The sequence below is a fragment of the Cherax quadricarinatus genome, chromosome 33 (genome assembly GCF_038502225.1).
Source record: "Cherax quadricarinatus isolate ZL_2023a chromosome 33, ASM3850222v1, whole genome shotgun sequence".
Lineage (NCBI taxonomy): Eukaryota > Metazoa > Arthropoda > Malacostraca > Decapoda > Parastacidae > Cherax > Cherax quadricarinatus.
In genome coordinates, this window is record NC_091324.1 from 16809134 (window position 1) to 16881222 (window position 72089).

The following is a 72089-nucleotide window of genomic DNA, read 5'->3' on the forward strand; positions in this document are numbered from 1 at the left end:
AATCCTGCCACTTGCGCTACTCCTCGTAAGATGAGCTGCGGAGGCACAATCAATTAGCCGCTCAGGAAACACAAAGTGACAGTCCTCGTAAGGCAACAGGATTTGACAAAGATCCATCTTGAAGACAGTTTGTGATTTACTGGTATTTTCCTTCTTACATGTGTGGTGTTTAAAAATGTCTCATGCCCTTCCATGTTTCATGCGCTATGCTTAAGTGTATTTATAGTTGTCTTAATGCTAGTGGCATTCTTTTCCGCCTAACAATATTTTATTGTATGCAAACTACCTGTATACTGCAAAAAATAAATAAATGTTTTCTTGTGTTTTGTTTGTCTAATGTATCCCCTGCTGTCGTAAAGAGTAAATTCAGAGTGCAGATTTAGAGCTATTTTCTCTCGAGTGGTTTTACTGCAGCTCAGCCTGAGGTCAGACTTCATTGTTGGCTGTCTAATTAACTAGGCTGCTGCTAATCGCGGACTGTAGGCCTACACAGCCTGGATGATCTGTCACTTTCTGCAGTACAATGAGTGCCCCTGCTGCTAGTATTAAATATCTCTTCGTAAATACAATATAAGACCAGGGTACTCGTGCAGGGTGCATGAAAATATTGTCGATCATTATCGGACGTCTGTAGGATTTGTGCTAATGTCGGATATGCATATAACTTATAGGGTGAGCAGAGTTTAACGAGAAAACAATGTGCGTCTTCAACTTTCACGATGCCGAATGAACTGCTCAACATGCATTTATTTTCTCTCGGGATTTTGCTCATTTATTTATCGTTATCTGTATATGAAACTAGAGGCCCAATAATGTAAGTTTTAAATACATATTTTGCATAGGTTGGTGTCCCGTCACTGTCAATCAGAATGGGTGACGGTACATGACCGTCTTCATTGCTTCTAATAATCTACCACCTATTCAATACATTTGCAAAATCTCCCACATTGCTCCCCTATCCACCCCTTCATATGCCTTTTCTACATCCATAAATGCAGCAAACAGTTCCTTACCCTTATCTAAATATAGTTCTCTTGTAGGCTTTAATACGAACAAATGGTCTAAACATCTACTTTTCCTAAATCCTATTTGTACATCTCCTACCCTTCCCAAATCCCGTTTTACTGCAGTTCTATCTTTGTAAACAAGGAGTTTGCATCAAAACTAATGATAACAGAATTTATTATACTCGTAAAAGAGTTAAAGGAGTTTTAAGCAGGAAATTTATTTATCGCTAATATTTATAATATAGACACACACACACACACACACCTAGGGATTGGCAGAGAGCATTCATAGTTCCTTTGTATAAAGGCAAAGGGGACAAAAGAGAGTGCAAAAATTATAGGGGGATAAGTCTGTTGAGTATACCTGTCAAAGTGTATGGTAGAGTTATTATTGAAAGAATTAAAAGTAAGACTGAGAATAGGATAGCAGATGAACAAGGAGGCTTTAGGAAAGGTAGGGGGGTGTGTGGACCAGGTGTTTACAGTGAAACATATAAGTGAACAGTATTTAGATAAGGCTAAAGAGGTCTTTGTGGCATTTATGGATTTGGAAAAGGCATATGACAGGGTGGATAGGGGGGCAATGTGGCAGATGTTGCAGGTGTATGGTGTAGGAGGTAGGTTACTGAAAGCAGTGAAGAGTTTTTACGAGGATAGTGAGGCTCAAGTTAGAGTACATAGGAAAGAGGGAAATTATTTCCCAGTAAAAGTAGGCCTTAGACAAGGATGTGTGATGTCACCGTGGTTGTTTAATATATTTATAGATGGGGTTGTAAGAGAAGTAAATGCGAGGGTCTTGACAAGAGGCGTGGAGTTAAAAGATAAAGAATCACACAAAGTGGGAGTTGTCACAGTTGCTCTTTGCTCATGACACTGTGCTCTTGGGAGATTCTGAAGAGAAGTTGCAGAGATTGGTGGATGAATTTGGTAGGGTGTGCAAAAGAAATTAAAAGTGAATACAGGAAAGAGTAAGGTTATGAGGATAACAAAAATATTAGGTGATGAAAGATTGGATATCAGATTGGAGGGAGAGAGTATGGAGGAGGTGAATGTATTCAGATATTTGGGAGTGGATGTGTCAGCGGATGGGTCTATGAAGGATGAGGTGAATCATAGAATTGATGAGGGGAAAAGGGTGAGTGGTGCACTTAGGAGTCTGTGGAGACAAAGAACTTTGTCCTTGGAGGCAAAGAGGGCAATGTATGAGAGTATAGTTTTACCAACACTCTTATATGGGTGTGAAGCATGGGTGATGAATGTTGCAGCGAGGAGAAGGCTGGAGGCAGTGGAGATGTCATGTCTGAGGGCAATGTGTGGTGTGAATATAATGCAGAGAATTCGTAGTTTGGAAGTTAGGAGGAGGTGCGGGATTACCAAAACTGTTGTCCAGAGGGCTGAGGAAGGGTTGTTGAGGTGGTTCGGACAAGTAGAGAGAATGGAGCGAAACAGAATGACTTCAAGAGTGTATCAGTCTGTATTGGAAGGAAGGCGGGGTAGGGGTCGGCCTAGAAAAGGTGGGAGGGAGGGGGTAAAGGAGGTTTTGTGTGCGAGGGGCTTGGACTTCCAGCAGGCGTGCGTGAGCGTGTTTGATAGGAGTGAATGGAGACGAATGGTTTTTAATACTTGACGTGCTGTTGGAGTGTGAGCAAAGTAACATTTATGAAGGGGTTCAGGGAAACCGGCAGGCCGGACTTGAGTCCTGGAGATGGGAAGTACAGTGCCTGCACTCTGAAGGAGGGGTGTTAATGTTGCAGTTTAAAAACTGTAGTGTAAAGCACCCTTCTGGCAAGACAGTGTTGGAGTGAATGATGGTGAAAGTTTTTCTTTTTCGGGCCACCCTGCCTTGGTGGGAATCGGCCAGTGTGATAATAAAAAATAATAAATAATAATATATACATATATATATATACATATATATACATATATATATATATACATATATATATATACATATATATACATATATATATATATACATATATATATATATACGAATTTAACCCCGTCAAATGCAAAGTCATGAAGATCGGGGAACGGGGAAGGGCAAAGAAGACTGCAGACGGAGTATAGGTTAGGTGGCCAACGACTGCAAGCCTCCCTCAAGGAGAAAGATCTTGGGGTGAGTATAACACCGAGCACGTCTCTGGAAGCACACATCAACCAGATAACTGCTGCAGAATATGGGCGCCTGGCAAACCTGAGACTAGCGTTCCGATACCTTAGTAAGGAATCGTTCAAGACAATGTACACCGTGTACGTCTGGTCTATACTGGAGTATGCAGCACCAGTTTGGAACCCACACTTGATTGATCAAGCACGTCAAGAAATTAGAGAAAGTGCAAAGGTTCGAGACAAGGCTAGTTCTAGAGCTAAGAGGTATGTCCTACGAAGAAAAGTTAAGGGAAATCGGCCTGACGACACTGGAGGACAGGAGGGTTAGGGAAGACATGATAACAACATACAAAATACTGCATGGAATAGACAAGGTGGACAGAGACAGGATGTTCCAGAGAGGGGACACAGAAACAAGGGGTCACGATTGGAAGTTGAAGACCCAGACGAGTCAAAGGGATGTTAGGAAGTATTTCTTCAGTCATAGAGTAGTCAGGAAGTGGAAGAGCCTAGCAAGTGAGGTAGTGGATGCAGGAACCATGCACAGCTTTAAGATGAGGTATGATAAAGCTCATGGAGCAGGGAGTGGACCTAGTAGCACTCAGTGAAGAGGCGGGGCCAGGAGCCGAGTCTCGACCCCTGCAACCACAATTAGGTGAGTACAATTAGGTGAGTACACACACACGCACGCTCGCGCGCAACTTGGCACAAAATCCACAGTGAGAGGAGAGGAGGAGGCGAGGGTTGGGCATCAAGCAGGCGCCACACTGGCCTGATATAATGGGACATACAAGTTCTCTCTCTCGCACTCATTTATCCCAAGAACCGACACAAAAGGTAGCGACCACCTCTAACTTACTAAGTTCTCGCCTGTCTAACGCACTAAGTTACAAGACCATTATCCAAGTTTGTAACAAGTGAGGACTATAACTCTACTCCAACTAACTTTAAACAGTAAGAAATACTTACGATAAAAATATATTTTAATTTATTATATATTTTTCTAGTTGGGTTTTGACATGCGTGTTAATGGAAGGTAGGGTGTGTGTGTGTGTGTGTGTGTGTGTGTGTGTGTTACCATTTTGTCCTAGGCACATGTCGATTAGACACTAGGCCTGTTGTAGGTGTGTATGTGTGTGTGTGTGTGTGTGTGTGTGTGTTAGTTACCATTTTGTCCTAGGCACATGTCGATTAGACACTAGGCCTGTTGTGTGTAGGTGTGTAGGTGTGTGTTAGTCACCATTTTGTCCTGGGCACATGTCGATTAGACACTAGGCCTGTTGTGTGTGTGTAGGTGTGTAGGTGTGTGTGTGTGTGTGTGTGTGTGTGTGTGTGTGTGTGTGTGTGTGTGTGTGTGTGTGTTGTTAGTTACCATTTTGTCCTAGGCACATGTCGATTACACTAGGCCTGTTGTAGGTGTGTAGGTGTGTGTGTGTGTGTGTGTGTGTGTGTGTGTGTGTGTGTGTGTGTGTGTGTGTGTGTGTGTGTGTGTGTGTGTGCATGTGTGTGTGCATGTGTGTGTGCATGTGTGTGTGTGTGTGTGTGTGTGTGTGTGTGTGTGTGTGTGTGTGCTCACCTATTTGTGGTTGCAGGGGTCGAGTCATAGCTCCTGGCCCCGCCTCTTCGCTGATTGCTACTAGGTCCTCTCTCTCCCTGTTCCATGAGCTCTATCATACCTCGCCTTAAAACTATGTATGGTTCCCGCCTCCACTACTTCACTTTCTAGGCTATTCCACGGCTTGACTACTCTATGACTGAAGAAATACTTCCTAACATCCCTGTGTGTGTGTGTATGTGTGTGTGTGTGTATGTGTATGTGTGTGTGTGTGTTAGTTACCATTTTGTCCTAGGCACATGGGGTAAGCAGAAAACAAACTTTTTCCTAACTCTGTCTTATTGTGTGTGTGTGTGTGTGTGTGTGTGTGTGTGTGTGTGTGTGTGTGTGTGTTTGTGTGTGTGTTTGTGTTTGTGTGTGTTTGCGTGTGTGTTTGCACGCGCGCGTGTGTGTGTGTGTGTGTGTGTGTGTGTGTGTGTTTGTGTGTGTTTGTGTGTGTGTGTGTTTGCGTGTGTGTTTGCGTGTGTTTGCGTGTGTGTTTGCGTGTGTGTGTGTGTGTGTGTGTGTGTGTGTGTACTCACACATATTTGTGGTTGCAAGGGTCGATTCATAGCTCCTGGCCCCGCCTCTTTACTAATCGCTACTAGGTCCTCTCTCTCCCTGCTCCATGAGCTTTATCAAACCTCGTCTTAAACCTATGTATGGTTCCTGCCTCCACTACGTCACTTTCTAGGCTATTCCACTTCCTGACAACTCTATGACTGAAGAAATACTTCCTAACATCAATTTGAATCATCGGAGTTTTCAAGTTCCAATTGTGACCCCTTGTTTCTGTGTTCCCTCTCCTGTCAATTCCTCGCAGTATTTTATATGTCGTCGTCATGTCTCCCCTAACCCTCCTGTCCTCCGGTGTCGTCAGGCCAATTTCCCTTACCCTTTCTTCGCAGGACAATTCACTCAGCTCTGGGACTAGTCTTGTTGCAAACCTTTGCACTTTCTCTAATTTCTTGACGTGCTTGACCAGGTGTGGATTCCAAACTGGTGCTGCAAGCTCCAATATGGGTCTGATGTACACGGTGTGCAGAGTCTTGAATGATTCCTTACTGAGGTAACGAAACGCTATTCTTAAGTGTGCCAGGCGCCCATATGCTGCAGCAGTTATCTGGTTGATGTGCGCCTCAGGAGATGTGAGGTTTGCAGTCTATGGCCACCTAGACTATACTCTGCGGTTTTCTTTGCCCTTCCCCAATCTTCATGACTTTGCATTTGGCGGGGTTAAATTCAAGGAGCCAGTTGCTGGACCAGGCTTGTAGCCTGTCCAGGTCTCTTTGTATTCCTGCCTGATCCTCATCCAATTTAATTCTCCTCATTAACTTCACATCATCTGCAAACATGGACACTTCTGAGTCTACCCCTTCCGTTATGTCATTCACATATACCAAAAACAGCACAGGTTCTCGGACTGACCCCTGTGGAACCCCGCTCGTCAGAGGCGCCCACTCTGACACCTCGTCACGTACCTTGACTCGTTCTTGCCTCCATGTCAAATATTCTCTGATCCATTGAAGTGCCTTTCCTGTTATGTGTGCCTGATCCTCTAGCTTTTGCATTAACTCTTGTGAGGAACTGTGTCGAAGGCCTTCTTACAGTCCAAGAAAATGCAGTCTATCCACCCCTCTCTCTCTCGTGTCTTACTTCCATTACCTTGTCAGCAGGTTTGTGACACAGGATTTTTCTTCACTGTGTGTACTCACCTAGATGTGACTGAAGGGGTCAAGTCATAGCTCCTGGCCCTGCCTCTTCACTGGTCACTACTAGGTTACTCTTCCTGCTCCATGAGCATTATCATACCTCTTCTTAAAGCAATGTGTGGATCCTGCCTCCATTACATCACTTCCTAGACTATTTCACTTCTTGACAACTCTGTGACTTAATTAAGAAATACTTCTTAACATCCCTGTGATTCATTTGAGTCTTCAACTTCCAACTGTGACCCCTTGGTGTTGCGTCCCATCTCCGGAACATCCTGTCTCTGTCCACCTTGTCGATACCTCCCAGTATTTTATATGTCGTTATCATATCCTCCCTATCTCTCCTGTCTTCCAGTGTCGTCAGGTCGATTTCTCTTAACATCTCCTCGCAGGATATACCCCTCAGCTCCGGGACTAGTCTTGTTGCAAACCTTCGCACTTTCTCTAGTTTCCTTCAGTGCTTGGTGTGGGTTCCAAACTGGTGCTGCATACTCCAATATGGGCCTAATGTACACAGAGTACATGGTCCTGAACAATTCCTTATTAAGATGTTGGAATGCTGTTCTTAGGTTTGCTAGGCGCCAGTATGCTGCAGCAGTTATTTGGTTGATTTGTGCCTCAGGAGATGTGCCGGTGTTATATTCACCCTAGATCCTTTTCCTTGAGTGAGGTTTGTAGTCTCGGGCCCCCTAGACTGTACTCCATCTGTGGTCTTTCTTGCCCTTCCCCAATCTTCATGACTTTACACTTGGTAGGGTTGAACTCCAGGAGCCAGTTGCTGGACCACGCCTGCAGCCTGTCCAGATCCTGTTGTAGTTCTGCCTGATCCTCGTTTGATTGAATTCTTCTCATCAACTTCACATCATCTGCAAACAGGGACACTGCGGAGTCTATTCCTTCCGTCATGTCGTTCACAACTACCAGAAACAGCACGGGTTCTAGGACTGACCCCCTGTGGAACCCCACTCGTTACAGGCGCGCACTCTGACACCTCGCCACCTACCATGACTCACTGTAGTCTTCCTGAAAGGTATTCCCTGATCCATCATAGTGCCTTCCCTGTTATCCCTGCCTGGTCCTCCAGCTTTTGCACTAATCGCTTGTGTGGAACTGTCAAACGCCTTACAATCCAAGAAAATGCAATCTACCCACCCCTCTCTCTCTTGTCTTACTGTTGTCACCCTGTCATAGAACTTCAGTAGGTTTGTGACACAGGACTTCACGTCCCTGAAACCGTGTTGGCTATCGTTAAGCTCATTCCTTTCTAGGTGCTCCACCACTCTCCTCTTGATAATCTTCTCCATGACCTTGCATACTATATAAGTCAGTGACACTGGTCTGTAGTTTAATGCTTCATGTTTGTCTCCTTTTTTAAAAATTGGGACTACATTTGCTGTCTTCCATACCTCAGGTAATCTTGTTTCAACAGATGTATTGAAGATTGTTGTGAGTGGTATACACAGTGCCTCTGCTCCCTCTCTCAGGACCCATGGAGAGATGTTATCCGGCCCCATCACCTTGGAGGTATCTATCTCATTTAGCAGCCTCTTCACTTCTTCCTCGGTTGTATGTATTGTGTCCAACACTTGATGGTGTACCTTGCCTCTCCGTCTTTCTGGAGACCCTTCTGTTTCCTCTGTGAACACTTCTTTGAATCTCATGTTGAGCTCCTCACATACTTCCTCAGCCTGATTACCTGGTCCTTGATTGTTGTTTTCCTCCCTGATGTGGCTGTACCACAGCTTCGAGTTAGATTTGGCTTTCGCTGCTATTTCATTTTTGTACTGTCGTTGGGACTCCCTTCTTACCTGTGCATATTCATTTCTGGCTCTACAACTGCTCTCCTTATTCTCCTGGTTCCTTTGCCTTCTATACTTCTTCCATTCTCTACCACACTTGGTTTTGGCCTCCCTACACCTTTGGGCAAACCAAGGGCTCATCCTGGCTTTCTCGTTATTTCTGTTATCTTTGGGTACAAACCTCTCAGCTTCCTTGTATATTGTTGTCACATATTCCATCATCTCGTTTACTGACTTCCCTGCCAGTTGTCTACTCTATTGAACCCGGTGCAGGAAATTCTTCATACCTATGTAGTCCCCTTTCTTGTAGTTTGACTTCATTTGTCCAGCCCTTCCTGCTTCCCCCTTCACTTGTAACTATGTATTTGAAGCCCAGAACCACGTGATCACTGGTCCTGAGGGGTCTTTCATCATATGTGATGTCCTCAATATCTGCACTACTCAAAGTGAATAATAGGTCCAGTCTTGCTGGTACATCCTCTCCTCTCTCTCTGGTAGTGTCCCTTACATGTCGGTACATGAGGTTTTCCAGTACCACTTCCATTATCTTAGCCCTCCATGTTTCTGGGCCCCCATGTGGCCTCAGGTTCTCCCAGTTGATTTCCTTGTGGTTGAAGTCACCCATAATCAGCAGCTTTGCCCTGCTCGCATGAGCCCTTCTGGCCACTTCAGCCAGTATGTCAACCATCGCTCTATTACTCTCATCATACTCTTGCCTTGGCCTCCTGCTGTTCTGTGGTGGGTTATACATCACTGCAATTACCACCTTGGGACCTCCAGACTGAATTGTTCCTATTATGTAATCTCTTGCTTTTCCTCTGTCTCCTCTCTTCAGCTCATCAAAATCCCATCGGTTTTTGATGAGCAGTGCCACTCCTCCACCCCCTCTGTCTTTCCTCAGGATCTGTTATTATCCCTGTGAGCTTGGTTTCTGTGAGAGCTATGATGTCCAGTGATGCCTCTTTGATTCTTTCATGCCACTCCTCCCACTTATTCGTTATTCCATCAGGACTGGTGTACCATACCTTAAGCTTCCTCTCCAACACTGTGTTCAGGGGGGTCTGTGAGGGTAGGGGACCTAGCAGTGTGCTGTGGAATTTTACGGCGTAGTATGGGGTGGGGGCTGTAAATGTGGATTGTGGTTTGTGTTGGGATAGCGTGTTTGGTTGTGGGGTTCTAGGGGTGGTTCTGTGTGTGCTTGTGCTTGTTGCTCTGTCCTGCCCTGGTTGTCCTCTGCTGATTCTGTCCTTATCTCTCTTCCTAGCCCCTTTCGCTTTTGTATCCTCTCCCTCAGCTGTGTGTGTGTGTGTGTGTGTGTGTGTGTGTGTGTGTGTGTGTGTGTGTGTGTGTGTGTGTGTGTGTGTGTGTCTGTGTGTGTGTGTGTGTGTGTGTGTGTGTGTGTGTCTGTGTGTGTCTGTGTCTGTGTGTGTGTCTGTGTGTGTGTGTGTCTGTATGTCTGTGTACAAAGTGAACCCATAACTAGAAGCAACAGACTGAAACTTCGTTAGAGAAGACTCAATGCAAACATTTTTTTTTTTTTTGCAAATAGAATTATAACAGCATGGAACAAACCACCTGTTGACCCTATAATCACGAAGACAATACACTCATTTAAGAACCAGCTGGATAAGAACGTTTTAAAAGTATGGTGTTCAACTAGACACTACATTGGGGCAACTGAAATCATCAGATTTCTGATGTTTTGTTAAGCAACTGCATCAGGATGATCAGTTGACGGCGAGACAATCGACAGCTGTAGTGGGATAAGTAGATGGGTGTGCTAGTCGTAGCAGTGAAGCACAGCGGAGTAACAAACAATTATGAAACAATAGTAGAGGTAGTTGTAGTCCATGACTACCATCCACTTCCATCTCTCCTGTAAATTCCATGCCATTTTTTCCAATATTGTATGGTACACATTTTTCAAATATTGTATGGTACATATTTTTTTCTTGTTTTCGGGAGTCTTCTACTTTACTTATTTTTACACAAATCAATTTTACAGGTTAAGAGATGGTGTCCTACCTCAGCTCAATTCAAAGCCCAGCCCTATCTAAGGTATATTTACTATCTCCAGGATGCGACCCACAACAGTTGACTAACACCCAGGTACCTACTTACTGTTAGGTTAACAGGGGCACCTAGTAAATATATGATGCCCCTTAAGCTAGGAAGTAGATCGTTCTTAGCAGATAGCCTTGGTGTAGACTGTCAAGCTCTCTGTTATCTTCCCAACAAAGAGAGAGAGTATATTGGGAAGATAGCAGGGAATTTGACAGACCGCACCGAGGCTATTTGCTGAGAGAGAGAGAGAGAGAGAGAGAGAGAGAGAGAGAGAGAGAGAGAGAGAGAGAGAGAGAGAGAGAGAGAGAGAGAGAGAGAGAGCATGGGATTAGTAACATGTTCGAGACGTGATTTTGCACAATCCCAGGGAATGAGTGCATCATCCTTGTGAGTGTTTGTAATCCACTAAGACTACCTTGTCTCTCTCGCTTAACACACTCCGGCCTGGGATGCCCCATGTCCAACATGAGCTATCCCCATGTCTAACGTGTAGTGCGCAACATGTGCCTCATTTTCAACATGTGAGGCCCCACATGCGGCCCCTCATGTCCATTATGTGATACATCAAGGTCTAATTAGCGTACCATTTGTTAATTTATAATATAGATTATATTTTTCAATGAGTAGGTACACTAGTACTCACTACCACCACCACCATGACTACTACTACTACCACTACAACTATACTACTACCACTGGTACTACTATACACAAACACTTGTCAAAGGCATTTATCAATCGACAAATGCCTTTAACATATGGTAGCAGCAACAACTCTCACTACTCTCAGCGTTCTTTAGAAGACAAGTTTGAAACGACAAGACCCAAGCAAAACGTCAGATCTGAGTGAGAATTTACCTTTTCTTTACCTGATGATGGCATGGGAATCGTCGCCACTGAGGCCTGGCGACTAAGACTTTGTTGACAACGATGACATTGTCAGCCAAGCTGCTGGTGCTCGCTGCACGCGGTCCGACGTAGGCATCACAACCCAGATGTTCATAAATTCTTTAGCGTGAGTGATGTACCATGTTCAGTGTCTATTGTTCTCCGCCCCCGCATCCCTATCGTCTAACTTCTTTTTTTTGGTTATATATAACTAATTACATCGACAGTCTGCCCCTGCTCTTCTCTACATGAAAGTGGGAACAAAAGTTAACTATTTTACCCTGTCATATTCCATCAGAGGAGTGTATCTTGCATCAAGTGATAGATATTTGTCAGCCTGAGCTGGAAAACTTCAATAAGGAAACGAAGATACACCCAAAGCACTCCACTTATGGTTCTGTAACATCAAATGCCACGGGAAGGGGTCGTTACGCACAAATTTAAAAATTGCTCTTCTCCCCCATTATCTCCGGGAGCATCCGCCAGGCAGCAGAGTTGCCTGGAGAAGTTTAGGAGTCTCTCTTGTTGCTAATCTCTTAGAGTTGCACTCGTCCTACACACACACACACACACACACACACACACACGGCGCTAAGATTCATGCCGCCAGATTGTAATAACTTGACAAAGTTGAAGCGCTTTCTTCCAGACACCGAGGCGGCCATAAAGTAGGACAGAACAAAGCAAGAGACGTGAATATTTCTCCGAGCCGACTTAACACACACGCCCTCGTAGACATAACCTTCACGATGTCATGTCTTACTACTACACCACTTTCCTTCATCCCATTGTGGAAACTCTTGTATTATATATCATCTTCACCTTTATCCTCACTCCTGTTTCACCGCTGCTCACATACAATCCTAGTCCCCCGTATGTGTGTGAATTTTCCTATGTGCCACAATTATTCTCGGTGCTTCATCCCAGCTTTCAGGTCATAGATGTGTTCTCTGATCAGATTCCCAGATACAATTAGTCCCTCCCACGTCTTTTACTCATGCTTTGAAAAGCACCTTCTGCCTCTCACAATCCTTACCAATAAAAGTCCTTCTCTCCATCAGTCCAAGACAACCGCCACCCGTCTGTCTATAAACAATGTTTCCCCACACACATTATCCTCCCATTCCGTCTCATCTTCTTTCTCTGTTTTCCCAACAAACCACCTCCCATTTCCTACACATTCCATCCATAAAACCTCAATCCTCTACATCCCGATTTCCCCACACAATCACTTCACAACTTTTCCCCACATTCCCTTATATCCCATACAACAACTCCGTACACCATCACCATTCCCTCCCCACACCATCCCCTCCCTACCCCACCACCTGTCCATACCAGTGCCCCAGCCCTCTCCTTCCTGAAGCTGCTTCTTTCCTCCAGGTGATTGATTATACCTGAGCCTTGTTGTTGCACCAAGGAAAAAATCCCGCACACGGTAAACGAAAATTGTGAAGAGCAAATCTATTTACCTTTCCCACGGGGGCCGTCTTGGGCTCTCACGTTGCAATGAACCGCTCACGTCTGAAGGTTGTCGAGATAACACAATGGTGTTGATGCACAAACACACAACACTGGTTAGAACGCTCACACCACCAGCTTACTAACACTGCCACCACCATTAACCACGGCAGCAACCATCGTTGCCGTCACCACCACCATCACCATTACTGCAAGGACGACGACCATCGTTGGCTGGTAACAAGCCCATCAGGAGGGCGATATAACCTGATGGGTGGTGCAGGTGACATTCATCATGTATAATTACGAACCCTGAATTATACCTGGGCAAATCTGCCGCCTGCACTAATTACCAGGAGTGTGCTTACCTCCACTAGTGAACACAAGATGGGTGTGACACTACCTTCCACAGCTATGAATAAATAATGCAAAGGGTGAGAGGCCGTAACAAGATATTTTCTGATGATTGTAGTTGAGCACTGACCGAAGTAATGACCACTAGTGTTGTCTATCCCAGCCATACAAGGTGTGAAAATTAGGCATATACTGACCCACAATGTAGTCCACTTTGAGCGCTGTACAGTAATATATTGACCCACAATATTGTCTACTTGGAGCGCTGGTCGTAAATGATACAGTGATACCAACATACTTTGAAAACGTTTTATCACAAGGTTTCATCCTTCCTGGAGGGTTGAATCCACTCGTGGAGAAACGTTTTATTTAATAAACGTCCTGAACTGTTCACAAGTGTCAATCTGCACACGATTAATGGAAAAACTAGTGTTTTTCGAAACGTGCACTTCAGAAACTATACAACAAAGTGCAAGAACCATTTCAAAGCATTCAACAGGTCAACTTGTGTTTAGCGTATGGTTATTACTGCCATTATCATCACCGTGTGGGGAAAAAACTCGGTGATAATTGTGGAAAAAGACATGTACAGTTCAGGACATTTAATGAATGTCCTGAACTGTACATAAGTGTCTTTTTCCACATCTTGTCAGTATCACCATGCCATTTCCTCATAAGTGTATTGTGGATAACTAGTTCAGGATACCGACAGGTTGATGAATTAAGACACTAGTGCAACACTTGGGTGTCTTTACTGTGGAAACGTATCGCTATTCTGTGGCTTCCTCAGTCCAATACAGAGAAGAATGGCTGAAGATCATAAGGAGTTTGAGGTAATCAGTCCCTCAGCCTGGAGTCGATGTGATCAGTCCGTCACTCTTGAAAAGGGTGGAGCATATGCTGCACTTTTTGCAACACCAGAGTGCAGTATATGCTGAAATCCAGTCTGGATGTTCTCAGAGGTCTGTCCACCTGGGAGCACTTTACTGGTCTAGATGTTCTCAGAGGTCTGTCCACCTGGGAGAACACTACTGTTCTGGATGTTCTCAGAGGTCTGTCCACCTGGGAGCACTTTACTGGTCTAGATGTTCTCAGAGGTCTGTCCACCTGGGAGAACACTACTGTTCTGGATGTTCTCAGAGGTCTGTCCACCTGGGAGAACACTACTGTTCTGGATGTTCCCAGAGGTCTGTCCACCTGGGAGAACACTACTACTGTTCTGGATGTTCCCAGAGGTCTGTCCACCTGGGAGAACACTAATGTTCTGGATGTTCTCAGAGGTCTGTCCACCTGGGAGAACACTACTGTTCTGGATGTTCTCAGAGGTCTGTCCACCTGGGAGAACACTACTGTTCTGGATGTTCTCAGAGGTATGTCCACCTGGGAGAACACTACTGTTCTGGATGTTCTCAGAGGTATGTCCACCTGGGAGAACACTAATGTTCTGGATGTTCTCAGAGGTCTGTCCACCTGGGAGAACACTAATGTTCTGGATGTTCTCAGAGGTCTGTCCACCTGGGTGAACACTACTGTTCTGGATGTTCTCAGAGGTCTGTCCACCTGGGAGAACACTACTGCTCTAGATGTTCTCAGAGGTCTGTCCACCTGGGAGAACACTACTGGTCTAGATGTTCTCAGAGGTCTGTCCACCTGGGAGAACACTACTGGTCTAGATGTTCTCAGAGGTCTGTCCACCTGGGAGAACACTACTGGTCTAGATGTTCTCAGAGGTCTGTCCACCTGGGAGAACACTACTGGTCTAGATGTTCTCAGAGGTCTGTCCACCTGGGAGAACACTACTGGTCTAGATGTTCTCAGAGGTCTGTCCACTTGGGAGAACACTACTGGTCTAGATGCTCTCAGAGGTCTGTCCACCTGGGAGAACACTACTGGTCTAGATGTTCTCAGAGGTCTGTCCTGTACTGGTCTAGATGTTCTCAGAGGTCAGGGAGAATACTACTGGTCTAGATGTTCTCAGAGGTCTGTCCACCTGGGAGAATACTACTGTCTAGATGTTCTCAGAGGTCTGTCTGGGAGAACACTACTAGATGTTCTCAGAGGTCTGTCCACTTGGGAGAACACTACTGGTCTAGATGCTCTCAGAGGTCTGTCCACCTGGGAGAACACTACTGGTCTAGATGTTCTCAGAGGTCTGTCCACCTGGGAGAACACTACTGCTCATGATGTTCTCAGAGGTCTGTCCACTTGAGGGAACAACGTACCAGTGTGGATTCTCTGTCTAGTGGTGGGGAAAATCAGAACATCTTTCCTTAAGTCAGCCACTGTAGAAGGAACATAACCTTCCCTCCACAAGGTTCACTTTTTCATTCATAACAATCCCTCCGCATAAATCACTTACACATTACATTCATGATATTCACCCCACACAATTCATTCTGCAAATACAGTTATGTTTACTCTCATAAAACGTTCTTCTCGCTCTTCATTCATGATTTTTTTTATGCGTACCATTCATGAAACACATTTAAATAGTCCATTCATAAAATTCATACACACAATTGCCTAGAAAAATACACTGCCGTAACACTTCACACGTTTAAACTTTACGAGAATCACCACTCTACAACCAACACTTTGAGAGGCGAACGGATCTTGTTCCAAGTAATCAGTTATCCTCCCCTTCCTTGGATTAAAACCGATCTAAAATTACACACACACACATATACGTACTTACATACACACACACACACACACACACACACACACACACACAGTAGTGGAGGCAGGATCCATACATAGCTTTAAGCAGAGGCATGATAAAGCTCACGGTTCAGGGAGAGTGACCTAGTAGTGACCAGTGAAGAGGCGGGGCCAGGAGCATGGACTCAACTCCTGCAACCTCAACTAGGTGATTAACTAGGCGAGTACACACACACACACACACACACACACACACACACACACACACACACACACACACACACACACACGCAAAGGTTTGCAACAAGACTAGTCCCAGAGCTAAGACGTATGTCCTACGAGGAGAGGTTAAGGGAAATCAACCTGATGACACTGGAGGGCAGGAGAGATAGGGGGACATGATAACGACATGTAAAATACTGAGAGGAACTGAGAAGGTGGACAAAGACAGGATGTTCCAGAGACTGGACACAGTAACAAGGGGACACAGCTGGAAGTAGAAGACACAGATGAATCACAGGGATGTTAGGAAGTACGTCTTCAGCCACAGAGTAGTCAGGAAGTGGAATAGTTTGGAAAGCGATGTAGTGGAGGCAGGATCCATACATAGCTTTAAGCAGAGGTATAATAAAGCTCACGGTTCAGGGAGTGACCTAGTAGCGACTAGTGAAGAGGCGGGGCCAGGAGCTTGGACTCGACCCCTGTAACCTCAACTAGGTGAGTACATCTCTCAGGAAAACAACAGCGAGTCATGGCACGTGGCGAGGTGTCAGAGTGGGCGCCTGCGACGAGCGGGGTTCCACAGGGGTCAGTCCTAGGACCAATGCTGTTTATGGTATTTGTGAACGCCATGACGTAAGGAATAGACTCAGAAGTGTCCCTGTTTGCAGATGATGTGAAGTTGATGAGAAGAATTCAATCGGATGAGGAGAACCAGGCAGAACTACAAAGGGATCTGGACAGGTCGCAGGCGTGGTCCAGTAACTGGCTCCTGGAGTTCAATCCCACCAAGTGCAAAGTCATGAAAATTGGGGAAGGGCAAAGAAGACCGCAGACGGAGTACAGTCTAGGGGGGAGACAGAGATTACAAGGAAAAGAATCTAGGGGTGAGTATAACACCAGGCACATCTCCCTAAGCGCCTAAAATGAATGGAATAATATGGAATCATACGGGTACCTAGCAAACCTAACAGCATTCCAACATCTTAATAAGGAATCGTTCAGGACCCTGCACACTGTGTACGTTAGGCCTATATTGGAATATGCGGCACCAGTTTGGAACCCACACCTAGCCAAGCACGTAAGGAAGAGGTTAAGGGAAATCGACCTGATGACACTGGAGGACAGGAAAGTTAAGGGGGATATGATAACGACATGTAAAATACTGAGAGGAATCGACAAGGTGGACAGAGACAGGATGTTCCAGAGATGGGACACAAGACAAGGGGTCACAGTTGGAAGTTGAAGATTCAGATGAATCACAGGGATGTTAGGAAGTATTTCTTCAGTCACAGAGTTGTCAGGAAGTGGAATAGTCTGGGAAGTGATGTAGTGCAGGCAGGATCCATATATAGCTTTAAGAAGAGGTATCATAAAGCTCATGGAGTAGGAAGAGGGACCTAGTAGCGACCAGTGAAAAAGTGGGGCCAGGAGCTGTAAATCGACCCCTGCAACCACAACTAGGTGAGCACAACTAGGTGAGTACACGCACACACACACACACACACACACACACACACACGTGTCTCTGACGTGTATAGTATGCAAAATCATGGAGAAGATTATCAGGAGGAGAGTGGTGGAGCACCTGGAAGGAAACAAGAGTATAAACGACAACCAGCACGGATTCATAGCAGGCAAATCCTGTGTCACAAACCTTTTGGAGTTTTATGAAAGGTAACAGAAGTAAGACACGGGAGAGAGGGGTGGGTTGATTACATTTTCTTAGACTGCAGGAAGGCCTCTGACACAGTTCCTTCCGTGAGATTAATGCTGAAGCTTGAGGATCAGGCGCATATAACAGGAAGGGCACTGCAATGGATCAGAGAATACCTGACAAGGAGACAACAACGAGTCATGGTACGTGATGAGGTATCACAGTGGGCGCCTGTGACGAGTGGAGTCCCACAGGGGTCAGTCCTAGGACCAGTGCTATTTTTGGTATATGTGAATGACATAATGGAAGGGACAGACTCAGAAGTGTCCCTGTTCGCAGACGATGTGAAGTTAATGAGGAGAATTAAATCAGATGAGGATCAGGCAGGACTACAGAGAGACCTGGACAGGCTGAACACGTGGTCCAGCAACTGGCTTCTCGAATTCAACCCCACGATATGCAAAGTCATGAAGATTGGGGAAGGACAAAGAAGACCGCAGACAGAGTATAGGCTAGGTGGCCAAAGACTGGAAACCTCACTCAAGGAAAAAGATCTTGGGGTGAGCATAACACCGAGCACGTCTCCGGAAGCACACATCAACCCGATAACTGCTGCAGCATATGAGCGCCTGGCAAACCTGCAAACCTGGCAACCGTCAGGCCCATACTGGAGTATGCAGCACCAGTTTGGAACCCACACCTGGTCAAACACGTCAAGAAATTGGAGAAAGTGCGAAGGTTTGCAACAAGGTTAGTTCCGGAGCTCAGGGGAATGTCCTACGAAGAAAGGTTGAGAGAAATCGGCCTGACGACGCTGGAGGACAGGAGGGTCAGGGGAGACATGATAACGACATACAAAATACTGCGTGGAATATATAAGGTGGACAGAGACAGGATGTTCCTGAGAGGGGACACAGAAACAAGGGGTCGCAACTGGAAGCTGAAGACTCAGACGAGTAAAAGGGATGTTAGGAAATACTTCTTCAGTCACAGAGTTGTCAGGAAGTGGAATAGTCTAGCAAGTTATGTAGTGGAGGCAGGAAAAATATATAACTTTAAGACGAGGTATGACAAAGCTCAGGGAACAGAGAGAAGACTTAGCTGCGATCAGTGAAGAGGCGGGGGCCAGGAGCTGAGTCTCGGCCCCTGCAACCACAATTAGGTGAGTACACACACACCGCAAACACTACAAGTATCCCTATTCACCACGTACTCAGGCAGTGGCAATACAATACGCAACACCAACAGGTGTAATCCTACACAGAGGTAACACAAGAGGTAAAATAGGTTTTCCTGATGCCTCCATCCTGAGGCATCAGGATGGAGAGGCAATCAAGGTTCCCCACAACAATGGCCGAGGCTCCAGCAACTCCTCATGATCCTGCTGCTGCTGCTGCTGCCTCGCCCACCCTACTTATTCAGACTTCTTAATATTGCGATATTCACCTGTCTTCACTGCCTTCCTCCACAGGGAGCTGTAGTACCGCCCAACCCACCTACCTACCAGCTTTCTTGTTTGCTTGCTCTGGCTCTTTCTTTCTAATATATATATATATATATATATATATATATATATATATATATATATATATATATATATATATATATATATATATAGAGAGAGAGAGAGAGAGAGAGAGAGAGAGAGTGAGTGAGTGAGTTTCCATTAATGGGTTCAAATCAGAATGGGGCTTAGTTACTAGTGGCGTTCCACAAGGATCAGTTTTAGGCCCTCTCTTGTTCATAATTTACATTAATGACCTTGATGAAGGGATTACGAGTGACATGAGCAAGTTTGCTGATGATACAAAGATAGGCCGTATGATTCATTCTGAGGAGGATAGCAACGAACTGCAGGAGGATTTAGACAAATTAATGTCTTGGTCTGAAAAATGGCAGATGAAGTTCAATGTGGATAAGTGTAAGGTACTGGTCCTTGGTAATGAAAATAACCCTCGAAGTTATAAACTAGGTGAAGTAGAGCTTCATCATACAGTGTGTGAAAAGGACTTGGGAGTCATGGTAAGCAGAAACCTAAAGCCAAGGCAGCAGTGCCTAAGTGTGCGCAACAAGGCAAACAGATTACTTGGATTTATCTCAAGAAGTATAAGTAACAGAAGCCCAAAAGTTTTTTTTACAGCTCTATACATCACTAGTGAGGCCTCATTTAGATTATGCTGCTCAGTTTTGGTCTCCTTACTACAGGATGGATATAGACTCATTGGAGAACATACAGAGAAGAATGACTAAAATGATTTACTATGTAAGGAATCTCCCGTATGAAGATAGACTTAAAGCCTTGGTTTAGAAAGACACGTAAGCAAACACTATAACATATTTATTAGAAAACGTTTCGGTCCTGGGACCTTGATCACTTCTAACATACAGAGGTAGAAAGACATTATATATATAGGCGGAGAGTGAGATGTGACGCACGTGACCTGAGGAATGTCATAATGTCAGGTCACGTGCGTCACATCTCACTCTCCGCCTATATATATGTCTTTCTACCTCTGTATGTTAGAAGTGATGTAAAGTAAAAGGACACAAGTGCAACTAATGTGACATTTATTGTGGCAACGTTTCGCTCTCCAGGAGCTTTATCATGGCTTGATAAAGCTCCTGGAGAGCGAAACGTTGCCACAATAAATGTCACATTAGTTGCACTTGTGTCCTTTTACTTTACATATTGTCGGTAATTCTACCAACTTTATTACAGTTAGAAGTGATCAAGGTCCCAGGACCGAAACGTTTTCTAATAAATATGTTATAGTGTTTGCTTACGTGTCTTTCTAAACCAACTTTTCGGTATTTATTACCAAGGTTTATACCACTTAAAGCTTTAAATCTTCACTCTCTGGAGAGGCGTAGAATGAGAGGAGATATCATTGAGGTGTATAAGTGGATGACGGGCATAAACAAAGGAGATATTAATAAGGTATTGAGGGTGTCGAACCAGGTAAGAACCAGAAATAATGGATTTAAGTTGGATAAATTTAGATTTAGAAAGGACATAGGTAAGTACTGGTTTTCTAACAGAGTTGTGGATGCGTGGAACAACCTTCCCAGTGGGGTGATGGAGGCTAGGACCTTGGGTAGCTTTAAGAAGAGATTGGACAAATATATGAGTGGGAGGGGCTGGGTTTGATTAGTGTCATTGGTACGGGAGTTAATTCTTGGGTAGCTTTGGGTAAAGGTCGTTTTAATAAGGACCTGCCTTGAATGGGCCAGTAGGCCTTCTGCAGTGTTCCTCCATTCTTATGTTCATTCTTATGTTCAGTGGTCAGTCGTCACGTGAGGTCACAGACCCTGAGCTGCTTTGGGGATTAGAGTGGACGGTTACAAAGCATGGCTTGCTTCTGCAGTGTTTTAAAAATTGAGGTTGGAGAGTTGAAGGAGGTCTTGCTTCTCCAGGAGGAGATTAGGAGGCTGAAGGTCCACCTCAGTGGGTCTGGGAGAGAGTGTGAGGTGGCTGGAGTTGTGGGGAATGAGGCTTCTAGCAGTGAGGTGCAGTCTGTCTCTCGCTGTGAGGAGGCTGTAGGTGGGGAGGTAGCAACGGCTACCAGCAGTGAGGTGCAGTCCAGCACCTGCTACAAGTGGCGAGTGGTAACCAGTAATGGGAGGAGAATCAGAATAAGGAAAGTTAAGAGCGAAGCTCTGAAGGTAGGAAATCGCTTCTCTGTTCTTCAGGATGAATGTACTTCAGTGGCCAGTGAAGGTAAGGGTACTACTGCCCCTGCTAACAGAGGTAAGCGCATTCTTGTGGTTGGTGACTCTCAGGTAAGATATATTGACCGTGCTTTTTGTAATAGGAATAAGAAGATGAGAGATAGAGTGTGCTTCCCTGGAGCTGGTGTTGGGGACATAGTTAACAGGTTGGATAATATCATGTCAGGTAATGGGAACAAGCCCATTATTTGTCTCAGTGCTGGTGGAAATGATATTGGGAAGGGTAGGAGAGAAGAGCTGCTAGGTAAGTACAGGTCAGCTATAGATTTCATTAAGTCTAAGGGAGGGGTCCCAATCATATGTAGCATCTTGCCTAGAAGGGGAGTAGGAAATGAATGGTTGTCTAGGGCAATTGGTGTAAATTGCTGGCTAGACAGATACTGCAAGGAACTTGCAATCCCATTCATTGACAACTGGAACAACTTTTATGGCAAACATGATATGTATGCAAGGGATGGGGTACATCTCTCTGGGGCTGGGGGGTAGCACTTGCAAACTCAATTGAGAAGGCCATTGGTGAAATGCCTATGATTTTAATCTGATAGAAGATAGAGGTATGGGTGTGTGTGGGAAACAAGCAGGTTGCAACACTAGGGTTGGAATCAGTAAATGTATAAAAGGCATTCAGCATGAAGTTATAAATAAAGACAATAGATCAGGTCAGCAAACAAAGGGGGACAGCAAGGGACTAGCTCCCTTAAGGTTTACTATACTAATAGCAGGAGTGTAAGAAATAAGATAGATGAGCTAAGTTTAATTGCAAGTGCAGGAAACATAGATATTATTGCTATAACAGAGACCTGGCTCAATCTGAAAGATAGAAAGATGCCCTCTGAATGTCACATACAAGGCTATAAATTATTCCACACTGACAGGGTCAACAGGAAGGGTGGTGGAGTAGCGATGTATGTCAGAGACAATTTAAATTGTTGTGTTAGACAAGATATAAAAGTAGAAGCGTCAGCCACTGAATCAGTTTGGCTACAGCTTCTCGAGGGCCGAGAAAAACTAATTTTGGGTGTGATTTACAGGGCCGCAAATCTTGAAAGGGAGTGCAGTAAACTTCTATGGGACGAAATTCGTAAGGCATCTACATACGAAAATGTTGTGGTAATGGGAGATTTCAACTATAGACAGACTGACTGGAGCAATTTGACAGGAAATTTAGAGTCAGGTGACTTTCTTGATACGATCCAGGATTGTTTTTTAAAACAGTTTGTGACAGAGCCAACTAGGGGAAATAACCTCCTTGACTTGGTTCTTGCCAGTAGGGAAACACTAATTAATAATCTTGAGGTTAATGATGAGCTTGGGGAAAGTGATCACAAATCACTCAGTTTTAATATATCATGGAATTCCCCCAATAATGGCAATCAAGTCTCCGTCCCTGACTTTCGCTTGGCTGATTTCATAGGACTGAAAAATTACTTAGGTGGGCTGAACTGGAATGACCTGACTAAGGGTCAGGTAGGTGGTGATGGTTGCCGATATGATGCTTTCCAGGGCATAGTTCTAGCTGCTCAGTCAAATTATGTTCCAAATAGGGAAATCAGATCAAACAAAAATTATCCTAAATGGATGAACAATAGATTAAAATATCTGATTGGTCAAAAGAGAGGCATATATAGGCAAATCAAAAGAGGAGAGGGGCAATTAAGAAATCGAAATATTCAGTTAAAGAGAGAAATAAAAAAGGGAATTAGAAAAGCAAAAAGAGATTGTGAGGTTAAAGTTGCAAGAGAATCGAAGACTAACCCAAAAGGATTCTTTCAGGTATACAGAAGTAAGATCAGGGACAAGATAGGCCCACTCAAAAGTTCCTCGGGTCAGCTCACTGATAGTGATAAGGAAATGTGTAGAATTTTTAACACATACTTCCTCTCAGTTTTTACACAGGAGGATACCAGCGATATTCTAGTAATGATAAATTATGTAGAACAGGACGATAATAAACTGTGCACGATTAGGGTCACAAGTGACATGGTCCTTAGGCAAATAGATAAATTAAAACCTAACAAATCCCCAGGCCCTGATGAACTGTATGCAAGGGTTCTAAAGGAATGTAAAGAGGAGCTTGAACATCAAAATGGTATACAATACCGACAGGTTGTTAGGTAAGACACATATGCAACAGTTAGACAACTTTATTCCGAAACGTTTCGCCTACACAGTAGGCTTCTTCAGTCGAATACAGAAAGTAGGCAGGAACAGTAGAGATGTGAAGACGATGTAATCAGTCCATCACCCTTAAAGTCGTAGAATTTGAGGTTGTCAGTCCCTCGGCCTGGAGAAGTTCAGTTCCATAGTCAGGAACTATCTGAAGATCAAGCGACAGTGCGGAGACTTAAATACTGTCGGAAGGAGAGGTGCAGGGTAGTAGTAGTAGTAGTAGTAGTGAGAGGCAACTGAGAGGTCATGTCCCTCTCAGATCCAACCCTTCTCACTTGAAAAGTTTGTTCAAGGTGTTTTCTGTACCAAGATGCCACGTGTTGCAGTGTCTGACAAGATGAACATCAAAATGGTATACAATACCGACAGGTTGTTAGGTAAGACACATATGCAACAGTTAGACAACTTTATTCCAAAACGTTTCGCCTACACAGTAGGCTTCTTCAGTCGAATACAGAAAGTAGGCAGGAACAGTAGAGATGTGAAGACGATGTAATCAGTCCATCACCCTTAAAGTCGTAGAATTTGAGGTTGTCAGTCCCTCGGCCTGGAGAAGTTCAGTTCCATAGTCAGGAACTATCTGAAGATCAAGCGACAGTGCGGAGACTTAAATACTGTCGGAAGGAGAGGTGCAGGGTAGTAGTAGTAGTAGTGAGAGGCAACTGAGAGGTCATGTCCCTCTCAGATCCAACCCTTCTCACTTGAAAAGTTTGTTCAAGGTGTTTTCTGTACCAAGATGCCACGTGTTGCAGTGTCTGACAAGATGAACATCAAAATGGTATACAATACCGACAGGTTGTTAGGTAAGACACATATGCAACAGTTAGACAACTTTATTCCGAAACGTTTCGCCTACACAGTAGGCTTCTTCAGTCGAATACAGAAAGTAGGCAGGAACAGTAGAGATGTGAAGACGATGTAATCAGTCCATCACCCTTAAAGTCGTAGAATTTGAGGTTGTCAGTCCCTCGGCCTGGAGAAGTTCAGTTCCATAGTCAGGAACTATCTGAAGATCAAGCGACAGTGCGGAGACTTAAATACTGTCGGAAGGAGAGGTGCAGGGTAGTAGTAGTAGTAGTAGTAGTAGTAGTAGTGAGAGGCAACTGAGAGGTCATGTCCCTCTCAGATCCAACCCTTCTCACTTGAAAAGTTTGTTCAAGGTGTTTTCTGTACCAAGATGCCACGTGTTGCAGTGTCTGACAAGATGAACATCAAAATGGTATACAATACCGACAGGTTGTTAGGTAAGACACATATGCAACAGTTAGACAACTTTATTCCGAAACGTTTCGCCTACACAGTAGGCTTCTTCAGTCGAATACAGAAAGTAGGCAGGAACAGTAGAGATGTGAAGACGATGTAATCAGTCCATCACCCTTAAAGTCGTAGAATTTGAGGTTGTCAGTCCCTCGGCCTGGAGAAGTTCAGTTCCATAGTCAGGAACTATCTGAAGATCAAGCGACAGTGCGGAGACTTAAATACTGTCGGAAGGAGAGGTGCAGGGTAGTAGTAGTAGTAGTAGTAGTAGTAGTGAGAGGCAACTGAGAGGTCATGTCCCTCTCAGATCCAACCCTTCTCACTTGAAAAGTTTGTTCAAGGTGTTTTCTGTACCAAGATGCCACGTGTTGCAGTGTCTGACAAGATGAACATCAAAATGGTATACAATACCGACAGGTTGTTAGGTAAGACACATATGCAACAGTTAGACAACTTTATTCCGAAACGTTTCGCCTACACAGTAGGCTTCTTCAGTCGAATACAGAAAGTAGGCAGGAACAGTAGAGATGTGAAGACGATGTAATCAGTCCATCACCCTTAAAGTCGTAGAATTTGAGGTTGTCAGTCCCTCGGCCTGGAGAAGTTCAGTTCCATAGTCAGGAACTATCTGAAGATCAAGCGACAGTGCGGAGACTTAAATACTGTCGGAAGGAGAGGTGCAGGGTAGTAGTAGTAGTAGTAGTAGTAGTAGTAGTGAGAGGCAACTGAGAGGTCATGTCCCTCTCAGATCCAACCCTTCTCACTTGAAAAGTTTGTTCAAGGTGTTTTCTGTACCAAGATGCCACGTGTTGCAGTGTCTGACAAGATGAACATCAAAATGGTATACAATACCGACAGGTTGTTAGGTAAGACACATATGCAACAGTTAGACAACTTTATTCCGAAACGTTTCGCCTACACAGTAGGCTTCTTCAGTCGAATACAGAAAGTAGGCAGGAACAGTAGAGATGTGAAGACGATGTAATCAGTCCATCACCCTTAAAGTCGTAGAATTTGAGGTTGTCAGTCCCTCGGCCTGGAGAAGTTCAGTTCCATAGTCAGGAACTATCTGAAGATCAAGCGACAGTGCGGAGACTTAAATACTGTCGGAAGGAGAGGTGCAGGGTAGTAGTAGTAGTAGTAGTAGTAGTAGTGAGAGGCAACTGAGAGGTCATGTCCCTCTCAGATCCAACCCTTCTCACTTGAAAAGTTTGTTCAAGGTGTTTTCTGTACCAAGATGCCACGTGTTGCAGTGTCTGACAAGATGAACATCAAAATGGTATACAATACCGACAGGTTGTTAGGTAAGACACATATGCAACAGTTAGACAACTTTATTCCGAAACGTTTCGCCTACACAGTAGGCTTCTTCAGTCGAATACAGAAAGTAGGCAGGAACAGTAGAGATGTGAAGACGATGTAATCAGTCCATCACCCTTAAAGTCGTAGAATTTGAGGTTGTCAGTCCCTCGGCCTGGAGAAGTTCAGTTCCATAGTCAGGAACTATCTGAAGATCAAGCGACAGTGCGGAGACTTAAATACTGTCGGAAGGAGAGGTGCAGGGTAGTAGTAGTAGTAGTAGTAGTGAGAGGCAACTGAGAGGTCATGTCCCTCTCAGATCCAACCCTTCTCACTTGAAAAGTTTGTTCAAGGTGTTTTCTGTACCAAGATGCCACGTGTTGCAGTGTCTGACAAGATGAACATCAAAATGGTATACAATACCGACAGGTTGTTAGGTAAGACACATATGCAACAGTTAGACAACTTTATTCCGAAACGTTTCGCCTACACAGTAGGCTTCTTCAGTCGAATACAGAAAGTAGGCAGGAACAGTAGAGATGTGAAGACGATGTAATCAGTCCATCACCCTTAAAGTCGTAGAATTTGAGGTTGTCAGTCCCTCGGCCTGGAGAAGTTCAGTTCCATAGTCAGGAACTATCTGAAGATCAAGCGACAGTGCGGAGACTTAAATACTGTCGGAAGGAGAGGTGCAGGGTAGTAGTAGTAGTAGTAGTAGTAGTAGTGAGAGGCAACTGAGAGGTCATGTCCCTCTCAGATCCAACCCTTCTCACTTGAAAAGTTTGTTCAAGGTGTTTTCTGTACCAAGATGCCACGTGTTGCAGTGTCTGACAAGATGAACATCAAAATGGTATACAATACCGACAGGTTGTTAGGTAAGACACATATGCAACAGTTAGACAACTTTATTCCGAAACGTTTCGCCTACACAGTAGGCTTCTTCAGTCAAATACAGAAAGTAGGCAGGAACAGTAGAGATGTGAAGACGATGTAATCAGTCCATCACCCTTAAAGTCGTAGAATTTGAGGTTGTCAGTCCCTCGGCCTGGAGAAGTTCAGTTCCATAGTCAGGAACTATCTGAAGATCAAGCGACAGTGCGGAGACTTAAATACTGTCGGAAGGAGAGGTGCAGGGTAGTAGTAGTAGTAGTAGTAGTAGTAGTAGTGAGAGGCAACTGAGAGGTCATGTCCCTCTCAGATCCAACCCTTCTCACTTGAAAAGTTTGTTCAAGGTGTTTTCTGTACCAAGATGCCACGTGTTGCAGTGTCTGACAAGATGAACATCAAAATGGTATACAATACCGACAGGTTGTTAGGTAAGACACATATGCAACAGTTAGACAACTTTATTCCGAAACGTTTCGCCTACACAGTAGGCTTCTTCAGTCGAATACAGAAAGTAGGCAGGAACAGTAGAGATGTGAAGACGATGTAATCAGTCCATCACCCTTAAAGTCGTAGAATTTGAGGTTGTCAGTCCCTCGGCCTGGAGAAGTTCAGTTCCATAGTCAGGAACTATCTGAAGATCAAGCGACAGTGCGGAGACTTAAATACTGTCGGAAGGAGAGGTGCAGGGTAGTAGTAGTAGTAGTAGTAGTAGTAGTAGTGAGAGGCAACTGAGAGGTCATGTCCCTCTCAGATCCAACCCTTCTCACTTGAAAAGTTTGTTCAAGGTGTTTTCTGTACCAAGATGCCACGTGTTGCAGTGTCTGACAAGATGAACATCAAAATGGTATACAATACCGACAGGTTGTTAGGTAAGACACATATGCAACAGTTAGACAACTTTATTCCGAAACGTTTCGCCTACACAGTAGGCTTCTTCAGTCGAATACAGAAAGTAGGCAGGAACAGTAGAGATGTGAAGACGATGTAATCAGTCCATCACCCTTAAAGTCGTAGAATTTGAGGTTGTCAGTCCCTCGGCCTGGAGAAGTTCAGTTCCATAGTCAGGAACTATCTGAAGATCAAGCGACAGTGCGGAGACTTAAATACTGTCGGAAGGAGAGGTGCAGGGTAGTAGTAGTAGTAGTAGTAGTAGTAGTAGTAGTGAGAGGCAACTGAGAGGTCATGTCCCTCTCAGATCCAACCCTTCTCACTTGAAAAGTTTGTTCAAGGTGTTTTCTGTACCAAGATGCCACGTGTTGCAGTGTCTGACAAGATGAACATCAAAATGGTATACAATACCGACAGGTTGTTAGGTAAGACACATATGCAACAGTTAGACAACTTTATTCCGAAACGTTTCGCCTACACAGTAGGCTTCTTCAGTCGAATACAGAAAGTAGGCAGGAACAGTAGAGATGTGAAGACGATGTAATCAGTCCATCACCCTTAAAGTCGTAGAATTTGAGGTTGTCAGTCCCTCGGCCTGGAGAAGTTCAGTTCCATAGTCAGGAACTATCTGAAGATCAAGCGACAGTGCGGAGACTTAAATACTGTCGGAAGGAGAGGTGCAGGGTAGTAGTAGTAGTAGTAGTAGTAGTAGTAGTGAGAGGCAACTGAGAGGTCATGTCCCTCTCAGATCCAACCCTTCTCACTTGAAAAGTTTGTTCAAGGTGTTTTCTGTACCAAGATGCCACGTGTTGCAGTGTCTGACAAGATGAACATCAAAATGGTATACAATACCGACAGGTTGTTAGGTAAGACACATATGCAACAGTTAGACAACTTTATTCCGAAACGTTTCGCCTACACAGTAGGCTTCTTCAGTCGAATACAGAAAGTAGGCAGGAACAGTAGAGATGTGAAGACGATGTAATCAGTCCATCACCCTTAAAGTCGTAGAATTTGAGGTTGTCAGTCCCTCGGCCTGGAGAAGTTCAGTTCCATAGTCAGGAACTATCTGAAGATCAAGCGACAGTGCGGAGACTTAAATACTGTCGGAAGGAGAGGTGCAGGGTAGTAGTAGTAGTAGTAGTAGTAGTAGTGAGAGGCAACTGAGAGGTCATGTCCCTCTCAGATCCAACCCTTCTCACTTGAAAAGTTTGTTCAAGGTGTTTTCTGTACCAAGATGCCACGTGTTGCAGTGTCTGACAAGATGAACATCAAAATGGTATACAATACCGACAGGTTGTTAGGTAAGACACATATGCAACAGTTAGACAACTTTATTCCGAAACGTTTCGCCTACACAGTAGGCTTCTTCAGTCGAATACAGAAAGTAGGCAGGAACAGTAGAGATGTGAAGACGATGTAATCAGTCCATCACCCTTAAAGTCGTAGAATTTGAGGTTGTCAGTCCCTCGGCCTGGAGAAGTTCAGTTCCATAGTCAGGAACTATCTGAAGATCAAGCGACAGTGCGGAGACTTAAATACTGTCGGAAGGAGAGGTGCAGGGTAGTAGTAGTAGTAGTAGTAGTAGTAGTGAGAGGCAACTGAGAGGTCATGTCCCTCTCAGATCCAACCCTTCTCACTTGAAAAGTTTGTTCAAGGTGTTTTCTGTACCAAGATGCCACGTGTTGCAGTGTCTGACAAGATGAACATCAAAATGGTATACAATACCGACAGGTTGTTAGGTAAGACACATATGCAACAGTTAGACAACTTTATTCCGAAACGTTTCGCCTACACAGTAGGCTTCTTCAGTCAAATACAGAAAGTAGGCAGGAACAGTAGAGATGTGAAGACGATGTAATCAGTCCATCACCCTTAAAGTCGTAGAATTTGAGGTTGTCAGTCCCTCGGCCTGGAGAAGTTCAGTTCCATAGTCAGGAACTATCTGAAGATCAAGCGACAGTGCGGAGACTTAAATACTGTCGGAAGGAGAGGTGCAGGGTAGTAGTAGTAGTAGTAGTAGTAGTAGTAGTAGTGAGAGGCAACTGAGAGGTCATGTCCCTCTCAGATCCAACCCTTCTCACTTGAAAAGTTTGTCCAAGGTGTTTTCTGTACCAAGATGCCACGTGTTGCAGTGTCTGACAAGATGAACATCAAAATGGTATACAATACCGACAGGTTGTTAGGTAAGACACATATGCAACAGTTAGACAACTTTATTCCGAAACGTTTCGCCTACACAGTAGGCTTCTTCAGTCGAATACAGAAAGTAGGCAGGAACAGTAGAGATGTGAAGACGATGTAATCAGTCCATCACCCTTAAAGTCGTAGAATTTGAGGTTGTCAGTCCCTCGGCCTGGAGAAGTTCAGTTCCATAGTCAGGAACTATCTGAAGATCAAGCGACAGTGCGGAGACTTAAATACTGTCGGAAGGAGAGGTGCAGGGTAGTAGTAGTAGTAGTAGTAGTAGTAGTAGTGAGAGGCAACTGAGAGGTCATGTCCCTCTCAGATCCAACCCTTCTCACTTGAAAAGTTTGTTCAAGGTGTTTTCTGTACCAAGATGCCACGTGTTGCAGTGTCTGACAAGATGAACATCAAAATGGTATACAATACCGACAGGTTGTTAGGTAAGACACATATGCAACAGTTAGACAACTTTATTCCGAAACGTTTCGCCTACACAGTAGGCTTCTTCAGTCGAATACAGAAAGTAGGCAGGAACAGTAGAGATGTGAAGACGATGTAATCAGTCCATCACCCTTAAAGTCGTAGAATTTGAGGTTGTCAGTCCCTCGGCCTGGAGAAGTTCAGTTCCATAGTCAGGAACTATCTGAAGATCAAGCGACAGTGCGGAGACTTAAATACTGTCGGAAGGAGAGGTGCAGGGTAGTAGTAGTAGTAGTAGTAGTAGTAGTAGTAGTGAGAGGCAACTGAGAGGTCATGTCCCTCTCAGATCCAACCCTTCTCACTTGAAAAGTTTGTTCAAGGTGTTTTCTGTACCAAGATGCCACGTGTTGCAGTGTCTGACAAGATGAACATCAAAATGGTATACAATACCGACAGGTTGTTAGGTAAGACACATATGCAACAGTTAGACAACTTTATTCCGAAACGTTTCGCCTACACAGTAGGCTTCTTCAGTCGAATACAGAAAGTAGGCAGGAACAGTAGAGATGTGAAGACGATGTAATCAGTCCATCACCCTTAAAGTCGTAGAATTTGAGGTTGTCAGTCCCTCGGCCTGGAGAAGTTCAGTTCCATAGTCAGGAACTATCTGAAGATCAAGCGACAGTGCGGAGACTTAAATACTGTCGGAAGGAGAGGTGCAGGGTAGTAGTAGTAGTAGTAGTAGTAGTAGTGAGAGGCAACTGAGAGGTCATGTCCCTCTCAGATCCAACCCTTCTCACTTGAAAAGTTTGTTCAAGGTATTTTCTGTACCAAGATGCCACGTGTTGCAGTGTCTGACAAGATGAACATCAAAATGGTATACAATACCGACAGGTTGTTAGGTAAGACACATATGCAACAGTTAGACAACTTTATTCCGAAACGTTTCGCCTACACAGTAGGCTTCTTCAGTCGAATACAGAAAGTAGGCAGGAACAGTAGAGATGTGAAGACGATGTAATCAGTCCATCACCCTTAAAGTCGTAGAATTTGAGGTTGTCAGTCCCTCGGCCTGGAGAAGTTCAGTTCCATAGTCAGGAACTATCTGAAGATCAAGCGACAGTGCGGAGACTTAAATACTGTCGGAAGGAGAGGTGCAGGGTAGTAGTAGTAGTAGTAGTAGTAGTAGTGAGAGGCAACTGAGAGGTCATGTCCCTCTCAGATCCAACCCTTCTCACTTGAAAAGTTTGTTCAAGGTGTTTTCTGTACCAAGATGCTACGTGTTGCAGTGTCTGACAAGATGAACATCAAAATGGTATACAATACCGACAGGTTGTTAGGTAAGACACATATGCAACAGTTAGACAACTTTATTCCGAAACGTTTCGCCTACACAGTAGGCTTCTTCAGTCGAATACAGAAAGTAGGCAGGAACAGTAGTTAAGTATTTAAGTAGTTAAGTATTTAAGTCTCCGCACTGTCGCTTGATCTTCAGATAGTTCCTGACTATGGAACTGAACTTCTCCAGGCCGAGGGACTGACAACCTCAAATTCTACGACTTTAAGGGTGATGGACTGATTACATCGTCTTCACATCTCTACTGTTCCTGCCTACTTTCTGTATTCGACTGAAGAAGCCTACTGTGTAGGCGAAACGTTTCGGAATAAAGTTGTCTAACTGTTGCATATGTGTCTTACCTAACAACCTGTCGGTATTGTATACCATTTTGATGTTCATCTTGTCAGACACTGCAACACGTGGCATCTTGGTACAGAAAACACCTTGAACAAACTTTTCAAGTGAGAAGGGTTGGATCTGAGAGGGACATGACCTCTCAGTTGCCTCTCACTACTACTACTACTACTACTACCCTGCACCTCTCCTTCCGACAGTATTTAAGTCTCCGCACTGTCGCTTGATCTTCAGATAGTTCCTGACTATGGAACTGAACTTCTCCAGGCCGAGGGACTGACAACCTCAAATTCTACGACTTTAAGGGTGATGGACTGATTACATCGTCTTCACATCTCTACTGTTCCTGCCTACTTTCTGTATTCGACTGAAGAAGCCTACTGTGTAGGCGAAACGTTTCGGAATAAAGTTGTCTAACTGTTGCATATGTGTCTTACCTAACAACCTGTCGGTATTGTATACCATTTTGATGTTCATCTTGTCAGACACTGCAACACGTGGCATCTTGGTACAGAAAACACCTTGAACAAACTTTTCAAGTGAGAAGGGTTGGATCTGAGAGGGACATGACCTCTCAGTTGCCTCTCACTACTACTACTACTACTACTACTACTACCCTGCACCTCTCCTTCCGACAGTATTTAAGTCTCCGCACTGTCGCTTGATCTTCAGATAGTTCCTGACTATGGAACTGAACTTCTCCAGGCCGAGGGACTGACAACCTCAAATTCTACGACTTTAAGGGTGATGGACTGATTACATCGTCTTCACATCTCTACTGTTCCTGCCTACTTTCTGTATTCGACTGAAGAAGCCTACTGTGTAGGCGAAACGTTTCGGAATAAAGTTGTCTAACTGTTGCATATGTGTCTTACCTAACAAAGAGGAGCTTAGCACACCTTTGGCTAATCTTTTCAACATATCACTACAAACTGGCATGGTGCCAGATAAGTGGAAAATGGCAAATGTGATACCTATTTTCAAAGCAGGTGACAGGTCCTTAGCTTTGAACTATAGACCAATAAGCCTAACCTCCATAGTGGGAAAATTTATGGAATCAATAATTGCCGAGGCAGTTCGTAGCCACCTTGAAAAGCATAAATTAATCAACGAATCTCAGCATGGTTTTACAAAGGGGCGTTCCTGCCTTACAAATTTATTAACTTTTTTCACTAAGGTATTTGAGGAGGTAGATCATGGTAATGAATATGATATTGTGTATATGGACTTCAGTAAGGCTTTTGACAGGGTCCCACATCAGAGACTATTGAGGAAAATTAAGGCACATGGAATAGGAGGAGAAATTTTTTCATGGATAGAGGCATGGTTGACAAATAGGCAGCAGAGAGTTTGCATAAATGGGGAGAAATCAGAGTGGGGAAGCGTCACGAGCGGTGTTCCACAGGGGTCAGTGTTGGGCCCCCTGCTGTTCACAATCTACATAAACAACATAGATGAGGGCATAAAGAGCGACATCGGCAAGTTTGCCGATGACACCAAAATAGGCCGTCGAATTCATTCTGACGAGGACATTCGAGCACTCCAGGAAGATTTGAATAGACTGATGCAGTGGTCGGAGAAGTGGCAGATGCAGTTTAATATAGACAAATGCAAAGTTCTAAATGTTGGACAGGACAATAACCATGCCACATATAAACTAAATAATGTAGATCTTAATATTACGGATTGCGAAAAAGATTTAGGAGTTCTGGTTAGCAGTAATCTGAAACCAAGACAACAGTGCATAAGTGTTCGCAATAAAGCTAATAGAATCCTTGGCTTCATATCAAGAAGCATAAATAATAGGAGTCCTCAGGTTGTTCTTCAACTCTATACATCCTTGGTTAGGCCTCATTTAGATTATGCTGCACAGTTTTGGTCACCGTATTACAGAATGGATATAAATTCTCTGGAAAATGTACAAAGGAGGATGACAAAGTTGATCCCATGTATCAGAAACCTTCCCTATGAGGATAGACTAAGGGCCCTGAATCTGCACTCTCTAGAAAGACGTAGAATTAGGGGGGATATGATTGAGGTGTATAAATGGAAGACAGGAATAAATAAAGGGGATGTAAATAGTGTGCTGAAAATATCTAGCCTAGACAGGACTCGCAGCAATGGTTTTAAGTTGGAAAAATTCAGATTCAGGAAGGATATAGGAAAGTACTGGTTTGGTAATAGAGTTGTGGATGAGTGGAACAAACTCCCGAGTACAGTTATAGAGGCCAGAACGTTGTGTAGCTTTAAAAATAGGTTGGATAAATACATGAGTGGATGTGGGTGGGTGTGAGTTGAACCTGATAGCTTGTGCTACCAGGTCGGTTGCCGTGTTCCTCCCTTAAGTCAATGTGACCTGACCTGACTAGGTTGGGTGCATTGGCTTAAGCCGGTAGGAGACTTGGACCTGCCTCGCATGGGCCAGTAGGCCTTCTGCAGTGTTCCTTCGTTCTTATGTTCTTATGTCGTGCCGAATATGTAAAACTGGCCAATTAGCAAGAACTCATTTAAAATTAAGTCCTTGCTGAAATTTTCTCTTATACGTTTAAAGATATATTTTTTTCATTAATGTTAATGTAAAAACTCTTAATTTTGCTCCAAAAGAATTTTAGAAAATTTACCTAACCTTATTATAACAAGAGCAATTTATTTTAGCCTAACACAACTAAATATATTTTGAATACGTTTACAATAATTTAGTACTAAACAAACACAATCAAATATATTTTTATCTTTAGGTTCAGAATGATTTTGGCGAAATTATTATATACACAAATTTTCACTTGTCCTATATGGCAAGATGAGCGTTGCTATTTAAGCCAAGATCGCAAGTTCTGTCTTTTCGGCGCGACACATATATATAAACATGCAAGATTTCAGGTACGTCTTGCTACTTTTACTTACACTTAGGTCACACTACACATACATGTACAAGCATATAATATATATATATATATATATATATATATATATATATATATATATATATATATATATATATATATATATATATATATATATATATATATATATATATATACATTAAGATCACAGTAAACAGGTGATATCACAATATGCAGAACAGCCGCTTGGAATTTCACTATTTTTTTTACAGTGGTTGTTCTGCATATATATACATGTACTTGGAGTCTACCTGGAGAGAATTCCGGGGATCAACGTCCCCGTGGCCCGATCCATGACCAGGCCTCCAGGTGGATCAGGGCCTGATCAACGAGGCTCTTACTGCTGGCGGTACGTAGTCCAACGTACGAACCACAGCCCGGCCGATCCGGTACCCCTCTTGAAGACAACCAGGCGTTTATTGGTAATTCCCCTTATGGCTGGTAGGAGGCTGTTGAACAGTCTTGGGCCCCGGACACTTATTGTATTTTCTCTTAAATTAACATAAATGAAAAAGAAAACTACATCTTTAAACGTATAAGAGAAATTTTTAGAAAAGACTTAATTTTAAATGAGTTCTTGCTAAATGACCAATTTTACCTATTCGGCACGACATGTATATATGATATACAGTAGTATGTAAACGCACTCCTTTCCACCCTCCACACATTAATGCCCTACGTATCTGATCCCTCCCTCTTTCCCTCTATACTGTGCCAATATTTTAAAAACAAGGAGAGAAACTCGAATCAACTGGCCTATCTTACTATTAAGTGCAACTGTTAAAACAGCGAAAAAAGCAGTCAATAATGAAACTGAATCAAACACTTGGGAGGGTTAAAATCTACTTAAGAATAAGCAGGATTCTTTTCAAACAGCCAACTTCTATATCATCGGAAAATCAAGGTGTAGACAATAAAAAATCAGAAAAAATTGAATTAATGTATAATTCTAATAGATTCTATCAAGTTAGGAAATAATCCTACATGGTAAAGTTGGTAAATTAGCCGAAGAAGGTACCCAGTAAGAAAATGTAGAATATAACTTGGGAATATTTGTCAAACTTTACGAACAATATTAGGAGAAAAGTAAATAACTAATCTGAATGACATAGGTATAATTAGAAGGCTCGGTAGATCTGTTATTCATTATAATAATATGAACGTAGGTAAGTATATTTACGGAGGAACCAGCAGTGTAAACAGACTGATTTTGTAGTAGCCAGGCTTAGGCTTGGTTACAAGTACTTCTGGCCGTTAGGCAGACACAGATGATGGTCAAGCAAAATGCAAAGTATGTGATCAGCCTTACAGTCACACTCTTGAACACTATGTGCTTGTTTGTCCACTTACTCAGCAACATATAGTATAAATATAATATGGCAAGGTATTTTATTAATGAAATTGAGAAACATATTAAGCAAATATCGTACATTTCCTTGCAATAGATGAAACAAATTGTAGATGTATATCCAGACTCACTCCTGTTAACACTTTAGGGCTCTAGGTTCAAAACCATACTGAGTGTCCTTATCTTACGCCATCGTCCACAGCATGTGTATGGGGTGCACAAACTAGCCGCTTCGGCGGCAAAATCTAAACCTGTAAAGAACGTAGTGACGAAACTCGAGCAACTGTGCCGCCTTTTTTTTTTTTTTGTAGGCCAAACAAGCTTTTTTCAGTCAAGTCAAAGGGGTGTGATAAAGCAAGAATGTCACCAAGTTGGTCGCCGATCACACAAGACAACTGTATTTATTTTTTCCATTTATCAAGATTATTATTTTTTAGTGATTATAGCATTATTTCTTTTACTATGTTAAATACCAAGGATTCGGAAGTTTAGAAAACTTAACCTCATCCTTGGAAAAGCTACGAATTATGAGCCATACGGTAACATGTATGCGCGTGCACCTGAACACGTCCACCCGCATACACACACACACACACACACACACACACACACACACACACACACACACACACACACACACACACACACACACACACACACACACACACACACACGCGCGCGCGCGCGCGCGCGCGCGCGCGACCCCAACAAACACAGCTCTGTGAGTACACACAAAACGCCAGACACAAAATAAAAGCCTTACTCAAGTTACTGGCTATTACGGGAACTTAATTTTGGCCATAGTTGAGTCAGCCGGCCTTGGTCTGGCGGGGGCATTATGGAGATAGCAACAAGAGCTAGAGGGGGTCTGGGAAGGGGAAGAGGGGAGCAGCAGGGTGAGGGAAGGAAAAGGGGTACAAAAGAGAAATATCCCTCCCTCCTTTCTTCCTCCCTGCACAACCAGCCCCTCCGCATTTTTTTCCCCTTACCCTCCACACGCCACCTCTGCCATTCCCCTCTCACTACCCTCCTACAACCTATACAAAGCATGCACACTACATAATTAGCCTTATTATTATTATTATTATTGGAAGCGCTAAACCCGTAGGAATTGTACAGCGCCTGTGGGGGAGGGGGAATGGAAGACATTCAGGCTTCAGGGAAGTGGAGCACAGATCCAATTCCATAGATCAAGAGCCCCCCTCACCAACATAATTAGGCGGGAGACTGGAGGGCAGCCACTTGCCTTCTGGGAGAGGTGTGGTGGTGATGCGAGCAGCTGCCAGTGATGGACTAGGTTAGCCACTGACAATTTCTCCGGCAGTGTTGATTATGTCTTGTCCTCTCCTGTATCTCTACTGATGTTGCAGAGCTGGTAACAATCTGCTAGTAAACACTACTAAAACTGCTCCACCCAGTAACAAAAAAAAAAAAATGGAAGACTTACAAAAAATCAGGTAGATCTTACTCAGAAAAAAAGGGGTAAGACTCTGTTCAGAAAAGGTGTTAAAACTGCTCAGAAAAGACCTGAAGATTCTGCTCAGAAAAGGCGGGAAGACTGCTCAGACAGCGGAAAGATCCTGCTCAGAAAAAGGCGGGAAGACCCTGCATTAAAAAAAAAAAAGGCCTAAAGACTCTTCTCAGAAAATGCGGGAAGACCATGTTCAGAAGAGGAGGAAAGACAAGGAAAAAAATTGATAAAACAGAGAAATTGCAGGAAAAACATATAGTATTTAGAAAACTGAAAAATCGACAGTAACAACAGTAAAAACTAACAGAAACCTGGAATTCTGACATTAAAGAATGCGAGAAAAAGATGTCAAACAAGAACATTTTGCTAACAAAAAATAAAATCTGATTTACGTAAATCAAAATTTCTGAATGAGTAAAAAATGCGTTTAAAGGTTAAAAAAAATGTAAAATGGAAGATACAAGAAAACGGACAAATTCGCCAAGAACGAGAAAGTAATGTTGTTAAAACAAAGTTAAACGCGGGTAATGTCAACAAACATGTTTATTTTACAAGAACTTGCCTCCTGGTGCATGAAAAAAAAATCCTCAGGAATCAGGTTTACATTATACGCAAAGCTGCTGTTTTTCCAGCGCGTTATCTGGGAAAAACAAGTGCTTAGTGCCAGACCATCGCTTGTGCAAACGTGCAGGTGTTTATTACGTTATCTGTCCCTTCGTACATGTCTGGGGAAAAACAAGTGTTTATTGTGAAGAGCTGTTTTTCGCACGAAGAAACGGGCTGTGGTATGCATCCCTCTCCATTTGCAGATATCCGAAAAACAAGCGTGTACTCTAATACATGCCTTCCAAAGGTCTTATGATTTATTCTGTCATCACGTTCACACAGTGTATATACACCGAGAGGTGTGGATATCTAGGTATACAAACACCGAGAGGTACGTATTTCTCCGTGTACATGCGGTGCTAGTTTACTCTTAATCTTAATTATACGGTCGAATGCGGCTTTAAACGACCATCTGCAATCGATATGTTCTAAATACAACTCACTAGGCTCTGAAAATAACCTGTGATCCATTTCAACAAGAAAAATCTATTAAAAATGTATTATGTATGGATTCTCCTTATTCATCTGCACTAAGCCTGTGTTTATGATGCGTGTCCTCTCTCACACACTTGAAGAAGCAGATGTTTATAGAAGTTCTTACTGACACAGTGAGAAACAAGCGTTCGTAGTGCCTCCGTCTCCTCTCTTTTATATCCTGAGAAACATGTCTGTATTGTGATGTATATGTTCTCTCGGAAGGAGAGCTTTCTTTATTATGACTTTATCTTCCGGAAATTGTGATGGATTCATCCACGGAATAAAAACTCATGCCCGGTGATGCTGCAGCCCTGTTTACACCTCATCTCGGGGGAAATTCCGTGATTGCTTTGTTCCTGGAGGATGGGGAGGGGCAGGGGGCAAGGTGGGAGGAAGAAGAGATGGGGAAGGTGGAGAGGAGGGATGAGAAAAAGTGGAGGGAAGGAGGGATGGGGAAAGAGATGATGAGGGAGGGGACAGGGTGTGCAATCTCCACCACCTTTGTTACAACTGATTACTTTGTAACAGAGAGGGTACAAGGGGAGGGGGGAGGGGTGATGCCAGATGGATGAGTTTTGAAGGGAAGTTTGAAAAATAAAGTGGGGAGAGCAAGGAAAGATGAAGAACACTAATCATCGCCAACTTCGTTACTACTGACCAATGTAAGGTATGGGAGTTTAAAGTAATCTTCAAACAGTACGCTGCAGGTGGCCGCATCTATAGCTCCCATGCCATTTATTTTCGGTTTCAGGTTGCCAGGAGTTTCAAAAGTTATATTAGGGAGGCAGGTAAGCAAATTAGGAGCATTCAGGTCGACACCTCCTGGGCTGAACCTCTTGGGTTAAACCCCCTCGGATGAACCTTCCAAGAGACTGATAAACATCTTGACACGAGAAACCACGACTGAGAAGCAGATGAGAAGCCACATTTAAGAGGTAATTGAAAACGTCCTCGTGGCTAAGGCATCGTGTCCCAAGATCACTGGAGAGAAGGGAAAGTGTGTGGCGTCCCGGGAAACAAGCATCCACGAAATACTTCGAAGTGTTGAAATGTTTCTTATTCTCGCTTCCTGACCAAAAGACACTATAACTCTTTCTTTTACTTCTCTCTGCTGCTGCTTAACTCTTCATTTTTCTTCCGATACTCCTCTGTCTCCTCTCACCCTTCCTTACCTCTTCCTCTTAAGCGTTGCTTCTATAGTTTTCCTCTCGCAAACTTCATCTTTCCCCCCTCCCCCATATAATTTAATCTATTTAGCTTTTCCAACCTTCATCCCCCTTTTCAAACTCATATTATTTTATGGATGTGTCACTGTGTGTACATATAGCATTGATTTAAAAAGTTTATTATACAGTTTATGATTATTAATATCCAATATTAAACACTGAAAATTTGAATAATGAAAATATATTGACTTGTATTATCATGATTAGATAGATAAATAGTAATTTGACTTTTATTCCTGTTGAGGGGCTTCTAGAAGGTGTCTTAAAACCATAGTTGTTATATATATATTTAAAAAAAAGTAGTTAGTCAAAGAAGTGGAATATATTTTTCTAATATTTATAGTTGGAAATGATGGTTTAATGTTTGAAAGCTTGTGATATCTCTTTATTGATTTGTCTTTAAGGACTCTTGCTTTATTGAAATTTCATAAAAATACATGTCTATTATTAATAAACATATTTGTCCTTATTTACATTGTGATTTTTTTGTGAATATTATTTTTGGATTATTATTATATATATTTTTGTATGTATTTTTATATGTATTTTTTATATGTATTTTATGTATTTTTGTGGTAGTAGGTTGGTAGACAGCAACCATCCAGGGAGGTACTACCGTCCTGCCAAGTGAGTGTAAAACAAAAGCCTGTAATTGTTTTACATGATGGTAGGATTGCTGGTGTCTTTTGTCTGTCTCATAAATATGCAAGATTACAGGTATGTCTTGCTACTTCTACTTACACTTAGGTCACACTACACATACATGTACACGTTTATTTATACACACTCATCTGAGTTTTCTTTGATTTTATCTTAATAGTTCTTGGTCTTATTACTTTTCCTTTTATATCCATGGGGAAGTGGAATAAGAATCTTTCCTCCGTAAGCCATGCGTGTTGCAAAAGTCAACTAAAATGCCGGGAACAATGAGCTAGTAACCCCTTTTCCTGTAAAGATTACTAAAAGAATAAGAAGAAAATTGTCAAAGTGGGAAGTCTGAATGTGCGTGGATGTTGTGCAAATGATAAGAAAGAGATGATTGTGGATGTTATGAATGAGAAGAAACTGGATGTCCTGGCTTTAAGTGAAACAAAGCTGAAGGTGGTGGGAGAGTTTCAATGGAGAGGAATAAATGGGATTAGGTCAGGGGTTTCAAATAGAGTTAGAGCTAAAGAAGGAGTAGCAATAATGTTGAAGGATAAGCTATGGCAGGAAAAGAGGGACTATAAATGTATAAATTCAAGGATTATGTGGAGTAAAATAAAGATTGGATGTGAAAAGTGGGTTATAGTAAGCGTGTATGCACCTGGAGAAGAGAGAAGTGTAGAGGAGAGAGAGATATTTTGGGAAATGTTGAGTGAATGCGTGGGGAGTTTTGAATCAAGTGTGAGAGTAATGGTGGTTGGGGATTTCAATGCTAAAGTGGGTAAAAATGTTATGGAGGGAGTAGTAGGTAAATTTGGGGTGCCAGGGGTAAATGTAAATGGGGAGCCTTTAATTGAGCTATGTGTAGAAAGAAATTTGGTAATAAGTAATACATATTTTATGAAAAAGAGGATAAATAAATATACAAGGTATGATGTAGCACGTAATGAAAGTAATTTGTTAGATTATGTATTGGTGGATAAAAGGTTGATGGGTAGGCTCCAGGATGTACATGTTTATAGAGGGGCAACTGATATATCGGATCATTATTTAGTTGTAGCTACAGTCAGAGTAAGAGGTAGATGGGAAAAGAGGAAGGTGGCAACAACAAGTAAGAGGGAGGTGAAAGTGTATAAACTAAGGGAGGAGGAAGTTCGGGCGAGATATAAGCGACTATTGGCAGAAAGGTGGGCTAGTGCAAAGATGAGTAGTGGGGGGGGGGGGGGGTTGAAGAGGGTTGGAATAGTTTTAAAAATGCAGTATTAGAATGTGGGGCAGAAGTTTGTGGTTATAGGAGGGTGGGGGCAGGAGGAAAAAGGAGTGAATGGTGGAATGATGAAATAAAGGGTGTGATAAAAGAGAAATAGGTAGCTTACGAGAGGTTTTTACAAATCAGAAGTGTTATAAGAAGAGCAGAGTATATGGAGAGTAAAAGAAAGGTGAAGAGAGTGGTGAGAGAGTGCAAAAGGAGAGCAGATGAAAGAGTGGGAGAGGCAATGTCAAGAAATTTTAATGAAAATAAGAAAAAAATTTGGAGTGAGTTAAACAAGTTAAGAAAGCCTAGGGAAAGTATGGATTTGTCAGTTAAAAACAGAGTACGGGAGTTAGTAGATGGGGAGAGGGAGGTATTAGGTAGATGGCGAGAATATTTTGAGGAACTTTTAAATGTTGAGGAAGAAAGGGAGGCGGTAATTTCATGCACTGGCCAGGGAGGTATACCATCTTTTAGGAGTGAAGAAGAGCAGAATGTAAGTGTGGTGGAGGTACGTGAGGCATTACGTAGAATGAAAGGGGGTAAAGCAGCTGGAACTGATGGGATCATGACAGAAATGTTAAAAGCAGGGGGGATATAGTGTTGGAGTGGTTGGTACTTTTGTTTAATAAATGTATGAAAGAGGGGAAGGTACCTAGGGATTGGCGGAGAGCATGTATAGTCCCTTTATATAAAGGGAAAGGGGACAAAAGAGATTGTAAAAATTATAGAGGAATAAGCTTACTGAGTATACCAGGAAAAGTATACGGTAGGGTTATAATTGAAAGAATTAGAGGTAAGACAGAATGTAGGATTGCGGATGAGCAGGGAGGCTTCAGAGTGGGTAGGGGATGTGTAGATCAAGTGTTTACATTGAAGCATATATGTGAACAGTATTTAGATAAAGGTAGGGAAGTTTTTATTGCATTTATGGATTTAGAAAAGGCATATGATAGAGTGGATAGAGGAGCAATGTGGCAGATGTTGCAAGTATATGGAATAGGTGGTAAGTTACTAAATGCTGTAAAGAGCTTTTATGAGGATAGTGAGGCTCAGGTTAGGGTATGTAGAAGAGAGGGAGAATACTTCCCGGTAAAAGTAGGTCTTAGACAGGGATGTGTAATGTCACCATGGTTGTTTAATATATTTATAGATGGGGTTGTAAAAGAAGTAAATGCTAGGGTGTTCGGGAGAGGGATGGGATTAAATTATGGGGAATCAAATTCAAAATGGGAACTGACACAGTTACTTTTTGCTGATGATACTGTGCTTATGGGAGATTCTAAAGAAAAATTGCAAAGGTTAGTGGATGAGTTTGAGAATGTGTGTAAAGGTAGAAAGTTGAAAGTGAACATAGAAAAGAGTAAGGTGATGAGGGTATCAAATGATTTACATAAAGAAAAATTGGATATCAAATTGGGGAGGAGGAGTATGGAAGAAGTGAATGTTTTCAGATACTTGGGAGTTGACGTGTCGGCGGATGGGTTTATGAAGGATGAGGTTAATCATAGAATTGATGAGGGAAAAAAGGTGAGTCGTGCGTTGAGGTATATGTGGAGTTAAAAAACGTTATCTATGGAGGCAAAGAAGGGAATGTATGAAAGTATAGTAGTACCAACACTCTTATATGGATGTGAAGCTTGGGTGGTAAATGTAGCAGCGAGGAGACGGTTGGAGGCAGTGGAGATGACCTGTCTAAGGGCAATGTGTGGTGTAAATATTATGCAGAAAATTCGGAGTGTGGAAATTAGGAGAAGGTGTGGAGTTAATAAAAGCATTAGTCAGAGGGCAGAAGAGGGGTTGTTGAGGTGGTTTGGTCATTCAGAGAGAATGGATCAAAGTAGAATGACATGGAAAGCATATAAATCTATAGGGGAAGGAAGGAGGGGTAGGGGTCGTCCTCGAAAGGGTTGGAAAGAGGGGGTAAAGGAGGTTTTGTGGGCAAGGGGCTTGGACTTCCAGCAAGCATGCATGAGCGTGTTAGATAGGAGTGAATGGAGACGAATCATACTTGGGACCTGACGATCTGTTGGAGTGTGAGCAGGGTAATATTTAGTGAAGGGATTCAGGGAAACCGGTTTTCATATAGTCGGACTTGAGTCCTGGAAATGGGAAGTACAATGCCTGCACTTTAAAGGAGGGATTTGGGATATTGGCAGTCTGGAGGGATATGTTGTGTATCTTTATACGTATATGCTTCTAAACTGTTGTATTCTGAGCACCTCTGCAAAATCAGTGATAATGTGTGAGTGTGGTGAAAGTGTTGAATGATGAAAGTATTTTCTTTTTGGGGATTTTCTTTCTTTTTTGGGTCACCCTGCCTCGGTGGGAGACGGCCGACTTGTTGGAAAAAAAAAAAAATATATATATATATACATATATATATATATATATATTATATATATAATTATATATATATATTATATATATAATTATATATATATTATATATAGTATATATATATATATATATATATATATATATATATATATATATATATATATATATATATATATATATATATATATATATATATATATATATATATATTAATCTTGCAGAATAAGTAAAACTTGCGATTTTGGCTTAAATAGCAACGCTATTCTTGCTGAATAGGGCAAGCGAAAACTTGTGTATGCAATAATTTCGCAAAAATCTTTCTGAACCTAACGAAAAAAAATATGTTTCATTGTGTTTGTTTAGTTTAAATAATTGTAAACTTATGTAAAATATATTTAATTGGATTAGGCTAAATTAAATTGCGCTTGTTATAATAAGGTTAAGTAAGTTTTCTAAGGTTCTTTTGGTACGAAATTATTAATTTTTACATTAATATAAATGAAAAAATATATCTTTAAATGTATAAGAGAAAATCTTAGAAAGGCCGTAATTTTAAATGAGTTCTTGTTAATTGACCAGTTTTACCTATTCGACATATATATACATTATATATATATATATATATATATATATATATATATATATATATATATATATATATATATATATATATATATATATATATATATATATATATATCCTCTTCCCCTATCTTTCCTCTTAATTTCGCCAACTTTATTACCCCTCTCTATCCATGTTCTCTTCCTACCCAGGCCCTCCCATCCCTCTCCCACTAATCCCACTCCACAATTAATTAATAAAAAGCACCAACAAGGTGAATACACAATGGCCAGAGAGGAAAATAACCCAGGAAAAAATATGGCACCATGAGAGTAATTCCCTGCAGGACAACACGCGCATCATCCTGTATATGATGAGAGGGGTATGATCCGGCATTATCAAGTATGATGAGATTTGATGGGAGCATAAGTAGGTATAATGATCAAGAAGGTATGATCAGGTATGATGATAGGTTGTGATGAAACTATGATGAAAGGGTCTTATAATCTGATATAACAACACTGTTGATGACTTTACTTGCAGCCACTTAACTTTGTACACAAAGCTCTATCTTATACAAGATAACAAATTAAACGTGGGGAAAATGGATTCTATATTCTACATCAATACAATATTTTAATATTTAATTATTACAGCATCTGATTTTTAAAAACATTACCTGGGAAGATACAAGATAATTGAGATAGCGGAATACAATATACTGAACCCTAATGAATATTCACTTAGTGTAAAATAGTCTGAGTATATCACTCCTACATGACCAGTCAGACTCCCAGCCACAGGTCTCTAAGATCTCACACAGAACGTCAGCTACATATCCAACAGTCTGACCATCAAGTCTTCACACACAGCCTCCAGTTCATTCCAGAAAAAGGATCATCATCAAGCCTTTTCTTAGCTATGTACTTTTCCCTGAGCCTATAGAGGCCTCTATATACCCTGGCTAGAGAGGCCAACTCTCGTGAGGGAACTCACCACGTGGTCGCTCACAGAGCTGAGATTTGCCTGATAAAACTAGGATGTGAAGATATCAGGGATTTATACTTATGATACTACGGTTAGAAACTGAGACTAGATACCTATGCTCAATATATCACAGGTCCCCTTCTCCCATTTTTAAAATAGCCGATAACTAGGACAATGTAAGATTGTCCTAAGTTCTCAGAATATTTTACCCTAACCCTTAACACTATCACAAAACTACAACAAACACAAGAAACTCAGTGACACAAGTATACAAAATGAAATATCCTGAGGAATTTCACACTTGAATAAAATAACAATAATTATTATTTAATATGCAAAATATTTCTTTTTCTATTTTTCTCTCTATCACAAAATAATACTTTATTTCTTCATTTCTTGTCTGAGTACAAAGGAGGCTTTTCAATACTTTAACACATTTCCGTAGATTTCCCACTGCTGTTTTCAAGTACTAGGAAGGCAGGATAATCAGCAGACACTCAGAGTGGGACAACACAACGGTGGCATTAATTTCTCCTTAAAAGTAACTTTTCTCGGCTCTAGCGTCTTCCAGTACCTTTCTAGAAATGACAACTAACCCACTAGTCATTTTCGTAAATTAACCATTGAGCCAGACCTATGCACTGGGTTCTATTGGCGTGTAAAAAAAGTTCAAACAGGTGGCAGTCTTTCAAGTACTCGCAACTGGAACACTTCAAGACACCCAAGATTGCACATTTCTCACACATTTCAACCACGGCCCATCAACATTTGAAACTTGAGACGGGGCAGGTAATCGCGGTTAGAAACACTCCAGTACACTGCACCACTACTAGAACCCAGTGGCCTCATAAAACAAGGTGGTTTAGCTCACTTCATCCCATACAGGTAACACAGACAACTCTGGCAGGTCGAAGTTAGGCTGGGAACATCTCACGCTGCTCTATTCCTCCTGGCTGACACAACAGCCTCATACCAGCAGCACAGGCAGGCCAGCAAAACAGAAGACCGTCCCATACTGAACCAAAAGCAACAGGCAGGTGCCTGCTTGAAAGCTGGTCCACTGCTACCACAACAGCGAGGTGTATCTTGGGAGGCAGGTCTCAGGAAGGGTGGTTAGGAACAATAGCTTGAGTCCATCCGACGGGTGACATCCCTCCTATATGGTAAGTACTATAAGTGGTGCACTATCCTCACCTCCAGTACAGTAAGTAGTACATTACCCTCATTTACTGAATAGTAAGTAAATATACAAACTAACACATAGCCCAGGAACTATACACGAACAAAGAGCCCAGGAACTATACACCAACACAGAGCCCAGGAGCTATACGCCAGCTCAAGAGCTTATACGATGTCTGGGATTCGCTGTCTGTCCCAAGAACGCTGGCTTAAACTGTCACTCCAGTAATCCCTGCTGCCTCCACTACTGCTGCCTCCACACCGTGCTGCCTCTACCACTGCTGCTTCCATACCCTGCCGCCTCCACACCATGCTGCTTCCACCATCCTGCTGCCTCCACACCCAGCTACCTCCACCATCCTGCTGCCTCCACCACTGCTGCCTCCACCATCCTGCTGCCTCCACCGCTGCTGCCTCTACACCCAGCTGCCTCCACCATCCTGCTGCCTCCACCACTGCTGCCTCCACCACTCTGCTACCTCTACCATCTTGCTGCCTCCACACCCTGCTGTCTCCACTATCCTGCTGCCTCTGCCTCCAACACTGCTGCCTCCACCACCCTGATGCCTTCACCACTGTTGCCTCCGCCACTCTGCTGCCTCTACCACCACTGCTACCTTCACTATTCTGCTGTCTCTACCACCCTGCTGCCTCCACCATCCTCCTGCCTCCACCACCACTGTTGCCTCCACCACACTGATGCCTCCACCACTCTTGCCTCCACCACTCTTGCCTCCATCCTGCTACCTCCACCACCACTGCTGCCTCTACCACCCTGCTGCTTCCACCACTCTGCTGCCTCTACCACCCTGCTGCTTCCACCACCCTACTGCCTCCACTACCCTTGTGCCTCTACACCCTGCTGCCTACACCACCCTGCTGCCTACACCACCCTGCTGCCTCCACCACTCTGCTGCCTCTACCACCACTGCTACCTTCACTATTCTGCTGTCTCTACCACCCTGCTGCCTCCACCATCCTCCTGCCTCTACCACCACTGTTGCCTCCACCACACTGATGCCTCCACCACTCTTGCCTCCACTATTTTGCTGCCTCCATCCTGCTACCTCCACCACCACTGCTGCCTCTACCACCCTGCTGCCTCTACCACCCTGCTGCTTCCACCACCCTGCTGCCTCTACCACCCTGCTGCTTCCACTACCCTTGTGCCTCTACACCCTGCTGCCTACACCACCCTGCTGCCTCCACCACCCTGCTGCCTACACCACTGCTGCCTCCACACCCTGCTGCCTCCACCATCCTCCTGCCTCTACCACTGCTGCTTCCACCACCCTGGTGCATCTACCACTCTGTTGCCTCTATTACCCTGCTGCCTCCACCACCCTGCTGCCTCCACCACCCTGCTACCTCCACCGCCCTACTGCCTCCACCACTCTGCTGCCTCCACCACTACTGCCTCCATCACTGTTGCCTCCACCACTGGTGCCTCCACCACTGGTGCCTCCATCACTGGTGCCTCCACCAACCTGCTGCCTCCGCCACTGCTGCTTCCATTACTGCTCCCTCCACTACTGCTCCCTCCACCACTGCTGCCTTCACTACTGCTCCCTCCACCACTGCTGCTTCCAAAACCCTCCTGCCTCCACCACCTTGCTACCTTCACCACCCTGCTACCTTCACCACTCTGCTGCCTTCAGCGCCCTGCTGTCTCCACCAGCTTGCTGCCTCCACCACCCTGCTGCCTCCTCCAGCCTGCTGCCTCCTCCAGCCTGCTGCCTCCACACGCAAAATCTCATTGTGAATATTCAGGTGTTCATTACAAGACAGTATTACAAATGTTCATAACAATAATCCTGCAGGAGTCCCTCACCAACAGTTTATTCTTCCCAGTCCTGTGTTTTCACTGCCGTGCAACATAACTTTGCCTTGGCTTCATATTGCATTAATTATTATCACACACATTTAACCAGGGGCCAGACACATGGTGTTCCTTATTTTTCCCACACACTGTGTTTGGGGAGACCCGGTGCTTTACGTGTGATTTGCCTGGCGTGTGCAGAGCTGTAGTGACTCACGTAAGAAGTGTGTTTTACGAGGCGTGTTGTGGGAAGTGTCTTGTAAGGAGTGCTCCTCTGGCCCTCTGTGAGAAGAATAGGTGAAAAATGGGGAGAGGGGAGGGAAAAAGAGCGAGAGAGAGAGAAGAGCGACTGCGTAAAAATTACAATCAAGTTGTTGCAGTTTAGAAGTCGACCATATAAGCGCTGCTACATCTTCAGCATCATCAGTCAGTAGCCATCAGCGTCCGCAGTGACCTGCCTGGCTCCAGCCACAGCACCAGTACCATCATTAATCCTCAGTAACACTGACGTCACTCGGTAATTTAATAAATATCCACCTCATCACAATCGTTGTTAATGTATCTAGTTTATGCATTATCGATACAATCATAGGATTTAAAATTCATTATGAATAACAATGAGGTTGTTTTTAATTTCCTTTACGGGTTGTTTGAACCTGCCCCTGAAGGGTTGATTACCTATCCTTAAATGTTTCAAGTCTCGGACAATTCACCTATCCTACAAATTCTGAACGTGAAAAAAAAAAAAAATCACAATACACCCCATCCTGCCAAACGTAATTATACTTTCGTCTGGTAATATAAGTTAATATGTTAACCAGACAAAATCAAACCTAACCGAGAATAACAAACATAGTGCATATAAAGTTTTCCAATCTGAAGAAATACGCGAAGGGCAACTGATGTTAAACCGGCTGCCCTAAATGTAGAGGAGGTTAAGGATTTTTAGTGTGTTTTGATGAGTATACGTGTACTGCCTGACGACAATCATCCACGCCCAACCTCTAAAGAACCAGAATCACCGTGTCTATCTTCTTCCATTACGGCCGGAATCAATGACTCTTTCCATCAAAGGGCCGGGATCACCGCCCCCGTCCCTTATCTTTCCTCGAGTAGGCAGCATTCCTGGCGCCTCAGCCAGCGCAAAACCGCAAACCGTTGGGGGTCTTAGGCGCTGTTGCCACATTGGTAGCGGTAGGCCTGAAGAAGTGACGTCACGACAAGTTGTGTGCCATTATACATATAAAGTGAAGTGTATATAATGTGAAGTGTATACTATCATCAGTGAAGAGTGAAATCGCATGAGGAAGCGGGATGTATGAGAATATATGGTTATAATCATCATGGGTGAAGGATCTCCAAAATAGGGATTTAAGGCCTATGTACGACGACTTCGTCATCAGCAGCTGGCAACTGTCACCGCAAGTTTATTCGCCTATTTGTGGTTTGCATGTTGACGGCCCTGGCTGGCCTTGCATACTGTTTGATACTGGTCACTCACTCCTGCAAGCTATTACCAGAATTAGAATAGAAATAGCATAGACATAGAGAATATAGTGTTGACGAGTGTGAGAAGGTAGGTGGGACAAGCTTTTAAGGGCAACATTGTAAGACGGTGCTAGGGTCAGGTCCCAGGAGGGTTGTGTCAGGTCACAAGAAGTTGCGGCCAGTCATTACACCGCACAAGACTCTCTCTCTCACACACACACACACACACACACACACACACACACACACACACACACACACACATGCACACATGCACACAGGCAGTGTTACTACCGGTAGTTATTAGCAGTAAGAATACTTAGGAAGCTAGGAAGTCCTCTCTCAATGTGAACAAGGAAAATGATAATAGCCAGCAACAATTAATACGTAAATCCAGAAAGGGCAATAAGTGGAGAGAGTAGATAATTGGGAAAGATAAACGAGACTAAATTTGTGCCTACACGACGGATCTTTCAACCACACAACCTACCCCCCCTAACCCTCCCTCCCTCATGCACAAGCACACACACACAAGGGCAGACACTCACACACTCACACACACACATACACTGCTGCAGCATATGGGCGCCTAGCAAACCTCAGAACAGCATTCAGACATCTTAATAAGGAATCATTCAGGACCCTGTACACCGTGTATGCGGCACCAGTTTGGAACCCACACCTAGCCAAGCACGTGAAGAAACTAGAGAAAGTGCAAAGGTTTGCAACAAGACTAGTCCCAGAGCTAAGAGGTATGTCCTACGAGGAGAGGTTAAGGGAAATCAACCTGACGACACTGGAGGACAGGAGAGATAGGGGGACATGATAACGACATACAAAATACTGAGAGGAATTGACAAGGTGGACAAAGACAGGATGTTCCAGAGATTGGACACAGTAACAACGGGACACAGTTGGAAGCTGAAGACACAGATGAATCACAGGGATGTTAGGAAGTATTTCTTCAGCCACAGAGTAGTCAGTAAGTGGAATAGTTTGGGAAGCGATGTAGTGGAGGCAGGATCCATACATAGCTTTAAGCAGAGGTATGATAAAGCTCACGGCTCAGGGAGAGTGACCTAGTAGCGATCAGTGAAGAGGCGGGGCCAGGAGCTCGGACTCGACCCCCGCAACCTCAACTAGGTGAGTACAACTAGGTGAGTACACACACACACACACACACACACACACACACATACACACACATACACATACATACATAAACACATACACACACACACAAACACAAACACACACACACACACACATATATACACACACACACCACACACACACCACACACACACAACACACACACACACACCACACACACACACACACACACACACACACACCACACATACCCCACACACACACACCACACACACACACACACACACACACCACACACACACACCACACACACACACACACACGCACACCCCCACACACCCTCCACCACTTGACACAAACACATACCCCCCTCCCCTAACCACCTCTCCCCCTTCCCTAACCACCTCACCTTAGCCACCTACCCCTCCCCCAAACCACCTAACCCCTCCCCAAACCGTCTAACCCCCCAACTACCTCCCTCCCTCCAATAACCATCCTCCCCCATAACCATCCATCCCCTCTCTCCCCCAATCCATCTAACCCCCTCCCCCAACTATCTCTACCCCTCCAATAACCATCCTCCCCCTCCCCCACAACCATCCATCCCCTCTCCTAACCATCTATTCCCCTCCCCCTAACCAGGATGAGGACAAGGGGCTCCAAGGACGAATCTGGGAGGGAGGAATGGGAGGTAGAGCTCAAAAAAAGGGAGGAAGACTGGGGAGGGAGACTAGATGAGCTGGAAAGGAAGATGGAAGAGAGGTTAGCAGCAGAATGCAGAAGGTGGAAGCAACAGGCCACAGCAGCAGAAATCAAGATAGATTAGAAGAGGAGCTGAGACATCTGAAACAGCACAGAGACAAAGATATTACAGAAGTAGCATCGGCAATGGCTACATCAAACACAGACAACAGGTCTGAAGGAAGCATGGAAACTAAACTGTATGCAGAGGTCCTGTCAAACCCACATGGGGCCAAAACAAAGACAGGGAGCACACTAGGACAGAATGAGAGGTTGGAAGACATTGAAGGAACTAGGACATGTGCAAGGACCTTACCAGATACCTGTGGGGGCCAGGAGCAGGTGAGCAGGAAGGATAAACCAAGAAGCATAGGGGCCATAACTAGGGAAGGGACTGAAGGAAGGAACACTCCATGGGAAGGAACTAAAACACATCAGGGGATGCAATGGGAGTCACAGTGGGAGGTAGAAAGGGAAAGATCCGTGTTTGTCTATGGGCTAGACGAAGCTAAAGGGGAAACTTATGATGAAAGAAAGCAGGAGGAGAAAAAAGCGATTGAAGATATCATGAAGGTGATAGGCGAGGGGGACATGACCCAGGTGGCAAATTTTCAGAGAATTGGGTGGTTCACAAAGAAAAGGAATCGGCCTCTCAAAGTAATTTTCAAGGCAGAATCAACCCGAACCATGATCCTGCAGGAGAAAGCACGGCTGAGAGGCAAGCAGGAGTTCAGGAGTGTGTACCTCGATCGAGACAGAACACAGGACGAAAAGAAGACAATGAAAGAGATTTCAAAAACGAAAGGAGAAATGGGAGGAAATGAAAAAGGAGAGCAGAATAACCCAGGATCAAATGGAAGGACAAGCGCACCCCCCAGAAACACCTGCAGAAGGACTCCAGCTACGACACCCCCAAGGCAACTGAACAATCCAAACCAACCATCACACACCGATCCCTCTGTTTCCACCCCCCGCACCACAGTTACAGTATTAGAACAGAAGTTGAAGGTTTGGTACACAAATGCAGATGGATTAACGAATAAACATGAGGAATGACAAGAAAGAATCAATGAGAAGTCCCCAGACATCATAGCAGTTACAGAAACAAAACTCATGGAGACAATAACAGATGCAATCTTCCCACCAGGATACCAGATCATGAGGAAAGATAGAAGGGGCAGGGGGGGAGGTGGGGTTGCTCTGCTCATAAAAAAACAGATGGAAATTCGAGAAAATGGAAGGAATAGATGAGACGGGAGAAAGAGACTACATAGCAGGTACACTTCAGTCTGGGGAACACAAAGTGGTCACTGCAGTGATGTATAATCCACCACAGAACTGCAGGAGGCCAAGAGAGGAATATGAAGAGAGCAACAGAGCAATGGTGGACACACTTGCTGAGGTGGCAAGAAGAGCTCACTCCAGCAGAGCAAAGTTGCTGGTTATGGGGGATTTCAACCACAAGGAGATTGACTGGGAAAACCTGGAGCCACATGGGGGTCCCGAAACATGGAGAGCCAGGATGTTGGACGTGGTGCTGGAAAACCTCATGCACCAACATGTTAAGGACACTACCAGAGTGAGAGGGGAGGATGAACCAGCAAGATTGGACCTTGTGTTCACCCTGGGCAGCTCAGATATTGAGGACATCAAGTATGAGAGTCCCCTAGGAGCTAGCGACCACATGGTTCTGTGCTTTGAATACATAGTAGAGCTGCAAGTGGAGAGAATAACAGGAGTTGAATGGGAAAAGCCTGACTATAAAAGAGGGGACTACATAGGGTTGAAGAACTTCCTGCGGGAGGTCCAGTGGGACAGAGAACTGGCAGGAAAGCCAGTAAATGAAATGATGGAATATGTAACAACAAAATGCAAGGAGGCAGTGGAAAGGTTTATTCCCAAGGGCAACAGTAACAACGGGAAGACCAGAACGAGCCCCTGGTTTACCCGACGGTGTAAGGAGGCAAAAACAAAGTGCAATAGAGAATGGAAAAAGTACAGAAGGCAGAGAACACACGAAAATAGGGAGATCAGTCGCAGAGCCAGGAATGAGTACGCACAGGTAAGGAGGGAGGCCCAGCGACAGTATGAAAATGACATAGCATCGAGAATCAAGACTGACCCGAAACTGTTGTATAGCCACATCAGGAGGAAGACAACAGTCAAAGACCAGGTGATCAGATTAAAGACAGAAGGTGGAGAACTCACAAGAAATGATCAGAAGGTATGTGAGGAGCTGAACAGGAGATTTAAGGAAGTTTTTACAGTAGAGACAGGAAGGGCTGTGGGAAGACAGCACAGAAGGGAACATCAAGAGGGAATATACCAACAAGTGTTGGATGACATACGAACAACTAAGGAGGAGGTGAAGAAGCTCTTAAGTGACCTTGACACCTCAAAGGCGATGGGACCGGACAACATCTCCCCATGGGTCCTTAGAGAAGGAGCAGAGAGGCTGTGCGTGCCTCTAACCACAATCTTCAACACATCCCTTGAAACTGGGCAACTACCTGAGAAATGGAAGACAGCTAATGTAGTCCCCATATTTAAGAAAGGAAACAGAAACGAGGCACTAAACTACAGACCTGTGTCTCTGACATGTATTGTGTGCAAAGTCATGGAGAAGATTATCAGGAGGAGAGTGGTCGAGCACCTGGAAAGGAACAAGATTATAAATGAAAACCAGCATGGGTTCATGGAAGGCAAATCTTGTATCACAAACCTCCTGGAGTTTTATGACAAGGTAACAGAAGTAAGACACGAGAGAGAGGGGTGGGTAGATTGCGTTTTCCTAGACTGCAGGAAGGCCTTTGACACAGTTCCCCACAAGAGATTAGTGCAGAAGCTGGAGGATCAGGCGCACGTAAAAGGGAGGGCACTGCAATGGATAAGGGAATACCTGACAGGGAGGCAGCAACGAGTCATGGTACGTGAGGAGGTATCACAGTGGGCGCCTGTGACGAGCGGGGTCCCACAGGGGTCAGTTCTAGGACCAGTGTTATTTTTGATATATGTGAACGACATGATGGAAGGAATAGACTCTGAGGTGTCCCTGTTCGCAGATGACGTGAAGTTGATAAGAAGAATTAAATCAGACGAGGATGAGGCAGGACTGCAAAGAGACCTGGACTAGTCTGGACATGTGGTCCAGCAACTGGCTTCTCGAATTCAATCCAGCCAAATGCAAAGTCATGAAGATTGGGGAGGGGCAAAGAAGACCGCAGACAGAGTAAAGGCTAGGTGGACAAAGACTACAGACCTACCTGCCACCCCCACCCCGTGGCTCCCCCCTACCCCGTGGCTCCCCCCTACCCCGTGGTTCCCCCCTACCCCCACCCCGTGGTTCCCCCTTACCCCCACCCCGGCCAACAAGTGTGAATTTTAATGTTGGTTGAAATTCTGAGACCAACATTGTTTTTTTGTTTCTTTTTGTTGAGTCAACAGATGACTCGTGTGACTAAATTCGCAAATGTGAAAAATACATAACGCACTATTGTTTTTAATCAGTGTGTAAATGCTTCATTACTATTGTTCTTAAACCAATGTGTAAATAATTATTATTTTCTGCATCAGTGTGTAAATATTTCAGTACTTTTGTTCCTGAATCAAGAAATTTGCAAAATAATTTGTTACAATTAAAAAATATTTGGGCCCAGTGTCACGACCCATTATGTGACCCCCTAATCATTTGACCACCGCCCAGGGGATGGGTATAGGCAGACTTCCGCCCACGGGAGGGTATTGTTATGTAGTAAATGTATTTAACCATTATTGTTGGGGCTATACCATATTCTCCCTTTGACTGATTGTTGGGGATGTACTATCTTCTCCCTCACTCTCACCTATTGTTGGGGATGTACTATCTTCTCCCTCACTCTCACCTATTGTTGGTGTACTATCTTCTCCCTCACTCTCACCTATTGTTGGGGATGTACTGTCTTCTCCCTCACTCTGACTTATTGATGAGGATGTACTATCTTCTCCCTCACTCTGGAGTTTATCTGGAGAGAGTTCCGGGGGTCAACGCCCCCGCGGCCCGGTCTGTGACCAGGCCTCCTTAGGTCAGTGTCCCAGGATGCGACCCACACCAGTCGACTAACACCCAGGTACCCATTTTACTGATGGGGAACATAGACAACAGGTGGAAAGAAACACGTCCAATGTTTCTACTCTGGCTGGGAATCGAACCCAGGCCCTCACCGTGTGAAGCGAGAGCGTTAACCACCAGGCCACCAGAGCCCTATTGTTGAGGATGTACTGTCTTCTCCATCACTCTGACTTATTGTTGGGGGATGTACTATCTTCTCCCTTACTCCCACCTGCTACTGGGAATGTTTTGTCTCCTTCCTCTCACCTACTGTTGGGGATGCACTGTCTCCTCCCTCATTCTCACCTATTATTGGAGGTGTATACCTGGAGTATACCTGGAGAGGGTTTCGGGGGTCAACGCCCCTGCGGCCCGGTCTGTGACCAGGCCTCAAGAGAAAGTACTCCAGCCTCCATCACCTCTGCATCCCCCCAAATTCCATTTTCTACAAGCTTTAAATTGACCTTCCCTGCCCCCCTCCCTTGTCGCTTCACTAAATTAATGGAATACAGCGCGGGTTAATCCGACTCAGCGCCTCTGTTTGTCTTAGCATGAGTGAAGTATGTTGGTTTGTTTATGTCCAGGCTGGCTCATTCACATTTACGGTAATAATGAATTTAAACTTGATGTGCGTTGATGTATATACGAGTAGGAATTGGTATATAATTTTATTTTAGTTCTGTGGTCTCCGTCGATGATTAAAAAAAAATATATATATAATTATAACAGGTTTTTAACTAAATTCATAAATTCGATTTTCTCTTTGAGGGATAGCGCGTTTCCGAGAGAGATGAATGTGTGTGTGATAGTAACTCCAGCTCTGCTGGAAGAGAAACTTTTCAAGGTCCTATAATCACTGAAGCCTTGCCGGTCTCCTAGCTCAGGCTGGCAGATTATACTAACTCGTGTACAACACCCATTCTGTGACATAATGTGATTAGGAATATACATATCTTTCCACAAACAATCTGCACTTAAGAGAAAACATGATGACGTTTCGGTCCGTCTTAGATCACTGTCAGGTCACACCAGGATCAGGACTTACCGACACGCTGTCATAAGTTTTCGCTCCGAAGTGCAGGTTATTTGTGAATTGTTCCATCCACAGTATAACCATCGAACAGAATAAGATATCAGCACCTGGAGGGTGTTTCGGGGGTCAACGCCCCCGCGGCCCAGTCTTTGACCAGGCCTCGCGGTGGATCAGGGTCTGATCAACAAAGCTGTTACTGCTGGCCGCACATAGTCCAACGTATGAACCACAGCCCGGCTGATCGGGTCTACTGGTAATTTCCCTTATGGCTGGTGGGAGGCTGTTGAACAGTCTTATTTCCTGGAAAATTATTGTGTTTTCTCTTAGTGTACTAATGGCGTCCCTACTTTTCATTAGGGATATATTGCACCGTCTGACCAGACTTTTGCTTTCGTAGGGAGTGATTTTCTGTGTAGATCTAAGATCAGTCCCTCTAGGATTTTCCAGGTATAAATTATGTTTATCTCCCGCCTGCGCTATTATACCATGATCGTACCTGTCAAAGGCTTTTTGCAAAACCTCAAAGATTTTTGCAAAATCTGCCATATGATGGCAAATGTTATATATCAAACAACTTTTACGCTGATTTATACCACCCAGAGATAACTATAAGGAGAGACCTTTCAGAAATAGTGGAACACAGATTCATGTTAAGGCAATTATTTTTCTGAACATAAACTAACACACATTCATCTCAAACTCAAACCAAAATGGTCGGGAAACTCTAACTTTATCCTCACCTTCTGTACTTATTTACCGTCAATCCTAACTCAATATATTCCCAAATCCTACCCCAACTTTCCTTCCCTAGCCTTCACATTCTCGTGGTCAATCCTTGGTGTAGGGCTCCGTCAGGACCACCGCCACACAACCCTCACCACTGGCAAGTTTTACCAGGAGTTTGGGTAGTTAGTCGCCACCTCCCGCGTGTAACGAGCGGCTCCCTCATCAAGTTTGTCTGTGGCTGGAAGAGTGGGAGGGAAGGGAGAACCCCTTCCATAGAGGACTCACCTAGTCACATCTGTGTGATAGAAGAGTAAGAGATAAGGGAGAGACCCTTCCATTGAGAGCTCACCTAGCGAGGTATGTGTGGATGAAAGGGTAGGCGAGAGGGAAAACTACCTACCACCGAGGTCTCACCTAAAAGTTGTTTTGTAGAAGTGAGACTAGTGAAGAAAATGAAGGATGAGTGTCATTCACTAAGAGTACTTTCCTCTCCAAGCTTCAATATATGGGAAAGTAAATGAAAGAGAGGAAGCCTGCGTGGATATACCGCCATGAGTAAAAAAAATGAAAGGAAGGGGACTCGAACCATGGTCTTTGCATGTAGCCAGCTCAACGTCCAACCTCTTGTTTATTCATCGACAGACTTTCATTATGCTTCATCTTGAGTTCAGCTACTGCCATGTTTAAAAGAAGATGACAGGAAAGAAATATCTCTTGAACAAAGGGAAGGGAAGGGGGAGAGCGCTCACTCAGGCAGTGAAGAAAATCAACCAAACTCAGTCTTCTCAGTAACTGTTGTCTTAAAATTGTATCACGCATTTAGATATGATTCGGTTAGTAAGTGGCTGATAAACCAAGACGACTCACTCTCTCCCTCTCTCTCTCCTTCAAATTTATCTACATTACACTTATAACTTCTTTTTGTAAATTAAATTGCTAATCTCATCAATTTTAGTTAAGGCTGTGTGTGTGTACTAAGCCAAAATCGCCTTCTTTGTGGAATATCTTTTTGTACAAGGATAATCTTATAGACCACCTGTAGAGGTTTCCCGAGGTCACCGCCCCCGCGGCCCGATCTTTGATTCGTCTCCTTTACCCTAAACTACCGTCTGCAACTATCATCTCCCTTCCTCCTCTTCATTCTCTGTAATTTCTTCCTCTTCCACTTAATTTTCCTATTCTTGTCCTCCCACCTTCCAAATATAATCCCCCGTCCTCCGACGTACACCTGAGCCCCACTAATTAGTCAGTATTTACCTCATCAAGCAGTAATTATTGAGCGTCGACACGGAAAACTTTGTTATGAGGGATGTTCTCTCCATTCCTCCTACGACCTCTCAACCTCTCTTCTCTCCATCCCCTCCTACATCTCTCACAGCACTCAAACTCACGGCACTCACGGCCCTTATGTGACCCTCCACGACCATCAAATGACCTTTCACAAATATCACATAACCCACGATCCTTATATGGACTTCCACTACCCTCACATGACGTTCCACGACCCTCACATGACCTGCAACGGCTTTCACGTAAATTTGTAAGAACCAAAACTTACGGCGACCACACAGAACCTGCCTCAACGTACACGTACCACCGTAACCATCTTGGAGACAAGATTAAGAGAAACAATACGTGCGACATTCCCAGAAGGGTATCAAGTACTGAGGAACGCAAGGAAACGGGGATGGTGGAGGACTGATCAAGTAGATATCAGCGGACCTTTAAGGAACTACAATGGACAAAAAAGCGAGGGCAATGATATCATAGACACAGCCACAACTGGAAAACCCAAGGCGTTGGTGGTAGATATCTACATCCTGTGGAAAATCCTAGAGGGACTGGTACCGAACTTGCACACGAAAATCACTCACTACGAAAGCAAAAGACTTGGCAGACGATGCACCATCCCCCCAATGAAAAGCAGGGGTGTCACTAGCACGTTAAGAGACCATACAATAAGTGTCAGGGGCCCGAGACTGTTCAACTGCCTCCCAGCACACATAAGGGGGATTACCAACAGACCCCTGGCAGTCTTCAAGCTGGCACTGGACAAGCACCTAAAGTCAGTTCCGGATCAGCCGGGCTGTGGCTCGTACGTTGGTTTGCGTGCAGCCAGCAGCAACAGCCTGGTTGATCAGGCTCTGATCCACCAGGAGGCCTGGTCACAGACCGGGCCGCGGGGGCGTTGACCCCCGGAACTCTCTCCAGGTAAAACTCCAGGTAAACACAGTGAGAGAGCTAGGAGAGGCGTAAGATGATTACAACAGGAGTATGGTAAACAACGTAGTAGAAACAGGGAGGAGAGTAAACTGGGACAAGCCAAGGCTACTAAAGATGCTAGACTTCAGCCGGAGAACCGGGAACTTGATGGATAAAAATTCTTATATCAAGAATGTCAATATATAATTGGAATGCTCGCTGCTACAACAATGGATTGACCACCTGACTTTCCAGATGGGAGTAGAAAGTGTGACCAGCCATACGCGGCAGATGGAACTGTATGAAGGCCTAAGCTGATGGACACCTTGGTGGAAAATTATGTTTCAGCATGTCTAGAATACAAGACAGAAGGGGACACACTAGCAGACTTAACTTGGTTTTCACCTTAATTCCATCTGACAAATGTTGACTACTTGATGGCACTGGCGTATGAGAAAATGAAGTGACCTGGACGAGGAAGTGATGGAAGCAACCTCAATAATTAGGTTAACTAACAGGTATGATAGGACCCAGAAGGTTAAGAATTAGCGAATCCGGTCGTGACTAGTTAAATAGCAAGGCCAGGAGTTGCGAGACGACTCCACAACCACACATTAAGTATATAACTACACACCCACGCGCGCGCGCACACACACACACACACACACACACACACACACACACACACACACACACACACACACACACACAATTTAACACATGCACTCACAAAAATGTGACTTTAGACGAAACTTTTTAGCATTCATTCAAAAATTCCAGACAACAATTAACATCCCCGAGGACACAATCACTCACCTCCAGATTTTAATATTGCAACATCATTTTTTCTATTTTATTTTCAGTATTCACAATATATATACATGTATATACATGTATATATATATATATATATATATATATATATATATATATATATATATATATATATATATATATATATATATATATATATATGTATGTATTCCTGATCAACCGGGCTGTGGTGCATACACTGGACTTCGTGCAAACAGAACCAACAGCCTGGTTGATCAGGTCATCCACCTGTAGGCTTGGTTTAGGGGCGCTGACCCTCAGAACTTTCTTCAGGTAGAGCTCAGATAGGTAGTCTCTTTGGAACGTCGGTTTCGTAATAATAATAATAATAATAATAATAATAATAGTAATATTAATTATATAGTGCTGTAAACATAGAAAAAATAAATATACGTAGCTACTTCTAAAAAACCTGGTGTCAAAATTTACAAGTAATATGTTACCCAAAAGTGTACCACTGGAGTTTCCCAGTCAGTGTTATCTAATATTCTTTCAGTGGTTGCAAGACAATGCAATTTAATAAACTATCTTAGAGGAAAAATATTTGCGTTAAGCTGTTCCTATACACTATATTACAATACAATATGAATTTTAAACTTTATTTCTACAAGTACATGATACGACTGATACAAACCTAGCTGACATAAAGAACAAAAAGGCACAATGCAGTGACTAGAACAATACACAATACATAGGAGAGAGGAGGAGCTTTCGACGTTTAGGTCCGACTTGGACCATTTACCAAGTCACACTAACAGAAAAGACTGAGGAAGCCGGTTTATATCGGCGAGCGGGAAAAGGGACGAGAAACAATAGAGTGAGAAGAGAGCGTAGTGGTAGGTAGGAAGTAGAAGTAATACTGGTGTGGAAAGTAGGGAGAGTAATTTAATGGCAAGAGAGAAAAAAAAGGGGAGTGAAGGGTGAAGGGACGCAAAAGTAGAGGTAGTAGCAATAGTAGAGGAATGGGGGAGGGGAGCTGACATCATTAGCATACTATACAGGAAACCCCTGGTTATGCAGACCATTTCGGGCACCTTAGGTTAATCTTGCCTCCCAGGATGCGACCCACAACAGTCGGCTAACACCGAGGTACCAACTTACTGCTAGGTTAATAGGGGCAAGAGAGAACAAATATGTAGCATGTCTCCCTCTTGTTTTCCCTTTGGTGAATCAAGGCAAGAAGTCTTCACGCACTGGATGACACACATACGGATTTAGTGATTCAGATAAAGTTAATAACTCAATTTGCATACAGCTGTGTAGGTCTGGATTGATTTATCACCACCAGAGTTGCTCACCGACTTAACTTCAGCACTTCCGAACTCTCATTTTTTCAGCTCTTTGAGCCCCTTTCCTTGTTTTGCACATTCTCACCTGTGACGCAGATAAAATAGTGTTTTGTACTGACAGACTACCTTGATATACCTTTGGTGAGTCTCCAGAGTTTTTCTACTCCCGTAGCCTGGCTCAGCTGTATTTATATTTTAAAGATGAACGCAAAGTTTCAGCAGGGTGTCCACTTGAAACTTCCTCTTGTCTTGATAGTCCTGAGTCTGGCTGCTAATTGTTTTACTGGTAGATATAAGCACGTGTTGTGCTAAAATTGAGTCATTTTAATAAAATTACATGCAAAATAACGAGAGGGGAGTTAAACGATAGCTCTAGGCCTTTCGCGTGCAATCAACACATCACCAGGAGCTTGCAATATTGCAAGTTCCTGATGTGTTTATTGCAACAGGAAAGGCCTAGAGCTATTACTCAACTCCCCCCGTGGTTATTTTGCATCTTTTATCGTTCGTTCGCGATTATTTCGTAAGCAATTACGTATTTGTAAGTGCATATTCCTTACACCCTTCCCGATATACTCTTCAAGTCCATCCACTTTCTACGCCTCTATTACGCTTAAAACACTCCCCTTTTAAAGAGACCACACCCTCACTCATACATTCTTGACCAGTTTACTTACCTTTCCACACTTGCAATCTTTATTTTCATTCACCTGAATCGTTCATCCTCTCTCTTGCCAAACACCCTCCCTCCTTCCTTCACTCCCTCTCACCAAACATCCTTCTCTCCCTTCTTCACTTCTTCTTATCCAACACCTCTATCTCCTCATTCCCTCTCCCCCAACGCCCCTCACTTCCTCCCTCTCGCCATCCTCGCGGTGCCAGGATCGAGGACAGACTATTGTTGTTCGAGTAATCAAAGCCAAGACGACGAGAATGTCTTAATTATCCTGACAAAAGGTGTCTTGCCCCTTCCCCACAGCCCCCGCCTCCTGTTGTGGTCTCCCGTTTCCTGTTATAGCCCCCGCCTCCTATTGTGATCTCCCGTTTCCTGTTATAGCCCCCGCCTCCTATTGTGATCTCCCGTTTCCTGCTATAGCCCCCGCCTCCTATTGTGATCTCCCGTTTCCTGTTATAGCCCCCGCCTCTTGCTGTAGATACCTGCCTGCTGTTGTAGCCCCCCCCCGCCTCCTGCTGAAATAGGACTTCACCCAGGTTCCTTGGATCAAGAGTCCTTCACCGGTACCAAGGCACTGTCCTCTCCCTCCTCCCCCCGTTCCCTTTGCCATTAAGGAAGGTGCCTTCAACAGCTTACATACAAGGTTTTTTTTTTCAAGGTTTTTATCACGGTGTGTTTGCACAAAGCTGCATGCCAAGAGTTGCAACTGACCGTTACTCCAGTCAAGAGCGTAATGGCACTTGTCTCTCTTCCAGCTTACTGAATAGAGAGGTACACCCACTCTTGTTGCAGCTTGTTGTACACAGTTATAGTCACTCCTGTTGCAGTCACTACGTCTATAACCGCGACCATCGTCCTACTGCTCAGCAGTGAATATATCACAAGGGTTACTGCTGCATGATGTTCATGGTCAGTATCTTTGTATTAAATGTATGCAAAACCGCCTGCTGCGTAGGGCGAAACGTTCCGGAAATGAAGACAGTCAAGTGTTTTACACGTGTCTTAAGACTCAGTGGTTAGTATTCTGTTTCTTTACTAGAGTTCACCTGGAAGGATAAAACACAGAAACGTGGATGAAACAATTAACGGACCCACAACTTGGAGGTTGGGGGGGGGGGAACTAGACGTTTCGCTCCATCAATCGTGACGAATATAATCCAGGACGAATCGAAACGTCGTTTAAAGGTTTCTCTCCAAGCTGTGCTCTAGCTGTTGACTAATTAACATGTGTGGGACTTTAAATCTTGTGGTGACAGTAATCATTTTCATTGTAAACGTTTGTTAAACGCACCGGCCGTCTCCCACCTAGGTATTATGATCCTCTTACCCCCTACTATCTTTTGATATTTTTAACGTGAACTCATTATATATATAAATAATATATATATATATATATATATATATATATATATATATATATATATATATATATATATATATATATATATTTAATAGGTAGTAGGTTGGTTAGACAGCAACCATCCAGGGAGGTACTACCGTCCTGCCAAGTGAGTGTAAAACAAAAGCCTGTAATTGTTTTACATGATGGTAGGATTGCTGGTGTCTTTTGTCTGTCTCATAAATATGCAAGATTACAGGTATGTCTTGCTACTTCTACTTACACTTAGGTCACACTACACATACATGTACACGTTTATTTATACACACTCATCTGAGTTTTCTTTGATTTTATCTTAATAGTTCTTGGTCTTATTACTTTTCCTTTTATATCCATGGGGAAGTGGAATAAGAATCTTTCCTCCGTAAGCCATGCGTGTTGTAAAAGTCAACTAAAATGCCGGGAACAATGGGCTAGTAACCCCTTTTCCTGTAAAGATTACTAAAAAGAATAAGAAGAAGAAAATTGTCAAAGTGGGAAGTCTGAATGTGCGTGGATGTTGTGCAAATGATAAGAAAGAGATGATTGTGGATGTTATGAATGAGAAGAAGCTGGATGTCCTGGCTTTAAGTGAAACGAAGCTGAAGGGGGTGGGAGAGTTTCAATGGAGAGGAATAAATGGGATTAGGTCAGGGGTTTCAAATAGAGTTAGAGCTAAAGAAGGAGTAGCAATAATGTTGAAGGATAAGCTATGGCTGGAAAAGAGGGACTATAAATGTATTAATTCAAGGATTATGTGGAGTAAAATAAAGATTGGATGTGAAAAGTGGGTTATAGTAAGCGTGTATGCACCTGGAGAAGAAAGAAGTGTAGAGGAGAGAGAGAGATTTTGGGAAATGTTGAGTGAATGCGTGGGGAGTTTTGAATCAAGTGTGAGAGTAATGGTGGTTGGGGATTTCAATGCTAAAGTGGGTAAAAATGTTATGGAGGGAGTAGTAGGTAAATTTGGGGTGCCAGGGGTAAATGTAAATGGGGAGCCTTTAATTGAGCTATGTGTAGAAAGAGATTTGGTAATAAGTAATACATATTTTATGAAAAAGAGGATAAATAAATATACAAGGTATGATGTAGCACGTAATGAAAGTAGTTTGTTAGATTATGTATTGGTGGATAAAAGGTTGATGGGTAGGCTCCAGGATGTACATGTTTATAGAGGGGCAACTGATATATCGGATCATTATTTAGTTGTAGCTACAGTTAGAGTAAGAGGTAGATGGGAAAAGAGGAAGGTGGCAACAACAAGTAAGAGGGAGGTGAAAGTGTATAAACTAAGGGAGGAGGAAGTTCGGGGGAGATATAAGCGACTGTTGGCAGAAAGGTGGGCTAGTGCAAAGATGAGTAGTGGGGGGGTTGAAGAGGGTTGGAATAGTTTTAAAAATGCAGTATTAGAATGTGGGGCAGAAGTTTGTGGTTATAGGAGGGTGGGGTTAGGTGGAAAGAGGAGTGATTGGTGGAATGATGAAGTAAAGGGTGTGATAAAAGAGAAAATATTAGCTTATGAGAGGTTTTTACAAAGCAGAAGTGTTATAAGAAAAGCAGAGTATATGGAGAGTAAAAGAAAGGTGAAGAGAGTGGTGAGAGAGTGCAAAAGGAGAGCAGATGATAGAGTGGGAGAGGCACTGTCAAGAAATTTTAATGAAAATAAGAAAAAAATTTGGAGTGAGTTAAACAAGTTAAGAAAGCCTAGGGAAAGTATGGATTTGTCAGTTAAAAACAGAGTAGGGGAGTTAGTAGATGGGGAGAGGGAGGTATTAGGTAGATGGCGAGAATATTTTGAGGAACTTTTAAATGTTGAGGAAGAAAGGGAGGTGGTAATTTCATGCACTGGTCAGGGAGGTATACCATCTTTTAGGAGTGAAGAAGAGCAGAATGTAAGTGTGGGGGAGGTACGTGAGGCATTACGTAGAATGAAAGGGGGTAAAGCAGCTGGAACTGATGGGATCATGACAGAAATGTTAAAAGCAGGGGGGGGATATAGTGTTGGAGTGGTTGGTACTTTTGTTTAATAAATGTATGAAAGAGGGGAAGGTACCTAGGGATTGGCGGAGAGCATGTATAGTCCCTTTATATAAAGGGAAAGGGGACAAAAGAGATTGTAAAAATTATAGAGGAATAAGTTTATTGAGTATACCAGGAAAAGTGTATGGTAGGGTTATAATTGAAAGAATTAGAGGTAAGACAGAATGTAGGATTGCGGATGAGCAAGGAGGTTTCAGAGTGGGTAGGGGATGTGTAGATCAAGTGTTTACATTGAAGCATATATGTGAACAGTATTTAGATAAAGGTAGGGAAGTTTTTATTGCATTTATGGATTTAGAAAAGGCATATGATAGAGTGGATAGGGGAGCAATGTGGCAGATGTTGCAAGTATATGGAATATGTGGTAAGTTACTAAATGCTGTAAAGAGCTTTTATGAGGATAGTGAGGCTCAGGTTAGGGTGTGTAGAAGAGAGGGAGACTACTTCCCGGTAAAAGTAGGTCTTAGACAGGGATGTGTAATGTCACCATGGTTGTTTAATATATTTATAGATGGGGTTGTAAAAGAAGTAAATGCTAGGGTGTTCGGGAGAGGGGTGGGATTAAATTATGGGGAATCAAATTCAAAATGGGAATTAACACAGTTACTTTTTGCTGATGATACTGTGCTTATGGGAGATTCTAAAGAAAAATTGCAAAAGTTAGTGGATGAGTTTGGGAATGTGTGTAAAGGTAGAAAGTTGAAAGTGAACATAGAAAAGAGTAAGGTGATGAGGGTATCAAATGATTTAAAGAAAAATTGGATATCAAATTGGGGAGGAGGAGTATGGAAGAAGTAAATGTTTTCAGATACTTGGGAGTTGACGTTTCGGCGGATGGATTTATGAAGGATGAGGTTAATCATAGAATTGATGAGGGAAAAAAGGTGAGTGGTGCATTGAGGTATATGTGGAGTCAAAAAACGTTATCTATGGAGGCAAAGAAGGGAATGTATGAAAGTATAGTAGTACCAACACTCTTATATGGGTGTGAAGCTTGGGTGGTAAATGCAGCAGCGAGGAGACGGTTGGAGGCAGTGGAGATGTCCTGTCTAAGGGCAATGTGTGGTGTAAATATTATGCAGAAAATTCGGAGTGTGGAAATTAGGAAAAGGTGTGGAGTTAATAAAAGTATTAGTCAGAGGGCAGAAGAGGGGTTGTTGAGGTGGTTTGGTCATTTAGAGAGAATGGATCAAAGTAGAATGACATGGAAAGCATATAAATCTATAGGGGAAGGAAGGTGAGGTAGGGGTCGTCCTCGAAAGGGTTGGAGAGAGGGGGTAAAGGAGGTTTTGTGGACAAGGGGCTTGGACTTCCAGCAAACGTGCGTGAGCGTGTTAGATAGGAGTGAATGGAGACGAATGGTAATTGGGACCTGACGATCTGTTGGAGTGTGAGCAGGGTAATATTTAGTGAAGTGATTCAGGGAAACCGGTTATTTTCATATAGTCGGACTTGAGTCCTGGAAATGGGAAGTACAATGCCTGCACTTTAAAGGAGGGGTTTGGGATATTGGCAGTTTGGAGGGATATGTTGTGTATCTTTATACGTATATGCTTCTAAACTGTTGTATTCTGAGCACCTCTGCAAAAACAGTGATTATGTGTGAGTGTGGTGAAAGTGTTGAATGATGAAAGCATTTTCTTTTTGGGGATTTTCTTTCTTTTTTGGGTCACCCTGCCTCGGTGGGAGACGGCCAACTTGTTGATATATATATATATATATATATATATATATATATCTATATATATATATATATATATATATATATATATATATATATAATGATATATATATATATATATATATATATATATATAATTCGCAGAACATGCACTGCGTACCTTGTCCCAAGGTTCGTAGGTCGTAGGTTCAAGTCTCCTTCGACCAGAGATTAGTGGAGTTGAATGATAGCTCTAGGCCCGTCGTGTTGCAATCAACAATTAGCAGAAACTTGCAGTGTTACAGAAATGAGTATGAAGCCCAAGCAGATTAGTTCAGCGGAACGTTCTAGCTCAGGCTGACCAGTGTCTGCTAAGTATTAATATTTGAAGGCCAGATTGTTACGAATTAAATAATGAATTTTTATTTTCACACAGCGCGCAGCTGAACACTGTAAATGAGTGAAGCTTCAGATACTTCATCAAGCTCTACCAGAGTGAAAATTACTCGACTATAAAGCCAGTAGATATTTGCTGAATAGTTTTAAAACGATGTAGCGGCAGCTCAGGAAACACAACTACATATTTTATTCGCAATAAAACACCTACATATTGCGCAGAAATAAAAGTTCTAGTTCCTGCATTCTAGGTTAACTTAAATAACCTGCAAATATATTACACACGGATAAAAAAAAAATCTCGATATTAAATTGGATTTTTTTCCCAGAATTTCTTAAAAATGGGAAGAACGTAATTCGGTTTTGAGGCAGCGAGTGAGAGTTAAAACTGTACGAGTTTGTGAGAGTTTGTGCTAGGGATGGGAGGAGGGATGGAAGGAGGGAGGGATGGAAGGAGGGAGGGAAAAAGGGATGGATGTATATACCTTTTACCTCTTTACCTTTGATGAGTTCCGAGAGTCTTTCTACTCCCGGAGCCCGGCCATGAGTCAGGCTCGTCTGGTGCTTGCCTGGTCAACCAGGCTGTTGCTGCTGGAGGTCCGCTGCCCCACATATCCATCACAGCCTGGTTGATCTGGCACCTGGTGAAGATACTCAGGTAGGAAGGAGGGGAGGATTGTGAATGGGTGGAAGGGACTGTGACTGGGTGGAAGGGAAGGAACGTGGATGAGTAGGGAGGGGGCGAGGGGGCTGACCAAGGGATCTGCCAGGGTAAACTGCGCAAGTTTTTGATGTAAGTTTGCGCAACTCACAATAAAGTCACGATCGGATGGGCCAAGTGAGTGCTGACTCACGCCGGATAAGAAAGACAAAGTGAGCGAACAAGTTGGGATGGTGGAGGCTGCGGCGGTGAGAGTAGTGGTGGGAACAGTAGTGGTTGGTGGTGGTAACATTCATTAACAGTGGTAGTAATGGTGGTGGGAACAGTAGTGATTGGTGGTGGTAACATTAACAGTGGTGGTGATGGTGATCGAGAAAAAGACTGGAGTGAGATAAGACGTACTAGAAGCAGTGGTTAACCTCTTAACGATGACAGACCCCTCCCCCCCAGTGGATTTCCAGAGGATCCCCCATACCCTCTTCGCCAGACTGACGAAATCATCACTACTATCACCACTTCAAAAGATGTCAGTAGCTTGGTTTTATTTTACGTATGAATAACTAGGAGCAGAACAGCTGAAAGAAAATCGAAAGGTTTTTATCATGTTTATTTATAGAAAACCGACAAATTGTACAGAGATCGAGTTCCATACCCCCATTATTTAGTTTCCATACCCCCCAAGGGGTATAGAAACGCCCGGTTAAGAACCCCTGTGCTAGAACCTGGGGTTCCAAATATTAAAGAAGGTATCCAGCTCTAAGTATCGAAAAGGGCTTTTTTTTTTTTTGCTTAAATCTCCGAAAAACTCTTAAGGCATTTTGAGCAGAAACTATTTTATTATGCATTTTTTGATTATTCAAGCAGTCATCCACGCAGAAAAGCAGGGTTGTGTTGGATCACAAGACACTCCGTCAAATTATATGCAAACCTTTACTTACACGGATTTAGCTCTCATTAGAGCTTTTCCTAATGCGAAACGATGTCTGCAAATAAAAGTTTGCTTTGTACATATTGCCTTTTTATTTAAAGAATATTTTTTTATTGAGGGCCATTCTTATAAATCTATATACGTAATAAGAGAGCTCACTTTATATACATCATGGACTCTCGATGACATAATAAATTTCACAAACTGCGCAAAATTACCCGTAATTATAACAGTGCACCAATGTAATCACAGGGTGCAATTTAGAAAATGAATTAAAAAAAATAGTGGAGCAGATGCAGTTTATGAAAGACAAGTGTTTAACTAAGTGTTAAGTATTTACCTAAGTTGTGTTTTTACTTAAATGTAAAGTATTTATCGAAGGGCTAAAATATACGTATTTTCCTACTTGGAGTCGATTCCGGAGGTCACCGCCCCCACGGCCTGGACCCAGACCAGGTCTCCTGACTGTTGTCCTGATCAATCAAGCTGTTAGTACCCGCCGCCCACAGTCCAACGTATGCACCACAGTCCGGCTGATCATGAATCTACAGAGTTTCCTCTTGAAGACAAGGGTTTATTAGTAATCCCCCTTATCCATGAAAGGAGGGGGGGGGGTTGAAGAGTTGTGGTTTCTTAACACTTACTGAGTTCTTTCTCAGTGTACTCACTGCTCCTCTGCTTTTCACTGGAGGTATCTTGAACTGTCTACCAAGCCTCTTGTGTTAGTATTTGTTATGCAGGTTTGGGACCAATCCCTCCAGTATCTTTCAGGTGTAGATTATGATTAATCTTTCTTGTCTACGTTCTAAGGAGAACAGTTCTAGGGACTTAAAGCGCTCCCAGTAATTGAGGTGTTTGACTGAGTTTATACAAGCAGTGAAGGTTCTCTGTATATTTTCCAGCTAAGCAATTTAACCTACATTGATGGGGGTCGTTAGTACACAACAATATTCCAGCCTAGAGAAAACGAGTGACCTGAAGAGTGTCACCATTGGCTTGACATCTTATGTTTTAATGGTTCCAGTTATCCAACATATCATTTTCCTTGAACATGAGATGATCTGATATTATTACTCCCAGGTCTCTCACATTTGTTCTACACTGTGTTGAATGGTTTGAGTTTGTCTTATACTCCTATCCTGTTTTTATTTCCTCCTTTCTTCCATGACGTAATAACTGAAATTTGTTCATAACATTGTCATTAGCCCACTGGAAGCCTTGGTTTATACCAACTTAGAGGCTCGCTGTCTTCTGTGGTTGCCACTTTAATACACATTCTGATATCTTCAAATGTCAGAAAATTTACTCTTAGATAAAGTTTACGTAAATGTAAATCATTTACCCTTGGACTATATATTTCAGTAATTACTGAAATTTATAGCCAGAGGGCTTTAAAAATCTCACTGCTGCTGCAGCATCAGCAGCAGCAGATATAGAGGTAGTGCAGCAGTGGTGGTAGTAATGAGGAAATAGTAGTGGTAATGATAAAACAAGTGGTAGAAATAATAGAGAGGGAGTAACAGTAGTGAAAGAATTAGTAACAGTGGCAGCAATGCAGGAGGGCTACTGACCCACGGGCGTAGGGTAAAACCCCAGCAACACAAAAACACTTGGGAACTAAACCCACCAAGACAGAAGATATTAGGAAAGGCAAAGGAAATGTACATCAGACAAATGAAGAGGAAGGAGAGGCAGCGGCAAAGGTCAGGTCAAGTTATGGGTGTTGTGAAGATTAAAGCCAGAGTATTGTGACTTTACTCTATAGTGAGTGAAAAAAAGCAGATCTCCATCTCGTAATTCTGACACAAACTCCGCTTACACAACTCAGAGTAATATTAGCAAACAAGTATAAACATGATGATAACTAGATGTGGTTAGGTCTAAGTGTTATGTTGTAAGCCGCTGTCAGGCTGTGAAACATACTTGCTGACTCGAGGGCCTCGGCTTTCCTGAACCCTGTTTATA